Source organism: Haliotis asinina, chromosome 3, assembly GCF_037392515.1.
Source record: "Haliotis asinina isolate JCU_RB_2024 chromosome 3, JCU_Hal_asi_v2, whole genome shotgun sequence".
NCBI classification, from domain to species: domain Eukaryota; kingdom Metazoa; phylum Mollusca; class Gastropoda; order Lepetellida; family Haliotidae; genus Haliotis; species Haliotis asinina.
Window position 1 is genome coordinate 88062876 of NC_090282.1, and position 71119 is coordinate 88133994.

At 41.8% G+C, this 71119-nt stretch overlaps 4 protein-coding genes across 4 annotated transcripts; 1 reads left to right on the forward strand and 3 right to left on the reverse strand.

Moving 5' to 3' along the window:
• Window positions 1-10143: 10143 nt before the first annotated feature.
• Window positions 10144-13212, reverse strand: LOC137277189 (orexin receptor type 2-like). The gene is made up of 2 exons (XM_067808864.1): window positions 13070-13212; window positions 10144-12016 (listed from the first exon to the last, which is right to left on the reverse strand). Exon 2 carries the CDS (start codon window positions 12013-12015, stop codon window positions 10828-10830), a length of 1188 nt encoding a protein of 395 aa, XP_067664965.1. The 5' UTR covers window position 12016; window positions 13070-13212; the 3' UTR covers window positions 10144-10827.
• Window positions 13213-22834: 9622 nt separating this feature from the next.
• Window positions 22835-23797, reverse strand: LOC137279129 (clumping factor A-like). The gene has a single exon (XM_067811604.1). The coding sequence runs from the start codon at window positions 23795-23797 to the stop codon at window positions 22835-22837; it is 963 nt and encodes a 320-aa protein (XP_067667705.1).
• A 6805-nt stretch (window positions 23798-30602) lies between these two features.
• Window positions 30603-33360, forward strand: LOC137278704 (D(1A) dopamine receptor-like). The gene is made up of 2 exons (XM_067811217.1): window positions 30603-30724; window positions 31600-33360. The coding sequence occupies exon 2, from the start codon at window positions 31607-31609 to the stop codon at window positions 32807-32809; it is 1203 nt and encodes a 400-aa protein (XP_067667318.1). The 5' UTR covers window positions 30603-30724; window positions 31600-31606; the 3' UTR covers window positions 32810-33360.
• Window positions 33090-34810, reverse strand: LOC137279130 (Kruppel-like factor 18). The gene is made up of 3 exons (XM_067811605.1): window positions 34481-34810; window positions 33659-33782; window positions 33090-33151 (listed from the first exon to the last, which is right to left on the reverse strand). The coding sequence occupies exons 1-3, from the start codon at window positions 34808-34810 to the stop codon at window positions 33090-33092; spliced, it is 516 nt and encodes a 171-aa protein (XP_067667706.1).
• Between the last annotated feature and the right edge of the window lie 36309 nt (window positions 34811-71119).

A 71119-nucleotide genomic window follows, 5' to 3' on the forward strand; every position in this document is an offset into this window, starting at 1 on the left:
CCGTAAAAACAGAAGTACTGTTGATCACTTAGTGCGTTTAGAATCATTTGTTAAAAATGCACTAATTAATAAACAACATGCTGTGTCTATCTTTTTTTATCTCGAAAAAGCATATGACACAACCTGGAAATATGGTATTTTAAGAGACTTACATGACTTCGGCTTGCGAGGTCGTTTACTTCAATTTATAGCCAAGTTTTTAAATGACAGGCAATTTCAAGTCCGAGTGGGCTCTACCCTGTCTGATCATTACAGTCAGGATCAGGGTGTTCCACAAGGCAGTATTTTGTCTGTGACCTTATTTAGTATCAAGATTAACAGTTTATCAAAAGTTTTAAACGATTCAATCGATGGATCATTATTTGTGGATGATTTTAATATTTCTTGTCGGGGGAAAATATGCATACTATTGAACGGCAAATGCAGTTATGTTTAAACAAAATAGATAAATGGTGTCTTTAGAACGGCTTTAAATTTTCTAAATAAAAAACTAAATGGATACATTTTTGCCGTAAATATAAACCACATAAGGACCCAGAACTGTTTTTAAATGGCACTCCCATCAAAGTTGTCAAGGAGGCAAAGTTCTTAGGTCTGATTTTTTACTCTCATTTAACTTTTCTTCCACATATCAAATCCCTAAAAACTAAATGCCTGAAGGCACTTGATTTATTGAAAGTCGTGTCTAATTCAAAGTGGGTAGGGGATCAAGCTACCCTTTTACATCTGTATAGATCGCTTGTCCGTTCGAAGCTTGATTATGGCTCAATTGTATATGGTGGAGCCTGCAAGAGCAAGTTGAATCTATTAGATTCTGTCCATCATCAAGGTCTAAGACTTTGTCTTGGCTCCTTTCGAACTTCACCTGTTGACAGCCTGTATGTCGAGGCTGATGAACCATCTCTTGAGCAGCGACGTATAAAATTAGCTTTGCAATATGTAACAAAACTATATTCCAGTGAGTCAAATCCTGCGTATAACTGTATGTTTTCAATCCTCTGTATGAGGATTTATACAATAAGAAATCTTATCTTACCACTTATTTCTGCTGCCAGCATTGAGCTGGATAATATAGCCCCTTCCCGTCTTTTTTCTTCTCCTCCTTGGCAACTAGTCAAGCCACAAGTTGACCTAACAATAACTAAATTTAAAAAAAAACAGAAACTAATGAACTACAATATAAACAAGAATATAATCAACTGAAACATAAATATAGCCATTATAAATCCTTATTTACAGATGGGTCCAAGGACGGTGGCGCTGTGGATTGTGCCATTGTCACTGGATCCAGAACAATATCTTCTAGAATTCCAGATAACAGCTCTATTTTTACAGCAGAAGCAAACGCCATATTAACAACTCTCAGATATATTCAAAGACACCCTAAACGTAAACAATACATAATCTATTCCGACTCTCTTTCTTGTCTTCAGGCTATTAACAATATTTCTTGTAAACATCCACTTTTAATTGAAATTATTGAATTGTATAATGATCTTGCTACTGGCTAATACGGCGTCGTCTTCTGTTGGTTACCCAGCCACGTAGGCATTTCAGGGAATACACTGGCTGATCTTGTTGCCAAGGCAGCACTCAACAAATCTGTGACACCACTCCTTATTCCATATTCAGATTACAAAGCTACAGTTAGATCTTATATCCGTGATCTAATGCAGAAGAAGTGGGACACTCAAGTAGGTATCAATAAATTACATGAAATAAAACCGTATATTGGTTACACCTACTTGGGTTGTCAGTCCAGATTTGAAGAGGTCATTAAGCGACGATGTCGCATTAACCATACGCGGTATACACATGAGTACTTGTTAAAAGGTGAGGATCCTCCGTTTTGTATCCCTTGTCATGATAGAATTACAGTCAAGCATGTTTTGCTTGACTGTGTTGAATATTCCATCACAAGGGATAACTATTTTACATCACGAAGTATGAAGGATCTTTTTGTAATGTTTTTTGTCATTTAATCATTGTGTTTTTAAAAGAATTACATCTGTTTTAGGACTTGTAAACAGATAAACATTTTATGATTGGAAGTTGAATTATCAGATACCATTATTAGTGGTTGTATCCTCGAAGGGGCTTGAAGTACCGTAAAATTATTGTCCTCCTGAGAGGATACGTAAGTCCCAAAACATTTCGAATCGGATTTAATCTTCCATATTTTTAGCTGTAGTATATGTGTCGTTGTAATTTGTGGCTAATCCTGCATACACTCGCCAGCAGCTGAGGGATGGTGTAAATCCAGCTAGGGACCATGCAGGTAGCAGAGGTACTGTAAGTCCCCATGGCCCCTAGTATGGTGATCTACCCTCTGTTGTTGGCGATCTATGGCCTGTTTTTATATTGTACTGTCCAAATAGTGATACTATTATTTTTTAAGTTTCCACACTGTGATAGTCTAGTGGTTTTACTGTCCTTCGTCGACAGGTCCTTCATAATATGGATATATATTCTTTTTGTCACGTATGTTCTCGTCACGATATGGCTGCAATATTGCCGATGTGACGTTAAATATTAACTCACTCACTCACTCACTGATTAAGTTTTCATTGTTCAGTTATTAAGTTCGATAAACACTCACACTGGCATGACCGTTTCGGCAGTAGGCAGCTGGCGACGTCCCAAGCGGTTGGGTGAACCCGTCACAATGCGAGAATCGGTGGCTGCTAGGATCGACCAATCAGAGCGAGGGCCTGTCTCTCACTGTTGTTTGTAAACAAAACGCAAATGTCATACACAGAATATGTTTTTGTTCACCCAAACCCTCTCTGCTACACATTTTATCTTATTCCGTAAAACATACATTACTTAGGCGTCTGCACTTTGAGAAACAGTAATGTTCTCAGCAAATCTCTCCAGGGAAACATACCAGCTGTGCGTGGACAGCAGATGGCTTCAGCAACCTTAGAAGCCTCAGAAATGGTGAAACGTCTATCTATTTCCAGTGGCAAAACCAGGAAATCAAAACTACAGAACTCGTTGTGTCTGAGCTAAGGACACACAAAGGAATAAATCATGAAGCACCTCCAAATGCACATCAGACAGTAGAGGAGTGTTACAGAAAAATGTCACTAGCTGCATCAGAGACATGTTTAATCAACCTGGCAATACCTTCCACCAGAACCTGGAGATTCTACGCCTTAGTGGTGCTACAGGAAAAATCTACACAAACGTCTTTAACTTTGTTTCCAAATGGATCAGATAGTGATAGTTCCACTTTTGAAACTCAGTTGAATAGGCACCCGTGAACGGCCACCTCCTCGTGGTGGGTGCTGGGTCACGCCAAGAGCCGTTCAAAGCCCCGTGTGGACCCGGGTCAACTAGGTCCATAGCACCCCATTGCTGGTTGCAAGGAGCAACCGAATTGGGCAACCTGTTTGCCGTGGGTTGCGTCCCGTGTCGGTGGAGGACGGTAGTCTGGTGGTTGAGGGCAGCAGGAGCCTGAACCGTGTTCCTGTTGCCCAACACACCACTTCGGCCCTTACTTCACCTAGACGGGTGGTAGAATCGGCCCGATTCTATCAATCGGATGGTCACGCCAAGCCCTGTGTGTATGGACTATACTTATTTGTCATCACACAATTTGGATTTGTTCATGTTAACCATTGGGTCTTGTTGAAATTGTTCATAACAGATGTTTAAACTTTTGAACAATGATGTTTTGCACTTTGCCTAGAGTCCTAAGCCAGAAGGCGGTGGCTCATGGGCCAATCTGGTGGATTTGTTATTTGTAACTCTTCTGCTGGAGTATATCATCCGAGTATCCTTGGTGCTGCAAGCTGGAGATCCGCTTGCTCTAGCATTGTCCCTGTGATACTCCATGGTGGGTGGGGAGCTCGGATGATGAAATGAAAAAACAATAACCATGGCGTATGAAACCCCCTACAAAAAAAACAAAACGTCTCCTTGAAGAAGATCATACTGATACTGACCTTAGACTGTCCAATCCTACTGAATACTGGCCACGTTTTCTAGTTGTTGAGACTGAAGATAGAACACCCTTGAAATTAAACCCTTTTGCTGTGTCGAAGGGTATCCAAGGCATTGCTGGGGACGTAAAAAATATCAGAAGATTACGTTCTGGTGCACTCTTGATTGAGTGTACCAAAAAGCAACAGTCAACAAACCTGTTAAACACTAAGACATTTGTCGGCATTCCCGTCACAATCACGGCACACAAAACGCTCAACACGAGTAAGGGAATTGTACGGGACCGCGATAGATTACTCGCTGACATGTCAGAATTAGAAATTGCCTCTGAAATGAAAGATCAGGGTGTTCTTTATGTGAAACGATTCTCAACTCGTAAAAATAATGAAACTGTCACAACCAACACTTATCTGGTTTCCTTTTCCCTACCTTCTGCTCCAAGATCACTCAAGGCCGGCTATTCCAATCTAAATGTTGACACGTACATTCCGAATCCTCTCAGATGCTTCAAATGCCAAAAATTCGGACATGGTGTAAATTCTTGTACATTATCCGTTGTGTGTGCTCGCTGTGGTGAAAAGACACACACAACAGAGGACTGTGACAGTTCTGTTACAAAATGCACCAACTGCTCAGGGAATCATCCGTCTTATTCTAAAGAGTGTCCTGTTTGGAAACAGCAAATGGCAATAAATAAATTAAAGTTTACACAAAACATCAGCTTTGCTGAAGCAAAGAGACAAGTATTAAGCTTAGAACAAACAGAAAGCTATGCTTCCATTGCCAGAAGAGCGCCAGAAAAAGCAACTAGAGTACCTACAGTATCAACTAGCTGTCAGACAAACTTGACTTGGGTCAAAACGGATTCCCCAAACCTTTTCTCACCCGCTACATCTACCCAAACACGAGAATCACTTACTGGTACGTCCCAAATACAATTAGAAACATCCCCTGATCTAGAACCATCTTCTCTGTCATCGACAAAGTCTCAGCAAAGTCTCAGTAAAATTAAATGTAAATAGCAAGATTCTTCAAAGAAACTGAGTGGGAGAGCCCCGAAAGGGTCACAAAATAAAATTCAGTTATTCAATAAATACGGATCGCTTGAGGATATGGACGTGTGTGAAAACGTCCATTCTAGGGCTCACAGCTTGTCGCCCACCAAAAAAGTGCGGGGTAGATCCCCAATAAACCCCCCAAAAAGATAGGTTATCAGAATAATCTTTTACAGTGGAATTGTAGAGGTCTAAGGACTAATTTTAATGAGTTGCAGCTCTTAGTCCAGGATTTAACACCATCAGCTTTCTGTCTGCAGGAGACCTATTTAAAACAGACAGATACTTTTGACCTGCGTCATTACAAGGCATATCATTGTTTTTCACCTCCGGGTGACAGGGCCACGGGAGGGTCTTCCATCCTAGTCAAACAGAATATTATCCATAGCCCTGTTTCACTTACTACTGATCTTCAGGCCGTCGCAGTGCGACTAACTTTGCATGTTGCGTTTACATTATGCTCTCTCTATATTTCTCCGTCATCAACGTTTCACAAAACCGATCTTCAAGTGCTGTATGATCAACTCCCGAAGCCCTGTATCATAATGGGAGATCTGAATGGACACAACCCACTCTGGGGTAGTGTAACTACAAACACTAAAGGTAAATTGTTGGAGGACTTTTGTTCTGACAATGATTTATGCATTTATAATGATGGTTCAAACACATATTTACACCCTGGGACAGGAACTTATTCTGCTCTCGATTTGTCACTTACAAATTCAGAACTACTAAATGAATTTGAATGGTCAGTCCACGATGACCTCTGTGGAAGTGACCATTTTCCTACTGTATTAAAAGCTGTAACTCCATCTGATGTACCTCCATCAGCAGCGGTAAAAATAGAACTGTTGTCTGGTAATCTAGAAGATATTGTTCTGGATCCAATGACAGTGGCACAAGCTACTGCGCCACCGTCCTTGGACCCATCTGTAAATAAGGATTTATAACTGCTATATTTATGTTTCAATTCATTATATTCTTGTTTATACTGTAATTCATTGGTTTCTGATTTTTTAAATGTGGTCAGTGTTAGGTCCACTTGGGGCCTAACCAACTGCCAAGGAGGAGAAGAGAGAAGACGGGAAGGAGCTATATTTTCCAGCTCAATGCCGGCAGCAGCAAGAAATGGTTTAATTCTGTGTCCTAGAGGTGGAACAACAGAAGATTTTTTATTGTATAAATCCTCGTAAAAGGGATTGAAAACACAGTTATATGCAGGGCTAGATTCATTAGAGTATAATTTAGTAATGTATTGTAAAGCTAACTTAATACGGCGCTGCTCAACAGTTCTATTTTTACCGCTGAGGCTAACGCCATATTAACAGCTCTTAAATATATTCAAAGACGCCATAAACATAAACAATATATAATCTATTCCGACTCTCTTTCTTGCCTTCAGGCTATTAAAAATATCTCTTGTAAACATCCACTTTTAGTAGAAATTATTGAATTGTATAATGATCTTGCTACTGGCCAATACGACATCGTCTTCTGTTGGTTACCCAGCCACGTAGGCATTTCCGGTAACGCAATGGCCGATCTTGCTGCTAAGGCAGCACTCAACAAATCTGTGACACCACTTCTTATTCCTTATTCTGACTACAAAGCTAGCATTAGAGCTTACACTCGTGATCTGATGCAGAAGAAGTGGGACACCCAAGTAGGTATAAATAAACTACATGAAATAAAACCCTACATTGGTTATACATACTTGGGTTGTCAGTCCTGATTTGAAGAAGTCATTTTGCGACGATGTCGTATTGGCCATACAAGATACACTCATGTATACTTTTTAAAAGGTGAGGATCCTCCGTTTTGTATCCCTTGTGATGAGAGAGTCACGGTCAAGCATATTCTGCTTGACTGTGTTGAATTCTCCATCACAAGGGATAAATTTTTCAATGTCAAAACTATCAAGGACCTTTTTAGCACTGTTAGTTGTAATTTAATCATTGGTTTTTTAAAAGAAATTGATTTTTTGGTGGAATTTTGAAAATTATGTTGTGTAAATAGATCCATTTTAATGATTGGTAGTTTGAATTAGTAACTTGAATCGTTGGTGGCAGTACCCTCAAAGGGGGTTGAAGAATTGTAAAATTATTGTCCTCCTGAGAGGGTACGTAAGTCCACAAACATTCACAGTAAATTTAAGTCTACCAGGATTTTAATCGTAGCATTCATGTTCTTTTAATTTCGGCTAACTTTTCATACAATCGCCAGCAGCTGAGGGATGGTGTAAATCCAGCTAGGGACCATGCAGGTAGCAGAGGTACTGTAAGTCCCCATGGCCCCTAGTATGGTGATCTACCCTCTGTTGTTGGCGATCTATGGCCTGTTTTTATATTGTACTGTCCAAATAGTGATACTATTATTTTTTAAGTTTCCACACTAGTTGTAAAAATAACTGTGATAGTCTAGTGGTTTTACTGTCCTTCGTCGACAGGTCCTTCATAATATGGATATATATTCTTTTTGTCACGTATGTTCTCGTCACGATATGGCTGCAATATTGCCGATGTGACGTTAAATTTTAACTCACTCACTCAGTTGAATATTCTGTCAGTGAATATGTCGGAAAGCAAAGAGTAGGACTTCTCAGATATGATGGTCCACGTAAAGGAGATAGGTGTCAGTTAAAAAGCTCATCCAAGTAATGCCGTCCTGATTCATAGTAGTATAAACTCCAATACGTATTATCTCCTGACACTAAAGTTTACCTTACACATACACCTCTCTCGCCTCCTCCCTCCTCTCCAGCACCCCACCCCCCTTACACACGCACAGCTTCAAAAATGCCTGTGCACGCTCTTAGCACATCTCACCAATCAGCGTGTATCCTGGGTCTGCACTTGGCTGCCCCCGGGTCAAGACTGTATCGTGACGGTATGTGACTAAGAGGATATTTCTGACAATAACAACACGAGTTCACATAATGTCCGCATTGAGAGTAGAGGCACGTGATGACCCGGGCCGCTGCCAGTTTATTAGGCGTCTTCTATTTGACATCGGGTTCGGTATACACGCACACCGCAAAGCAGGAAGATAAACAGTTTATGTCTGTAATTTTTGTATGAATACGTGACGTCTTAAGGATATGTCTCACTCGAGCAGACACACACACACGCACACACACACACACGCAGATACATACATACTTACAGGAGAGGGCTTACTTAATCTGCTCGCACATATTTTGGAACACAGAACATGCGTTTAGAACGAAGGACTTTTGACACCGGCAAACTTGTCTTGTTGACCTCATCTAAAACACTAAGGATCCCAATTACATATTAAGTTGTGTCGTCTCTGTCTTCATAACATTACATCACCCATCAATCACAAAACATGATGTTCACCACACATTGACTGTTTATGACGGATATGAACGCCGAACATCAGTTAGTATTACCATAGCTGCCCTACTGTACGGTAACCTAAGTGACGAGGAAGCCGTGCTTATGTAAATATTTATACGTGGGTTAACCCGTTATCACACTGGAATGTCTTAAAGGACATGCAGTTGTGATTATGGAAATGATGTGGTGCTAAAGACGCACTAAGCAATGTTCCAGCTATATGAGACTCGTGAAGGTCCCGGGGTGGAATAGGTCTTCAGCACCCATGCTTGCCCTAAAAGGCGATTATACTTGTAAGAGGCGACTAACGGGATCGGGTGGTCAGGCTCGCTGACTTGGTTGACACATGTCATTGGTTCCCAATTGCGCAGATCGATGCTCATGTAGTTGATCACTGGATTGTCTGGTCCAGGTTCGATTATTTACAGACCGCCGCCATATAGCTGGGATATTACTGAGTGCGGTGTAAAACTAAACTCACTCACTCACTCCAACTATGTGACAGCAGTTGGTGGAACTGATGATAAACTGATGGCGACACTGGTGTCGGTGATGTACGTGTTGGTGTTATCAATACTGTTGGTGTTGATGTTAGTGGTGTTGATGGTGTTGATGTTGATGTTCGTGGTGTTGAAGCTGGTGGTGTTGATGTTCATAGTGTTGATGCTGGTGTTTATTTTGGTGGTGTTGAAGCTGTTGGTGTTGATGTTGGTGGTGTTATGTTGAAGTTAGACTTTTAGTATCTGAGATTATATATCTGAGATTATCTATAACACTTGCATTTCATGGGCATACTATTTTCATTTTACAGATTTTATTGTAAATGCCCCACTCAAACAACAGATAATTGTGTGATATGACAATAACTCAGTCACGATATTCCGTTAGTAAAACGTAAGATCTTCAAGTGAAAATTCAACATCATCAACACGATAATAAGTAGTAAAACGACTTACTGGCGCATGGCCGGCCAGTGTTGCACGGTACGATGCACGATTCATGTGTTCGAATCCTGACGTACGTCGTTTATTCTATTCATGTTGCACCAATGTCCCTTATAAAAACCTCTATGAAATCTGTGTGTTTATAATCTGCTTGGTCTATGAGGTTCCACATCGGGCATGTCGGATTTTGCAGAGACCGAGCTTAAATAATTTACGTTTTCAGTTTTATGTGAAGTTTGGGGTGCGCTCTAGTTTAGGCAAAACAACGACACAGTCCCAGCCTTAATGAAACCTTATACGGGGTCTGTATCTGAACGTCAATATCCGATCACTAGAGAAAATATTCGAACGTAGTTCATCTGCACTTAAGTCTTAATCGTATGTAACATTCCGGGGCCGGTGACTCAGTGCTTGTTCACGATGTATTGGCCTGCTGTGTGTGAGTGAGAACAGTGAAGTGAGAACAGTGAAGTGAGAACAGTGAAGTGAGAACAGTGAAGTGTGAACAGTAAGAATTTAGTAGCGCATAGCAAAAATCGTCAATGTTGGCAAACACATTTGTCTCTTGTATTTCTTATACAGAATAAAACACAGATGGCTTGGTGTGTGGTAGATGGGTACGTTCTGGCTCATGGTCAGCTTCTCTAGTGAACTCCAACTATAAAACATATGACTTAAATTAACTGGTAACGTGTATTTGGGGACTGGTGATCTGTGGCATCGACTTGCCACCCAGGAAATGACCACTTGCTAAGAGTACAATTTCTGAAATACAGTATTGTGATACGTATCTATGGAATTGCATTCTAGAAGCTGTGTAGATGAAGAATGACAATGTTTATGGCTAGACAACTTCTTTATTCTATATAGGCGACGTTTCGACACAGATTCTAATGCCGTTGTCAAGCAAGTCATCGCATCGTAATAAGACCTCAGTATCGCGATACGGATCGTATCTTGACCTCGGTATCGAGAATACGTTTATCGCATCGCGACCTCAGTATCAAGATACGTTTCACATCGTGACCTCAGTTTGGAGATAAGTATCGTATCGTGACAATCATAGTAAGAATATTCGCGTTAAGTAAAGGAATGTTACCAGTTGCGTGTAATGAATGCCTGAAACTATATTCACATCAATTAATCATCATTCTAGATTGATAAATACGTTGGCACATGTTCAAAGCCCTTGGTCAACGGATTATTTTCTGGCATTCTTTTAACCAGCTCATCTCTCTGGGGAGTATTCAACGGGTTATCCCACAGACTCATCCTCACCAGACATCCACGCAGGCGCATTACTGTATATGTACCCCTGAACACCACCACGCATTATTACCCCGGACAACCCAAACTGCCTGTGAAAGGTGATAATCATATGACATATACCACCGGATACCCATTTCCTGCTGGGTAAAGAAACACCCATGACAGTTTCTTTCTGTTCAAGTTTAGTCCATGTTTGGTATTCCCGTGCACACCAATTAAAACAAAAAAAAACCAAAAAAAACCCGACAGTTATCAATCGCTGGACGCTGTGCTCACTTGCACCTTGGCGTTTCTAATATGAAGTAACCTCACAAGTAGTCTCTTGCACTCATTCCTGAACCTGGTGTTGTAGAAACCGTAAATGATTGGGTTGATGGCGCTGTTGAGGAAGAAGGAGCGGAGGAAGAGTTTATAAGCGGCAGACGCCGACTTGTTGCAATGAACCCTGGCCTCAAATCCGCTGTCCAGTCTGCGAGTCATCTGGAGCAGCACATGGGGCATATAGGACACGATGAAAGCAAGTGTCACCAGCAACATCATGATAGTGGTTTGCGACCTTTTAACGTGTTTCGCCTGTTTCCGCTCCAGCGTCGCGCATCTGACCTCTCCGCCAATACTAAGGGTACTGGCGCTGAGTGCCTTGGAACCCTTTCTTAAGCCACTGGGTGGTTTGTGCTTCGTGTCTTCTGTGAGGTCGAGACGAGAACCGAGGGTCCCTGAGTGAGATCCAAGCGCCCGTCCTCGACGTTTCTGTCTAATGATCTGGATAACGATGAGGGTGTAGAGGACGACGAGGATGCCAATCATGATGAAACACAAGACGCCCAGGAACACCTGATACAACTGTGGGTAGAACGTCCCCATGAACACATTGTCAAATGAACAATCTGTGGTCTCGTAACCGCCAATCGTTTTTGTTTGATTGCCGTAGAAAACCAGTGCTGGCCAAGAAATGAATAAAGCAGATATACCGACTCCTATGAAAGCATATCGGACTTCTTTCATCGTTATTTGCTTCTTAAAGGGAAGGCAGATTTTCTTGTAGCGATATACAGCGATCACCAGCAGTGTGAGCACTGAAGCCGCCGAGGCCAGTGTGTTACTGAATCTCACTATTTTACATAACCAGGGGATATTGAGAAAGTAATCAGTTTTCAGATCAACGATTTCAAAGGGCACACCAATAAAGCACACTTGTAGGTCAAACAACGCAAGACCCAGAATAAAACTTTTTGATGGTCCGGACGGAAAGTTGAACTTGTAGACAAAGCAAACGATGATGTTACCGGGGATGCCGCAGATTAGAAGAGACGCCAGGAAGATGAACGTCGGCACCTTGTACGGAAGCTCTTCGGTTTCTATCTCATCCAGCCTCGTCTTCACCTGTTCCAGTGTCATGTTTTCCATGTTTAGAAGAAAGTCCTGTGTGCATGGTGCCATTCTGTAAGTCAACATTGGAAGAATTAACTCTTGGAAGTAGTGTTTATACAAATGATATGACCATTTATCAGCTGAAGTGAAGACGATCTGTGAACTATGCCCCGTGTCCATTCACGCTTACTGCAAAGTTCGTACCAACGTCAGTTAAGGGCCACGCGGAAAACAAGCAACGCACAGTGTACAGTTTAATCGTGTGTATAGTGCGTGCGTCCTCATCTTATGCTGTTATGATATTATCCGAAATTGACCATCCATTGCCAGACAAGACCACCTGTGACTGACCCCTTTGACTCAAATGATCATCTCTGAGTTCTCCTTGTGTCTGACATGACCACCTGTGACTGATCCTTATATGTGACATGACCACCTGTGACTGATCCTTATATGTGACATGACCACCTGTGACTGATCCTTATATGTGACATGACCACCTGTGACTGATCCTTATATGTGACATGACCACCTGTGACTGATCCTTATATGTGACATGACCACCTGTGACTGATCCTTATATGTGACATGACAACGTCTGAACAATGCTTATGACTAACGTGACGGCTTGTGACTGATACCGACAATTGACACGTCCACAGGTGACTGATGTCGAAAAATTGACATGGCCACCTGTGACTGATACCTGTTATTGATGTGGCCACCTGTGACTGATACCGACAACTGACATGACCACCTGTGACTGATACCGATAATTAACATGGTCACGTGGTATCAGTTAAATCCTGATACATAACTACATAGGTGATAATGTTGACACAAAGGTGAGATCGTGTATGAAGTCATATTCCACACTATAGTTCCCAACTCAGGATCCTCTAAGAAACTGTAACGCGAATTTAAGTGTGTCACATAATAGAACAGTACACTCCAGAATGGGTGAGGTAGTCCGGCTGTGCTGTTCAAAGTGTAATAGATAGATACTTTATAACGTCCTACTTAGCAGTGGGGTAATAAAAATGAATGCTTATGTCTCAGCTCGCTTTAGGGAGTGCTACTCTTCCCATCCACCGAGAGAGATGGGCCCTGTGTAACAGCTTACCTGTGGTGAGTGATGGCCTAGTCAGCAGGGTCCCAGGTACCAGTTCCGAGTCAAGATTTAGCGACTTTCAGCTCTACTTTGCCTCATTTGTTTCAGTCCCGATAGTTCACTGTAGTCGTCTACCGAACCATCACGACCCCACTGTTGCAGGACGGGCAGGCAGTGTTTGGCCGTCTTACACGATCGGACTATCAGGAAATAAGGAAGGAAGCAGGAGGGAGACCAGTATCAACCTCGGTTTGTAACAATCCATTAAAGGAATTTGTATAGTGGCAGGTCAGAGGTCATCTAACTCACGCTAACAACTATGTGTGTTTAAATGCACGAGGGCAAGCCGTATAATGGGTACTAGCCTTTTCCGTTTAAAGACGATTATAGCCTCGCTGGTTTCCCCTGACGTTGGGATTTGTACGTTTCACTGACAGTGTCAATATGACACTGTATCTACCTAACTTCATATTTAGTGCTCCAATTAGAATTACATGTTGTCAAAATGTGCCGCCTCAAAGCTCAATGAAAATGTCAACATTCGTTTTGGATTTGATTACGGATTGTTTTCCATTCTCAAAGTACAAAAGAAGGATTGTAAGAACCTAGGAACACATACACGCCCCCGCTGCGTCCACACATATAAACCCATCAATGTAAACCGCCAAACATTAACCAAACAGGTGCAGAACAAAACTGTTGATCGTGTAATGTCGTGTATTTGGTCTTTGGCACAATGGCAACAACACCACCTCTACCCCAACCCAGACCCCAGTATGCACGTCCCGTGTGAGTCGGGAGACAGTCACCTCTGCTGACGTACTCGGTAACGGATGACCATCACACCAGCGGACTAGATATACACGTTGGTGGATGACCTGCTGTAGACGGCAGCGGAAATATACACTTCTTGTCAACATGTCACCCCAACAGTGGGCAGGAGGACTGACACGGGACGGAATATCGTCCGACTGAGAAAGTGTAATACGCACTTCCATGTATATGGTGATATTTATAGTATGACAAGAAACTATTGAGAATTTCAGGACTATGTTTAATTGGATTTCTCGTATAAACAACCTTAACGAGCTATCAAGTGCGTGGATTCATTCAAGAGAGTAACTCCATTAATCCTTTTTCATTAGTTAGTGAAGGGTTACCCCCCTTTGTTTACTTGCCAGCAGAGGACATCTTCAGTGATCATCAGTGTGGATAATTTAGAGAAGAGGAAGTTGATTTTAGAGTATTATAACAAGGACATCAAAGTGATTTCAAGTAGAACAGATATCCTTTTGTCCACTGTTTATCGTGTTTTGAAAAAAAATATTGCTAATGGAAATGGCAAAAATTGATTGTCGGTGACGGCTTGATATTCTTGTTCGTAGACCACAAACGAAGGAGTTTAGAACTGTTTGTAATTAATTATAATTATAACTGAGCTGCATGCAGTGGGTTGGCAGAAAAGTCGAGGAATTCCATCAACGATCATGAAACCAGAACTAAAGGAGAACTGGTGCTTACAGCACAGAAATTTTAACTAGGACAATGTGATGAAAGTGTGTGGCTGTTTTCTAATACACCGAAATTTAGGAACAAGCAAACTGAAAACCTTTGTATCAGCGCCCAAAGTGCGGACCGAAATTTGAACATATGATATGGCATATCTGTGTCAGGGGCAACGCCCCCCCCTACCCCCCCATAAGTGAACAGTGAGTGGTACATAAATATTCTCGAGGGACATTTACTTCCATCTGCTCACGTGTTGTATGGAAATGTTCGTATTTTCAAGCAGGACAACGACCTACAGATGGACATGACCTTCAGATGGACACAGCTTACATATAGACATGACCTACAGATAGACATGACCTACAGATGGACATGACCTAAATATAAACGTGACCTACAGATAGACGTGACCTACATATAGGCATGACCTACAGAAATAATCGCCTACATATAGTGTGAGGTAACATGAGACGGATGGTCCCTTTACGTATTGCGTTGCGTTACACACACGACGCAGTGAGCCAGTCAGGTATTGTCAGGGGGTCGTCCGTGCTGCACGTGTTCACCAGTCTCGTCTTCTGTTCTGTCTAGTCGTCACGAATAAATGTTTTGTGTGCCGACCGGCAGCTTGATTGTTATCCTACAGTTGGTGGCAGCGGTAAAGAATATTGTTAAATTGAAAATATAATTATACTAGCCACGTCTTTGAATGTCATTTAGAAGTGAAAATACATAAGAATGAAGATTTTTATGGATATCAACTTCTTTATGAGAGAACACAACGTTTCGGAGTTAATGCTTACTCCTTCATCAGGTGATTGAGAAAGGGATACAGAGGTGTATTTATATGTACAGGTAAAACAATAACAAAGTAACAAGTGGAATGAGTTAACGAAAGCTAGTATAAACAAGCACTGATAGGAAGCCGATAGTTAAGATAACAATGATGGAAGCCAATGGTAATGCATTACAGTTGATTGGATATGTTTACATAACATGATTGGGGATAAGGATGGAAGTCAATGGTGATACATTACGCATGATAGGATGATGTACATAACACACGATAGGGGGTGAGCATGTTTACATGAGGGTTGGTGATGTACAAACACAAGTATGTACTCGGGTAGATAGGCTATACATGAATTACATAGATAGAATGTACACAGGTAGATGAGATTAATTTATCAATAAGTCCCAGGCACTTGGTAGGTACACTCCTTGGTCGCGGTTGATGGCTGGTTTCTGTCTCCGGATCTCGATGGCCTCTTGCAGTTTCCTTTGGCGCCAGTTGTTGTTGTTGGTAGATAGTATCCTAGTGTCCTCCCATCGAATTGAGTGTTCAGGGTTCTTGAGAATGTGTTCAGAGATGGCCGATTTCTGGTCGAGTTTCCTGACTGAGGTCTGATGTTCCTTCATGCTGGTGTTGATTGGTCTCAGCGTTTCTCCAATGTATAGGTCGCCACAGTTGCAAGGGATCTGGTAGATGCATCCTCTCGGGTTAGGGTGTTCACAGCTGGGTCCTTTACCGTTGGCTTTTAGGTAGGTCTTGATGGTCTTGCCACTGGAGAAGGTGACATCGATGCTGGCTTTAGTCTTGATGAGGCGTGATATTTGATGACTGATGGGGCCAAGGTAGGGTATGGTTACTCTGATGGGTGATGGAGAAGGTTTGGGGCGGGGTTCTCGGTCCTTAAGGGTCTTGTTGATGGTGGCTGTGACGAGCTGGGGAGGGTAACCGTTGAGTGTGGTGAATGTCTTTCTGAGGTGGTCCAGTTCATTGTTTAGGGCATCGGGGTGGCAGAGGGCTTTGGCACGTCTGGTAAGGGTGGCGATGATAGCTTGCTTGATCTGAGGGTGGTGGCAGGAGTTGTAGTGGATGTACTGGTCGGTGTGCGTCGGCTTGCGGTAAACTGAGGTTCTAAGTCCATCGTCTGTGGTGTGGAGGGATACATCAAGGAAGGGCAGGTGTTGGTTGGTCTCAGTCTCCATGGTGAACTTGATTCTTGGATGTTGGTCGTTGAGGTGGTTGAGGAGCTCATTGGGGTCGTTGTCATAGGCGATGGTGGTGAAGGTGTCGTCGACTTTGCGGTACCAACAGAGGGGCTGGAACGGAGCTGTGGAGAGGGCTGCTTCCTCGAAGGAGGTCATGAAGATTTCTGTAATGAGAGGAGAAAGAGGTGAGCCCATGGGGAGACCGTGGATCTGCTTGTATATCTTACCATTGAATGTGAAGTAGGAGGTGTCAAAGCAGCTGCGGGCGAGGTTGATGATGCTGTCTATGGTGAGCTGGGTGTCCAAGTCATCTATCCGATTGGCTAACTTGCTGCGAAGGATGTCCAGGGCTTCTTCTAGTGGGATGTTGGTGAAGAGGTCCACGACGTCGTAGCTGACCATGGTGCCTGTGGGGTTGGATTCTTTCAGCTGGTTGACAAAGGATGAAGAGTCGCTGATGTAGGACTTGCCATCTTTGCCAAGTGGAGCGAGGAGACGTGTGAGGAACTGGGCGGTGTTGTAGAAAACTGAACCTCTTGAGCAGACTAGAATCCGGGCTTTGGGCGGGTTCTTGTGGATCTTGATGGTGGCTCTTCCGTATGGGGCTTGGGAGTTGATAGGGTTCAGCTGTGACCCAGCTGTGAACACCCTAACCCGAGAGGATGCATCTACCAGATCCCTTGCAACTGTGGCGACCTATACATTGGAGAAACGCTGAGACCAATCAACACCAGAATGAAGGAACATCAGACCTCAGTCAGGAAACTCGACCAGAAATCGGCCATCTCTGAACACATTCTCAAGAACCCTGAACACTCAATTCGATGGGAGGACACTAGGATACTATCTACCAACAACAAAAACTGGCGCCAAAGGAAACTGCAAGAGGCCATCGAGATCCGGAGACAGAAACCAGCCATCAACCGCGACCAAGGAGTGTACCTACCAAGTGCCTGGGACTTATTGATAAATTAATCTCATCTACCTGTGTACATTCTATCTATGTAATTCATGTATAGCCTATCTACCCGAGTACATACTTGTGTTTGTACATCACCAACCCTCATGTAAACATGCTCACCCCCTATCGTGTGTTATGTACATCATCCTATCATGCGTAATGTATCACCATTGGCTTCCATCCTTATCCCCAATCATGTTATGTAAACATATCCAATCAACTGTAATGCATTACCATTGGCTTCCATCATTGTTATCTTAACTATCGGCTTCCTATCAGTGCTTGTTTATACTAGCTTTCGTTAACTCATTCCACTTGTTACTTTGTTATTGTTTTACCTGTACATATAAATACACCTCTGTATCCCTTTCTCAATCACCTGATGAAGGAGTAAGCATTAACTCCGAAACGTTGTGTTCTCTCATAAAGAAGTTGATATCCATAAAAATCTTCATTCTTATATACTAGCCACATATAGAAACTCTGTATTCTCAAAATATTATTATGTTATAAGTACGATAACAATGTCAAAGGTACATATAAACTTTAATGGAGGGATCATGAGACCATAACAAGTCGGGAGAATTTCCACTGAAAAGTCAATCACAATGACGTCATGAGTCCACAAGAGGGACAGGGGTCAAACAACCATGTCACAAGCTCAATAACGGGTATGTCCACCATCAGCATTGAGAAAAGTAGTTCATCGGCGACGCATAGAGCCTATCAAACGTGCAAGGAAGGCTTCTGGGATGTCACGCCAGATTCTCTCAAGTTGCAAGGTCAAGGACGTTATCTGGTGTATGAGGAGGACGGATTAGACGTCGAACCATCTCGTCCCAAATATGTTCTATCGGGGAGAGATCCGATGAATTTGCAGGCCAAGGCAGTAAGTCAACGTAGTGGTGTTGCAAGAAATCCATTGGAACCCTTTGCTGTATGAGGATGAGCATTGTCCTGTTGCAATATTAACCCAAGGCCATGACGTTGCGGAAACGGAATTGCCACAGGTCGAAGAATCTTATCCCTGTAGCCCACACCAGTTAATTTGCCCTGAACAATCACCAAAGGAGTTCTTTGGAATGCTGTTATTCCACCTCAACTCATCACGGAACCACCAAAAAAAACGATTCCTCTCCAAGACACGGGCCTGTGCATAACATTCTCCCACGTGTCTATATGGGATATGTTAAACCTGGACTCGTCTGTAAAAACAACATTTCTCCATCCAAACAAGGGTCTGCGAACATGATTTCGGCACCACATTCGGTGAGCTTGTCTATGACGTTGTGCCAGGGTAGGTCGAATGGCAGGACGTCGTGGTCTGATCCCGTGATGATGTAAACGTTTTCGAACTGTGTTGGGGTGAATACGGCAATGTCCTGGGATGGTTCGGGCAGTCATCACTGCAGTCTGTGGGGAAGATGGGTCACCCTTATCCATCTGTCCAGTCTTGGCGTTGTTGCACGTGGTCGTCCAGAACGTGGCCGATCGATGACGTCATTTGTGTTCTGGTAGCGTCTCACCAGTGTAGAATTGGTGTTCCGATGGCAGTGGAATTGTGCAGCCACCCACGAACCAGGCATGCTATGCTTTTCAGTAGCCGTTTAATTTTTTTAACGATATCGCAAGTGCAGGGGTTGAACCTTCCAAAGTGGCACTATTGTGTGGCATTGATTTGCTCTGTTTCTCTTTCGGGAATGCACGTGCAACAACGTATTGCCCGTCTCAAGGACGTCACTGAACGTGACACGTGCATGCATGTTGAATACACGTCACTAATCTCTGAGTTTAAATCCTGATATGTCTACACAGGTTATAGACATTTAGATTTTAAATTTTTGTATGCATAATTTCTTTATGTCCCTAGTATATTTTATCTGATATTAGAACTGACAGCATAAGCTAGTTAAGGCTTGACTTGCAGGTAAAAGGACATAACTCTTGGGAACTTACAACCCTTCATTTCTGGCCTAAGGGAGATAACTATTTTATTCAGGTGCCACGTGGTTTGTTTACATTTTTATATTGAGCAAAGGAGCTAGACAGTTGACGGTCACCTTTGAACCAGAACAGACACCCAACATTCCTCACCCTTTGTAAACGTACGTTGTCTCCTATATATCCTTTCCAGTTTGGCGTTTGCAATGTTGCGATATTCTATCTATTCAATTTGTACCTATGCTTCAAACATGAAGTGTCTCGGCATGGAAAAAATTGCAGTGCCTGAAAATTACATTGGTTAATGCTGTCAAGTTAAAAGTAAACTTGACTTGTTCCCCAACCCAAAGATCAGATGTGTAATTATTAGAATTGCTTACATGGTTTGATAAATTATGGAAGGTTTAATGAAAGCCGACGTGTGAGTGAACAGCTGTCCTGCCCGTACCCCTCACCCCAATCAAAAACCATAAATACAATTGACATGAACATCTCAATCTAAACATACATTAAATAAACTAGAACAGGTATAAAACAATGAACATATTTCAGTGTTGGAATATTACACCAGGGATTGACTCCCCGATGGAACAAATTTACTATGTAAAAAGAGGGGTTACGGGAGGAATTCCCTCCGAAAAACTTTGTTATATATCGTGGCTTTTTTTGTTGAGTGTCCCACACGGAGTGAGGCCAACATGTCCGTCGATGAGGGAGAGAATGCTGTTGGTTCCCCGAACGCTGATTAATCTTGAACTTTCGAGGTAGGTTTTAAAATGCCAGTTTATGGCCCTAAACAAATGTCTTTTACTGCATATATTGATAGCATTTACGACATAAAAGCCGGGGGATTTGGTTGGAGGTCAAGACAAAAACCTCAGTACGCAAGCAGTCAGGTGTGTCATGTATTAGTGTTAGCATGTTGGAGAAGGCCTTTCCAGGTGGTGTGTCCACATAGGAAACGAAGTCGAGGCTTAAGACGTTATCTGGCGAGTCATTAGATGCTATGGGTACAGTATACGTGCGTGCGTATTGATGGTAATACCGACAAGTGTACTCTCCATGTGTTGGGAAACATTACTGAGAATGTTCTGCTTGACTGTGATTTCTTAGAAAAAAATGACAGTGTTACTCTGGTACCAAGACATAATGAAGTCAAACTTGGTAACTTAATCGAGTCTGGTGACAGGGTCTTTTGACTGAGCCTGTCGTTATACCAACAAGGTGTCAGAAAGTGTTGCAGGTGTCTTGTTGTCAGAACCTTGGTGATGGTGAACATATGGTGACTGAACGTAATGAGAAATTTGCATCCAAGAAGGGTTGTGTGTAGCCAGGTCTGTTGTTAGCTTGGGGAATCTGTGTGCGTTAGTAATAAATCCAGAGCCTGTCAGTAAGAAATAAACCAAATGCAGATTTGAGAAATGTTACACAGCGTCGAAAGCATTTTGGTCCTCTTTTAGATAAGATTGTTGATGAACAAACTAAATCAATGGTTGATCAAGGTATAGTGGCACCTAGTAGATCAAGTGCCATTTCACCAGTTGTGTTGCTTGAAAAGGCTGATCAGAGTATAAGATTTTGTTTGGACCTGAGAAATGTGAGTGACCAGTTGCTTGACAAACATTTCCCGTTAATGACTCCAAATGAGGCACTTATGAGATTCTTATGAGATATGAACTCTGCTTTTAACCAGATTGTTTTGGATGAAACGTCTAGGTCCTTGACCGCATTTGAGATCCTGTCTTGTGCCTGGAAAATCTTTAGCATTCCAACGAACTGTGCGTCTTACCCTATGTGGATTTTCGAAAGATCATGGTTTGGTGTGTCTGAACGATGTGTGAGTCACTGTTACATGATGTGTTTTAGCGAATGATGTCTGTTCGTTTAACATTAAAAACTCCCCAGTGTCGTTTCTTTATGGATAACATAGAATATCTTGGTTTCTCAATTTCTGCTGATTGAGTTGATCCTGGTAGGAAAGGACTTGGGGCGGTTCGGAATTATCCAGTTCCTTGTACATGGGAGCACCTGAGGTTGTTTCCTGGTTACTGCATACTTTCTTAGATTTATTCCCAACTTTTCCGATCTGGTGTTGCCACTTAGTGGCATGGTAGAATCTCGTACGAATGTTTGGCATGAAACTGAAAGGAGGGCGTTTGACAGAGCTGAAGGGCCAATGTTCTCACATCCTGACTTTAGTCCTAATGCTCTTGTTGTCCAGAGGCCAGTAAAGCGGGTTTAGCAGGGGTACATCTTCAGAATGACGTTGTCAAAAACGTTGTCAAAAATTGAACGTAATTATTGCACTGTACACAGGGAGCTTTGATACTTATCTGGGCAGTACGGAAGTTTAAAGAATATACTTGTGGTAGGAAATTTAGAATGAAAGCAGACCTTTGGAATTTATTATGTCATCAAAATCTGAAAAAGAACTAGATTGTATTTAGAACTGTTATATTATGTTTGATGTGTAATATATACCTTGGAAATATAACATTCCAAGTGACATTCTGTTAAGATTTCAGTGGAAAATTCAGTTGAATTATCTATCTGTGCCTTATTAACATGATCTTGCTCATTTTGCTGTGATACGTACATGGCATTTAGCAAGGGTGACTGACAGAACGGAGATGACAGTTTGGAATACTTCAGTCAGTCTTCAGCATGTATTGACGGCTTCCGTCCGTGGAGTCCCACTGGTGTTACTAAGACAGCTTCATTTCCATGGCAAACTGTCCACTGTGACTTTGTGGGACCACTCCCTCCTTCACCAAAATGTTGTTAGTATGTGTTGCCGTGTTTAGATGATCTGACACGTATGGTATTTGCAATTTCTCGTACAATCAGCAGCTACATCTGCGTCAGCAGTGTGAACTCTTTTCCATCTTTGCTGCTTGTATGGATCAATCCCGTGTTTTTCCAGTCCTGTGTAGTCGTCACGAAAGATTTGCGTGCCGGCCGGCGCCTTGATTGTTATCCTTACAATAGACATGATCTACACATAGACATAATCCACAGACAATCATTCCGAGACATGCGCAGTTGGAACAGAGATTGGTGTTTGAGTGGAACCACTTGCCTCAGGCATTCATTCAGCCTGTGTGCAAGCTCTAGGTGGCTATATGAGCTACTAACAACTTTGTACTGTCACCGTCGCCGTCACTGTGTTCTACATTGAAACATTGTACTGCGACTGACATTATATTCCATATTACAACTTTGTACTGCCACCGTCGCCGTCACTGTGTTCTACATTGAAACATTGTACTGCGACTGACATTATATTCCATATTACAACTTTGTACTGCCACCGTCGCCGTCACTGTGTTCTACATTGAAACATTTTACTGCGACTGACATTATATTCCATATTACAACGTTGTGCTGTCACTGTCTCTGTATTCTATATTGCCACTGTCTCTGTATTCTATATTGTCACTGTCACTGTCTCTGTATTCTATATTGCCACTGTCACTGTCTCTGTATTCTATATTGCCACTGTCACTGTCTCTGTATTCTATATTGACACTGTCACTGTCTCTGTATTCTATATTGTCACTGTCACTGTATTCTATATTGCCACTGTCATTGTCTCTGTATTCTATATTGTCACTGTCTCTGCATTCTATCTTGCCACTGTCACTGTCTCTGTATTCTATATTGCCACTGTCACTGTATTCTATATTGTCACTGTCACTGTCTCTGTATTCTATATTGTCACTGTCACTGTCTCTGTATTCTATATTGTCACTGTCTCTGTATTCTATATTGCCACTGTCACTGTATTCTATATTGTCACTGTCTCTGTATTCTATATTGTCACTGTCACTGTCTCTGTCTCTGTATTCTATATTGCCACTGTCACTGTCTCTGTATTCTATATTGTCACTGTCTCTGTATTCTATATTGCCACTGTCACTGTCTCTGTATTCTATATTGTCACTGTCTCTGTATTCTATATTGCCACTGTCACTGTCTCTGTATTCTATATTGTCACTGTCACTGTATTCTATATTGCCACTGTCATTGTCTCTATATTCTATATTGTCACTGTCTCTGTATTCTATATTGTCACTGTCACTGTCTCTGTATTCTATATTGCCACTGTCACTGTATTCTATATTGTCACTGTCACTGTCTCTGTATTCTATATTGCCACTGTCACTGTCTCTGTATTCTATATTGCCACTGTCACTGTATTCTATATTGTCACTGTCTCTGTATTCTATATTGTCACTGTCACTGTCACTGTCTCTGTATTCTATATTGCCACTGTCACTGTCTCTGTATTCTATATTCGCACGTTGTGCTTCAACTGCCACTGTCAACAACATAATTTGCCGTTACAAAATTCCCTCAGAACCAGCAAAGCAAAGTATACATCTGTGTAAAGGTTAAGCACCACCACATTCAAAAAGAAATTTGAGATTAAAAAAAAAAACCCTCATGACTCCAACCAGTGCGGTTTCCAAGTCCCCACTTACCATGTAATATAATAAAATGGAGTCCAGAGACTTTCTTCATTTTTAGAGGCAAGGGGAATCTGGACTTGCCACATGGACTTTCTTGGATACATTTGCTTCAGGGTCTGTACGACAGACTAGCAGGTACGTGAAGGGTGGCGGCAAGGTAAAAGTCTCATTCAGTACTGTTCGTGGACGGCACAACCACGTGAAGGGTGGCGGCAAGGTAACCGTCTCATTCAGTACTGTTCGTGGACGGCACAACCGTGCCGGACTAAGAGCCAGACGACCAATACGACGGCCATTACTTACTACCAGAAAACAAACAGCTGCTACTAGATTGGTGTAGAGCTCGTGAACACTAAAAGAATGTCATTGTGGAGGTCTGTCCAGTGGTCAGATGAAAGCAGGTTTTTAGCTTCATGTTATCGATGGCCGTACACGAGTGTGGCGAGCACGGAGTACCTTTGCCCAACGTAATATTGCTGAGGAAGTTTCATTTGGTGGTGGATCAGTTATGATGTGGAGCTGTTGTTCCCATGACTACAGCTGGTTCAAGTTCGTGGAAACCTTAATGGACAAGGATACCAAGAAATTGTTGACAGAGGTCGAACCACATTTTGATGGACATCCACTTGCATCCAGACCAATATTTATGGATGCAAATTGCCAGGTTGCGCTCGTGCCGTCACTGTATCTTACGAAGAACGCTACTGACCTTCTTCCTTACTGGCCAGCCCAAAGCCCAGATTTAAGTCCCACTGAACGTGTGTGGGACATAATGGGTCGGCATGTCAGAAGGAGGAATCCCCCTGTGCAAACTGTACACGAACTGGTTTCAGGCACTGCAAGAGGAGTGGCGGAGGATTCCAGTGTGGAGAATCCAACGAGTTGGTTTACAGCATGAGAACACGTGTCAGAGATGGTATCCGTGGGCAAGGCGGTACTACCCACCTTGCCTCAATGGCAGAATGATTTCTTTTGGCGCTTGTCAAATTTCTTTGAAAAATAACAAACCGGATGTTTGATACCCGATATTGATGAGATTACACTGAGTGATTTTGCATTACATAATCCATGATTGAATTGGTCCATCGTTCATCGTTTGTGACTGACAATCACAGTTGTTTCAGGTCCCATTTTTAGCATTTTCACCTCATAAGTCTTTGGTTCTTGTTCTTTCTTTTATGAAGATTGTGATCAGTGAACACTTCAATTGGCAAAGTAGTGGTGCGTAGGTACACTTCAAAATGCTGTAAAGCTATAGCTAGCAAAAGACCTAATGTCTTCTCCTCAATGGCATGTTTGATACCCGATATTGATGAGATTACACTGAGTGATTTTGCATTACATAATCCATGATTGAATTGGTCCATCGTTCATCGTTTGTGACTGACAATCACAGTTGTTTCAGGTCCCATTTTTAGCATTTTCACCTCATAAGTCTTTGGTTCTTGTTCTTTCTTTTATGAAGATTGTGATCAGTGAACACTTCAATTGGCAAAGTAGTGGTGCGTAGGTACACTTCAAAATGCTGTAAAGCTATAGCTAGCAAAAGACCTAATGTCTTCTCCTCAATGGCAGAATGATTTCTTTTGGCGCTTGTCAAATTTCTTTGAAAAATAACAAACCGGATGCTCAATTCCTGAATCATCCTCTTGAATCAGGACAGCACCTGCACCAATATCACTTGCATCAATTTGCAATTTAAATGTTTTCTCAAACTTTGGTGCCTGCAATACTGGAGAATTCATGAGTGTGACTTTTTCAAATGCTGTCTGACTACTGCTATCCCACTGAAATTTTACCTCTTTCCCCAAAAGGTTGGTAAGTGGTGATACAACATTTGAGAAATTTTGACCTAGCTTTCTGAAATAGCCAACCATATCCAAGAATCTCATGAGTTCTCTCTTAGATTGAGGTACTGGAAAATGTAGAATTGCTTCAGCCGTAGCATAAACTGGTTGTACCTGGCCGTGCCCTACAACATGCCCTAAAATTTCAACTTGTGCCTTACCAAATTCACTCTTGTCGAGATTCACAGTTAGTTTTGCTTCGGACATTCTTTTGAAGAGAAAGCACGTTGCCACGTTGTACTGCCACTGGCACCGTCACCGTCACCGTCACTGTGTTGCCACTCTGCATAGCCACAGTCTCTGTATTCTGTATTAAAGCACTTGACTGCAACTGTAACCGACATTGTATTCTATGTTGCCACTTTGTATAACCACTGCCGTTGTATTCTATATTACAGAGTTTTACTACCACTGTAACCGCCATTGCATTGTATATTGCCAAGTTGTAATGCCACTGGAACCGTCACTGTATTCTGCATTGCCATGTTGTACTGCCACTGGAAGCGTCATTGTATTCTACATTGCCATGCTGTACTACCACTGTCTTTGCATTGCATATTGCCACGTTGCACTGCAACTATCATTGTATTCTATATTGCCACGTTGTACTGCTACAGTAACCGCCATTGTATTCTAAACTGCCAAATTGTAGTGCCCATGTAACCGCCATTGTATTCTATGTTGCCATGTTGTACTTCCATTGCCATTATATATGAAATGTTGCAATGTCACATTGCCACTATCATTCTGTTCTATATTGCCACTTTGTACTACCATTGTCATTGTATTCCATATTGTAATGCTGCATAGCCATTGTATTTTATATTGCCAAGTTGTACTGCCTCTACCATTGTGTTATATATTGCCACGTTGTACTGCCACTCACTCAGTAACTGTATATTACATTGCCACGTTGTATTACCACTGTCACTGTATTTTATATTGCCACGCTGCACTGTCACCGTCACCATATACTCTATATCGCCACGTCGTATTGCCAGTGTCCTTGCCAATGCAGTCTATATTGCCACGCTGTACTGTCAATGTCACCGTCACTGTATTTCACATTGCTACGCTGTACTGCCACTGTTTATGTATTCTATATTGGCAGGTTGTTCTGCAACCGTCACTGTATTCTTTGTTTGCACGATGTTCAGCCACTGTCACCGTCTCTCTATTCTATATTGCCACTGTTCTAATAGATGCATTCTATATTGTCACATTGTACACCCACTGTCACCGAAGCTGTATTCGATCTTGCCACTTTCTATAGCGCTTGACGGCCACTGTAACCGTCATAGTATTCTATATTGCAATGTTGTATTGATACTGTCATTGTATTCTATATTGCCACGTTGAATTGCGACAGTAACCGTCACTGTAATCTATATTGCTACGTTGTAGTGCCACTGTAACCGCCATTGTATTCTATATTGCCACGTTGTACTTCCAGTGTCACTGTCACTGCATTCTATATTGCCACGCTGTACTGCCAGTGTCACCGTAGCTGTATTCTATATCACCACATTGTACTGTCACCCTCACTGTACTGTCACCCTCACTGTATTCTATATTGCCACGCTGTACTGCCAGTGTCACCGTCACTGTATTCTATATCACCACATTGTACTGTCACCCTCACTGCATTCTATATTGCCACGTTGTACTGTACTGCCACGTTGTACTTATCACTCTATTCAAACCATGGGGGGTCACAGTATTGTCGAGGTGTCAGTTCGAACTATGTCCGTCACTGACCACAAGAGTGTATACATATATATCTTACCTCGCACATAAATGTCGCTGTCTGATTACTTGAGCGCTCTTCTGTTATTTTCAATGCACCCCATGTACAAGCGAAGTGTATTGCAATAGCAACTCATACCATCACGCATGATGCACGGAAATTACCGATGTTGTGCGGATGCAAATCGATGGAAGGTAGATAACTCAAAATCTGTTTTTTCTTGTGTCGTCCGCCATATCTAGCAACGGTTACGGAAAAACATGTCTCGCATTCCAATGTATACATTTTGACAAATGTAGTCTCTGTGAATACTACGAAGCGGAATTACTTCGCGGCAACTTTATTGAGACTATACCTACGGGGATAAACAGCAAGATTCGAATCGTTTGATTCACAGGGGTTGGCTGAAGTGTACGATCCGATACTCCAAACAGGTCAAAATTAATACTGAGGGGTCCGGTAAGATAAATACGTTGTTCACTGGCTCCTCGGGGACCATAGGTTACGGTACCCTTGATGTTTGTTTATGTTCTCCTCGCCCTTGACTCTCGGGCTCAGGCCTCGGAGAACGTAAACATCGAGGGTACTTCAATCCATGGTCCCCTCGTGACCAATGAACAACTTATAACGTCTCTCTATATTTATCAGCGAGTAGGCGAGTCTAAGAATGAACCCAAGGTACAAGCCACCCGGAATAAACTAGCACACATTCACCTTCTTTTCTTCCACCTTGTACTGGTGCTGTCTTGACGCTGGCGACTCAAAACGACTCGCTTTCTCGCACGGAGTCCTCCATGACACTTCCAAGCTGCGATCATGACCGATGCTTTGACATGCGAGAGGTCAGAGAAAGAAATAATATAACTTCTAGGCCACAAAAGCCACTTCAGTAGCAGTGTACCATAAACAATCCCCACGTTTACCTGTTGTAGAATATCGACACGTCTTCACAGTAACCTCTCGCTTTGTCTAATGCGAGTGTCGTCTTTGAGGTTGTGCCCAGGCCATGCTGACCTTACCTCCAAGTCGATGAGAGTTTCATGTTATAACGGAGCAGCAGTTACTAACGTTGTAGTGTCTTATTTGAGAGATCCTTAATATAGAAAAGTCTTACCGTGAATGGCTGTGGATTTCGAGCGATTGACTGCACTGTTTCTAGGGTGGAAAGTGTGCATGAGGCGACGTGACCGTTCAAACGCACAAGAAATCGCTCTTTCAGCAACCGCTTAGCTTAATTAGTGTAAGTACTTAATTTCAGTTTAGAACCGTTGCACAAACTTTTTGTGCTGTATGCAGTGGTATGAACCAAAATTTTGTACGTTTACAAAATAGGTATACAGACACAATCGGCCGCCATTTTGATCATTCTGTCAGTACAGATTGAAAGCATTTAATGAGGGTGCTCGTTGAGATAAATCCGTTACCATACGTTCGCGAGTCCGAGTTTGAGATTTATCATGTATCAGAGTTAAATCTCAAACTCGGACTTTCTTCGTTTGGTATTTAACTCGGACACATGATAAATCTCCGTATCAAACTCGCGAACACATGGTAACTTCTTATGGCCACGCTGTACATACTGCTACTGTCATTGTGTACGCCACTTTCATACATACATACATAATTTGGGGTTTAGGGTGAAGTGGTAGAGACCTTTGCGGCGGACACATAGTCAGGTTTATTCTGTATTTTTGGGACTAAGGCCCATAACACAAACATTTGGCGAAAGTAAATGCATCTTGTTTAAAGCTGAGTGTAGTTTAATATTTATTAATGGTACTCTTATTCATTCCTTATATTTACTCAATAATATTAAAATATGGATATTGCCCGATGACATCAGTCAGATGAGGGTTTCAGGTGTGGATTGTTGAGTCACCCACGTCAGATGAGGGTTTCAGGTGTGGATTGTTGAGTCACCCACGTCAGATGAGGGTTTCAGGTGTGGATTGTTGAGTCACCCACGTCAGATGAGGGTTTCAGGGATGTATGTCGGCCACATTCCACTGCGAGTCTGTACATTCTGCAAACTGAGTCATGATTTTACGATGATTTGGTAGTAGTTCACTGGTTCAGTATAATTCGACGCTTAGAGATGATTTAAATTGTGACTAGTAATTACGTTTAGATGACAAAATTAGCGATGCATGCCAGTTGAGTGAAGCAGTCATAAAATCTCTCTTTAAACATTACAATGATTGTGGGTATACAGACTGTGTTTTTTGATATCCATAACAAACCAAATCCATCCATGCCTGTTCTGTTAGCTTGTCTGCTGATCTTGAGATTAATCTTCTGATCTGGTCACTAGTCTGTTGCTCTGGTGACTAATCTGCTGTTTTGATGACAAGTCTGCTGTTCTAGAGGCTAGTCTGCGGGCCTGGTGTCAGGCCTGCTGTTGTAGGGACAAGCTTGTTGATCTGACGGTTGTGTTTGTGTGTATGTGTGTGTGTGTAGGAAATGTGTATGTGACGGGCGTGTGTGAAGGGAATGTGTGTGTGTGACGGGCGTGTGTGAAGGGAATGTGTATTGACAGGCGTGTGGGAAGGGAATGTGCATATGACGGGCGTCTTTGAAGTGAATATGTATGGGAGACGTGTATGGGAGACGTGTGTGAAGGTTGCTGTCCAGCAATATGTTTGCGTTTGGCGTCTTCCAGACACGAGAGTTGAGTCTTGTGTTGACAATTAGTGATCATTTCTATGAGGAACGTTAACATGTAATTTCCTTTCTGATACAGATAATACAATGTTGTTATATACCTTGTGTTGTTGATGAACAGTCTCTACATAGTGTGGGTGCCCATGGGCTCTTATCATTTCACAGAACCCCAGATTTGAGTTTCCTACTTCTAACTTTCCTCACGTGACAATAATATTGCTGACAAAGCATTACTCCAGTCACTCTACCATTATTGCTGTATTGTCTCGTCACCCAAAGGTGACGTGACGGACTAGATGGTAGAAACCTGCAAGTCGGGATGACATGGCATGAAACTACAGTGAACGTCATATGATATAGGCTCTGACATTTTCTATTCTCGAATTTTGCTTCGGAAGGGAGGTCACTGTAGTGGAGAGAACAAGGTCAAGATCGGCCTTGCGGATTTCCGAATAGCCATGTTGTGGAGTCAGACGCTCTGTTAGAGGAGACAGGTTTACCGTGTATTTCATTTTCACGGATATTCACGATAGCGTAAGTACTCTAGAACTATTATGTTTGAAAAATAATTGAACAAAACTTACTCAGGCGAATATGACATGAGCGTTTCCTTTCATGATCAGGTATTCGGGTAACTTGACACAGAACTAGTAGAGTGGATGGGGACTTTCATGATCAGGTATCCAGGTAACCTGACACAGAACTATTAGAGTGGATGGGGACTTTCATGATCAGGTATCCAGGTAACCTGACACAGAACTATTAGAATACATGGGGACTATTAGATTTCATGAGAAAGCAGTATGTTCAGACTCCTTCATGGCAGCCAGACCATTACTCACCCAATTCCTATCTACTCAACCGGTCGTGGGTGACAAGGAGTTTTTTCCGCTGATTTCAGCTTACAGAAGATAGAATGTGAGACACGACCAGTGCCCATATAAAAACTGATGATTATATGTTGAAATATATCACGATATTCTCTTCTGCCAAAACGGTCATCTAGTTGAAAATGGCCCCAGGGTAATTCAGTTTTATACATTCCTGGATCCACGCTGCAATCACTCGTGTATTGCTGCAAAATGCCAGGGCAACGAGATTGAAAGATTACTCTTTCTTTGCCTGTGTATAAAGCTCACTCACATATTTTACATGACCATTGCAGTATTTTGTAACCACTATGCGTCGCTTGGCTCTGTTGCCTTCGTGAAGTGATGTTTCGAAAATATCATCATACCTGGCAAACTATAGACTGACAAGGTTTGTGAGATATTCTTCTGCCTACTCACCTGACATTTCCCATAACTGACGATATTTGACTGTTACCGTGTTTTCTACCCCATCTGACAATGTGTGCTGTTTGTTGTGTGTTTAATTGTTTTGTCTATTTTCATTATTCATATTTACAGGGCAGCCATGTCCCAATGCCACGATGACCTCTTTCGCAACGACACCAACTACACGCATGACGACGTCAGATCAGTGCTTGTTCTTCTCGAGCAGGAAGAGCTTCTCTATAAAGTTCCAACCTTCGTTTACCTGTCGTGTCTTCTTCTCGTCGGCATCCCCGGCAACATCATCGTCTGCGTCATCTACCTCCTCAAGCTACCCCCGAGTACCCCAAGACGATTCATCGTTGCGTTGGCACTGTTTGATCTACTCAACTGCCTCGTGGGAATCCCGTTCGAAATAGCTGACCTCATAACGGACTACTTTCTAGATATCCCTACACTTTGCAGATTAGTGCGGATGAGTAATACATTCAGTTCAAGTGGGTCTGTACTTATACTATTGATAATCAGCATTGATAGATACAGAAAGATATGCAGACCTTTTCGAAGGCAAATATTGGTGAACGATTCCAAAAAGTGCATCTACGTGATCACTGGATGTGCTGTCCTTATTTCCATGCCGGCTGTTGTGGTCTACGGCCATCACAGCCGGTACATACATGGCCTTCAGACATACGATTGTTCGTTCGATGATTCTTTCAGCGAATATATGCTTCCAACATTCTACCAAATATGCTTGGCACTGGTTTGTGTGATAACAATCATCATTCTTATTCTGTTATACACACTCATTGTGCTGAAGATTGTCAAACAGAAGAAACGTCGTGCGACGTTGACTTCAGGGGCTCGACAAGCAGCAGCAGCACGTGCAGGCAACGCTTCAGAATGCGGAACAGACGTTACCAACAGCGACACTCTCCCATCTCGCTCAGACTCACCAACAGACAAGGCACACGCTGATAAATCCTCGTCCATGAGAGACACGAAGAAGAGAAGAAACAAGTTCCTCCGGAGTTCACGGATGACGCACATGATGCTGGCCGTGACAGTCGTCTTCATCCTTGGCTACATGCCACATTTCGGACTCCAGATAACGCGCCAGATACTAAGTTCAGAGTTCACGGACTCACTACACTGCAACCGAGTTGGACTCGCATTTTATGCCTTTTTTCTGAGGTCGTATTTCCTCAACAGCGCTGTTAACCCCATCATCTACAGTTGCTATAACAAACGCTTTCGACAGGAATGTGTAACACTGATGAAGAGACTGGTGTGTCTGAAGACGGAGTCAGAAACTATCACTACAGTGACAGACAGTGAGAGCTAGGCTACTGGGAGTCAGAGACCATCACTACAGTGACAGACAGTGAGGGCTAGGCTACTGGGAACGGGGTGACACATATATACTGGGAACGGGGTGACACACCTATACTTGGGACGTGGTGACATATAAGAGTTTGGAACATAGACGTGAGGCTTTCCTGTGGGACGACTGTGGGACAAACTGTATGAGAAAGAATGTGTTTCGGCAATTGAATTAAAACGCTGAAGATGAAATACAAAGTATCGGTGGGTATTGTGTGTTACTTGGAGTTACCGGCATTTCGCTATGCCCGTTTCCGTTGAATGTGGACACTTGAACCTAATGATGAGCGGGGCGAGCTGAACACTGCAGGATGCGAACTGACAGTGAGGATGAAGAAATAGTAAGACGGACAATCGCACGTAGGTTGGTGGTACAACCAACACAGTATGTAGTCATGATGAGTAATGAACACTCTCACAGGATATATCTTCTACACACTAAGACGATTCCTAAACGTTTAGTGTACATTTTCGGTACTTCATAAATATTTCTTATAAAGAAGATGAACATCATATGCATAAGTTTTTGTTTATAAGTCACAAAACTACGTTCCTGTCCGCAGTGACTGCCTTTGTGTACCTATTACCTGCTAGTTCTAGTGACGTTGTGACTTCAGCGACCCATGCTTGCCACAAAAGGCGACTAACGTGATGGGCTGGTCAGGTCTACACAAGTCATCGATTCACATTTGCGCAGACTGATGCTCTGGCTGTTGATCATTGGACAGTCTGGTCCATAGCGACTGGTTACAGACCGCCTGCATATAGCTGGAATATTGCTGAGTGCGGCTTAAACCTAAATTCAATGTACGTTGTGAGAGCTGTTCTGTACGTAGTGAGAGCTGCCCTGTCTGTAGTGAGAGCTGTCCTGTCTGTAGTGATAGCTGTCCTCTCTGTAGTGAGAGCTGTCCTGTCTGTAATGAGTACTGTCCTATCTGTAGGGAAAGAGGGCCTGTCTGTAGTGAGTGCTGTCCTATCTGTAGTGAGTGCTGTCCTCTCTGTAGTAATAGCTGTCCTGTCTGTAGTAACAGCTGCCCTGTCTGTAGTGAGAGCTGTCCTGTGTGTAGTGAGAGCTGTCCTGTCTGTCTTGAGAGCTGTCCCATCTGTAGTGAGTGCTGTTCTGCCTGTAGTGATAGCTTTCCTATGCGTATTGAGAGCTGTCCTGTCTGTAGTGAGAGCTGTCCTATCTGTAGTGAGAGCTGTCCTGTCTGTAGTGATAGCTTTCCTATGCGTATTGAGAGCTGTCCTGTCTGTAGTGAGAGCTGTCCTATCTGTAGTGAGAGCTGTCCTGTCTGTAGTTATAGCTGTCCTATCTGTAGTGAGAGCTATGATTACACGATGCCATTTAGAAAGTGGTCAAATGCAACATATGTCATATTTGGGATTTCACATTCTTAGTAAAGTACAAATTCTAGTACTTTTTTCGGTTGAGTCCCATCCGGGATTCGAACCCGCACCCTCAGAGTCAGGCACCTAATCACCAGCACACAAAGTCAACCGCCTAGCCCGCTCAGCCAGGCGGAAGTCGCGGTGGCTGAGCGGGCTAGCTGGCTGACTTTGAGGGTGCCTGACTCTGAGGGTGCGGGTTCGAATCCCGGATGGGACTCAACCGAAAAAGTACTAGAATTTGTACTTTACTAAGAAAGTGAAATCCCAAATATGACATATGTTGTAGTGAGAGCTGTCCTGTCTGTAGTGAGAGCTGTCCTATCTGTAGTGAGAGCTGTCCTGTCTGTAGTGAGAGCTGTCCTATCTGAAGTGAGTGCTGTCCTATCTGCAGTGAGAGCTGTCCTGTCTGCAGTGAGAGCTGTCCTGTCTGTAGTGAGTGCTGCCCTGTCTGTAGTGAGTGCAGTCCTGTCTGTAGTGAGAGCTGTCCTGTCTCTAGTGAGTGCTGTCCTATCTGTAGTGAGTGCTGTCCTGTCTGCAGTGAGACCCGTCCTATTCGTAGTGAGAGCTGTCCCATCTGTAGTGAGATCTGTCCTATCTGCAGTGAGTGCAGTCCTGTCTGGAGTGAGAACTGTCCTGTCTGTAGTGAGTGCTGTCCTATCTGTAGTGAGTGCTGTCCTATCTGTAGTGGTGAGAGGTGTCCTGTCTGTAGTGAGAGCTGTCCTATCTGTAGTGAGTGCTGTCCTATGCGTAGTGAGTGCTGTCCTGTCTGTAGTGAGTGCAGTTCTGTCTGTAGTGAGTGGTGTCCTGTCTCTAGTGAGATCTGTCATATCTGCAGTGAGAGGTGTCCTGTCTGTAGTGAGAGCTGTCCCATCTGTAGCGAGATCTGTCATGTCTGTAGTGAGTGCTGTCCTGTCTGTAGTGAGTGCTGTCCTATGCGTAGTGAGTGCTGTCCTGTCTGTAGTGAGTGCAGTTCTGTCTGTAGTGAGTGCTGTCCTGTCTGTAGTGAGATCTGTCATATCTGCAGTGAGAGGTGTCCTGTCTGTAGAAAGAGCTGTCCTGTCTGTAGTGAGATCTGTCCTATCTGTAGTGAGTGCTGTCCTGTCTGTAGTGAATGCAGTCCTGTCTGGAGTGAGAACTGTCCTGTCTCTAGTGAGTGCTGTCCTATCTGTAGTGAGTGCTGTCCTATCTGTAGTGGTGAGAGGTGTCCTGTCTGTAGTGAGAGCTGTCCTATCTGTAGTGAGTGCTGTCCTATGCGTAGTGAGAGCTGTCCTGTCTGTAGTGAGTGCAGTTCTGTCTGTAGTGAGTGTTGTCCTGTCTCTAGTGAGATCTGTCATATCTGCAGTGAGAGGTGTCCTGTCTGTAGTGAGAGCTGTCCCATCTGCAGCGAGATCTGTCATATCTGTAGCGAGTGCTGTCCTGTCTGTAGTGAGTGCTGTCCTATGCGTAGTGAGAGCTGTCCTGTCTGTGGTGAGTGCAGTTCTGTCTGTAGTGAGTGCTGTCCTGTCTCTAGTGAGATCTGTCCTATCTGCAGTGAGAGGTGTCCTGTCTGTAGTAAGAGCTGTCCTGTCTGTAGTGAGTGCAGTCCTGTCTGTAGTGAGTGCTGTCCTATCTGTAGTGAGTGCTGTCCTATCTGCAGTGGTGAGAGCTGTCCTATCTGTAGTGAGTGCTGTCCTATCTGCGGTGAGATCTGTCCTGTCTGTAGTGAGTGCTGTCCTGTTTGTAGTGAGTGCTGCCCTATGCGTAGTGAGTGCTGTCCTGTCTGTAGTGAGTGCTGTCCTCTCTGGAGTGAGTGCTGTCCTGTCTGGAGTGAGTGCAGTTCTGTCTGTAGTGAGTGCTGTCCTATCTGTAGTGAGTGCTGTCCTATCTGCAGTGGTGAGAGCTGTCCTATCTGTAGTGAGTGCTGTCCTGTCTGTAGTGAGTGCTGTCCTGTCTGGAGTGAGTGCTGTCCTGTCTGGAGTGAGTGCTGTCCTATGCGTAGTGAGTGCTGTCCTGTCTGTAGTGAGTGCAGTTCTGTCTGTAGTGAGTGCTGTCCTGTCTGTAGTGAGATCTGTCATATCTGCAGTGAGAGGTGTCCTGTCTGTAGTAAGAGCTGTCCTGTCTGTAGTGAGATCTGTCCTATCTGTAGTGAGTGCTGTCCTGTCTGTAGTGAGTGCAGTCCTGTCTGGAGTGAGTGCTGTCCTATCTGTAGTGGTGAGAGCTGTCCTGTCTGTAGTGAGAGCTGTCCTATCTGTAGTGAGTGCTGTCCTATGCGTAGTGAGTGCTGTCCTGTCTGTAGTGAGTGCAGTTCTGTCTGTAGTGAGTGCTGTCCTGTCTCTAGTGAGATCTGTCCTATCTGCAGTGAGAGGTGTCCTGTCTGTAGTGAGAGCTGTCCCATCTGTAGCGAGATCTGTCATGTCTGTAGTGAGTGCTGTCCTGTCTGTAGTGAGTGCTGTCCTATGCGTAGTGAGAGCTGTCCTGTCTGTAGTGAGTGCAGTTCTGTCTGTAGTGAGTGCTGTCCTGTCTCTAGTGAGATCTGTCCTATCTGCAGTGAGAGGTGTCCTGTCTGTAGTGAGAGCTGTCCCATCTGTAGCGAGATCTGTCCTGTCTGTAGTGAGTGCTGTCCTGTCTGTAGTGAGTGCTGTCCTATGCGTAGTGAGAGCTGTCCTCTCTGTAGTGAGTGCAGTTCTGTCTGTAGTGAGTGCTCTCCCATCTGTAGTGAGTGCTGTCCTATCTGCAGTGGTGAGAGCTGTCCTATGCGTAGTGAGTGCTGTCCTGTCTGTAGTGAGTGCTGTCCTGTCTGGAGTGAGTGCTGTCCTGTCTGTAGTGAGTGCAGTTCTGTCTGTAGTGGGTGCTGTCCTGTCTCTAGTGAGATCTGTCCTATCTGCAGTGAGAGGTGTCCTGTCTGTAGTGAGAGCTGTCCTGTCTGTAGTGAGTGCAGTCCTGTCTGTAGTGAGTGCTGTCCTATCTGTAGTGAGTGCTGTCCTATCTGCAGTGGTGAGAGCTGCCCTATCTGTAGTGAGTGCTGTCCTATCTGCAGTGGTGAGAGCTGTCCTGTCTTTAGTGAGAGCTGTCCTATCTGCAGTGAGATCTGTCCTGTCTGTAGTGAGTGCTGTCCTGTCTGTAGTGAGTGCTGTCCTGTCTGGAGTGAGTGCTGTCCTGTCTGTAGTGAGTGCAGTTCTGTCTGGAGTGAGTGCTGTCCTGTCTGTAGTGAGTGCAGTTCTGTCTGGAGTGAGTGCTGTCCTGTCTCTAGTGAGAGCTGTCCTATCTGGAGTGAGTGCTGTCCTGTCTGTAGTGAGTGCAGTTCTGTCTGTAGTAAGAGCTGTCCTGTCTGTAGTGAGTGTTGTTCTGTCTGTAGTGAGTGCTGTCCTGTCTGTAGTGAGTGCTGTCCTATCTGTTGCGAGAGCTGTCCTGTCTGTAGTGAGGACTGTCCTGTCTGTAGTGAGTGCTGTTCTGTCTGTAGTGAGAGCTGTCCTATCTGTAGTGAGTGCTGTCCTATGCGTAGTGATTGCTGTCCTGTCTGTAGTGAGTGCAGTTCTGTCTGTAGTGAGTGCTGTCCTGTCTCTAGTGAGATCTGTCCTATCTGCAGTGAGAGGTGTCCTGTCTGTAGTAAGAGCTGTCCTGTCTGTAGTGAGTGCAGTCCTGTCTGTAGTGAGTGCTGTCCCATCTGTAGTGAGTGCTGTCCTATCTGCGGTGAGATCTGTCCTGTCTGTAGTGAGTGCTGTCCTGTTTGTAGTGAGTGCTGCCCTATGCGTAGTGAGTGCTGTCCTGTCTGTAGTGAGTGCTGTCCTGTCTGGAGTGAGTGCTGTCCTGTCTGGAGTGAGTGCAGTTCTGTCTGTAGTGAGTGCTGTCCTATCTGTAGTGAGTGCTGTCCTATCTGCAGTGGTGAGAGCTGTCCTATCTGTAGTGAGTGCTGTCCTGTCTGTAGTGAGTGCTGTCCTGTCTGGAGTGAGTGCTGTCCTGTCTGGAGTGAGTGCTGTCCTGTCTGTAGTGAGTGCAGTTCTGTCTGGAGTGAGTGCTGTCCTGTCTGTAGTGAGTGCAGTTCTGTCTGGAGTGAGTGCTCTCCCATCTGTAGTGAGTGCTGTCCTATCTGCAGTGGTGAGAGCTGTCCTATGCGTAGTGAGTGCTGTCCTGTCTGTAGTGAGTGCTGTCCTGTCTGGAGTGAGTGCTGTCCTGTCTGTAGTGAGTGCAGTTCTGTCTGTAGTGGGTGCTGTCCTGTCTCTAGTGAGATCTGTCCTATCTGCAGTGAGAGGTGTCCTGTCTGTAGTAATAGCTGTCCTGTCTGTAGTGAGTGCAGTCCTGTCTGTAGTGAGTGCTGTCCTATCTGTAGTGAGTGCTGTCCTATCTGCAGTGGTGAGAGCTGCCCTATCTGTAGTGAGTGCTGTCCTATCTGCAGTGGTGAGAGCTGTCCTGTCTTTAGTGAGAGCTGTCCTATCTGCAGTGAGATCTGTCCTGTCTGTAGTGAGTGCTGTCCTGTCTGTAGTGAGTGCTGTCCTGTCTGGAGTGAGTGCTGTCCTGTCTGTAGTGAGTGCAGTTCTGTCTGTAGTAAGAGCTGTCCTGTCTGTAGTGAGTGTTGTTCTGTCTGTAGTGAGTGCTGTCCTGTCTGTAGTGAGTGCTGTCCTATCTGTTGCGAGAGCTGTCCTGTCTGTAGTGAGGACTGTCCTGTCTGTAGTGAGTGCTGTTCTGTCTGTAGTGAGAGCTGTCCTATCTGTAGTGAGTGCTGTCCTATGCGTAGTGAGTGCTGTCCTGTCTGTAGTGAGTGCAGTTCTGTCTGTAGTGAGTGCTGTCCTGTCTCTAGTGAGATCTGTCCTATCTGCAGTGAGAGGTGTCCTGTCTGTAGTAAGAGCTGTCCTGTCTGTAGTGAGTGCAGTCCTGTCTGTAGTGAGTGCTGTCCCATCTGTAGTGAGTGCTGTCCTATCTGCGGTGAGATCTGTCCTGTCTGTAGTGAGTGCTGTCCTGTTTGTAGTGAGTGCTGCCCTATGCGTAGTGAGTGCTGTCCTGTCTGTAGTGAGTGCTGTCCTGTCTGGAGTGAGTGCTGTCCTGTCTGGAGTGAGTGCAGTTCTGTCTGTAGTGAGTGCTGTCCTATCTGTAGTGAGTGCTGTCCTATCTGCAGTGGTGAGAGCTGTCCTATCTGTAGTGAGTGCTGTCCTGTCTGTAGTGAGTGCTGTCCTGTCTGGAGTGAGTGCTGTCCTGTCTGGAGTGAGTGCTGTCCTGTCTGTAGTGAGTGCAGTTCTGTCTGGAGTGAGTGCTGTCCTGTCTGTAGTGAGTGCAGTTCTGTCTGGAGTGAGTGCTCTCCCATCTGTAGTGAGTGCTGTCCTATCTGCAGTGGTGAGAGCTGTCCTATGCGTAGTGAGTGCTGTCCTGTCTGTAGTGAGTGCTGTCCTGTCTGGAGTGAGTGCTGTCCTGTCTGTAGTGAGTGCAGTTCTGTCTGTAGTGGGTGCTGTCCTGTCTCTAGTGAGATCTGTCCTATCTGCAGTGAGAGGTGTCCTGTCTGTAGTAATAGCTGTCCTGTCTGTAGTGAGTGCAGTCCTGTCTGTAGTGAGTGCTGTCCTATCTGTAGTGAGTGCTGTCCTATCTGCAGTGGTGAGAGCTGCCCTATCTGTAGTGAGTGCTGTCCTATCTGCAGTGGTGAGAGCTGTCCTGTCTTTAGTGAGAGCTGTCCTATCTGCAGTGAGATCTGTCCTGTCTGTAGTGAGTGCTGTCCTGTCTGTAGTGAGTGCTGTCCTGTCTGGAGTGAGTGCTGTCCTGTCTGTAGTGAGTGCAGTTCTGTCTGTAGTAAGAGCTGTCCTGTCTGTAGTGAGTGTTGTTCTGTCTGTAGTGAGTGCTGTCCTGTCTGTAGTGAGTGCTGTCCTATCTGTTGCGAGAGCTGTCCTGTCTGTAGTGAGGACTGTCCTGTCTGTAGTGAGTGGTGTTCTGTCTGTAGTGAGAGCTGTCCTGTCTGCAGTGAGTGCTGTCCTATGCGTATTGAGTGCTGTCCTATCTTTAGTGAGTGCTGTGCCGTATGTAGTGAGGCATGTCCTGTACCTAATGAAACGTGTCCTGAACACTATTTGTCCTTGTTTTGGATGTAACGTGTAACCCTGAACAGTTTTTTACCTTATGTTGGACGTAATATGTAACCCTGAAAGCTAGTTGTCCTTGTTTTGGATACGATGTGTAACCCTGAACACTTTTTGTCCTTGGTTTGGATATAGCATGTAACCCTGAACACGATTTGCCTATATATTGCATGTAACATGTACCCTGGACATCTATTGCTTGCATATAACAGGCAACCGTGCAACATGCAACTATGGACACTTTAACCCATACTTTGGATGTACGAGGGGCATTCAAGTTTTGCATTGTGGGTATTTATGTTTGCACAACAAAAAATGTCAACTTGTGTCAGGTGTGACACAGGTCATAACACCGGGATGACACGTGTCAAAACATCAGGTTGACACGTGTCCTAACCAGTTCCAAACACAGCAGACAGAGTTAGATGTCGTGGCTTCATTCACCTAAGTGTGATCACAATCGTGGATTCTCTCAACCATGAACAACATCCTGTAATAAAGTACCCTATTTAGGAGGGATGCAAAGCAAAAGAATCCATCGCATGTATAAAGTGACAGGTAAGGGCGCTCCTGCTATTCCGCAGTTTGCCAATGATCCATGGTCAGGCAGACAATCAGATGCCCCCAAAACGGAAACCATAATAGATATGGAAAGAAGGATTTTGTTTGACCGACGAATAAAAGAATCTGAACATTCTAATGGGCTCCCAATATAAGTTGAAACTGTTGAAATCATTATTGATGAACATCTTGATATGTCCAAGATATTTGCTAGATGGGTACCTTGAAACCTCAGAACTCAAGATCGTCTCCGCCTCCGAAGAAGTTTCGCACTCAACCATCAGTTGGCAAAGTAATGCCTACCATATTCTATGTTTACTGATTGATTATACACCACTAAAATCTACAATGAATGGACAGTGCTATGCTAATTTAATGAAAGATTTACGAAAATCTTTTCGCCAGAAACGCCATGAGATGTTAACACGAGGTGTTCCAATTACAACGCCCTGGTTCACAAGTCGACAACTGCACAGGCGGTAGTTCGTGTGGATTCGAATAGGTAAATTAAAACCCGAATCTACTCCCGGTAACTGTTTCCTGTTCCGGCGATGGAAATCTGCCCAACATGGCAGAGGCTTCCAGAATGACGAGGACATAAAGGACGCCACAGAGGTATGGTTAGAGGGCCAGTCGGGGGATTTTAAGTGGTATATGGTATATATGTAAGTGGTATTATAAGCTTGAATGAAAAATGGAATAGGCGTATTGTGGCGAATGCAGATTTATTGAAAAATGTGTCAGTCAAAGATTGTCTGCGATGTGGTCTTAAATTGAAGTTACAAAATATATTGAGCACCCCTCGAGGCCCATCACGACAGGGATTGGAAGAAACATGTACTTGTACCTGTGAATTCGATATCCATTACAGACAGGACGAAAAAGATCTCACCTCCTTCTTTACCCGAGGGCCAGTGACTCAACGAACAGGCTAGTTGGATGTCATCAGAAATTATCTTCTTGAAAGACTAAATAGCAAAAACATATCTCAGTCCAAACCATGGGCTCTAGGATACTGTTCAGCTTGTTAGTCGTCATCGGGGCAGTTTATAAGGAATCTAGCACTGCACAGTGAATACCAACCAAACATGACCTAGCCATCAGTCCGCAGTCTGAGACAGCAATATGCATGTGTAGGTAAATGCTATTACTCATTTCAGACTGTATGTTTGGAATATGGTTTATTGTTATTTTGAACTCTTGACAAATTCCATAAGTTGCATTTACTTCCATTTCCGTCATCAGCAACGGCAGAGCGGTCTCGTCATCAGCAAACTACAAGCCCTCGTCGTCATCACCGTAGCGATCTGTAGTGGCAATAGCATCTATAGATAAGTGTGAGTGTACGATGTGTGTCATGGGGCGCAGCTCTCATGTACTTACTTGAAGCGACAAATGTAGCTTGAAATGGAGAGTTTGAGAGTTTAACACTTACAGTTCTCGGCGTTTTGGTGGGTGTCTGCGAGTACTTTCAACTGCCCATCGTCAGTGTTTCTGCGGCCCAGATCTCCAGGTTCCGGATCTGTGTGCAGTGACAATTACGACCACCTGTCATTACACAGTTCTATCACGCCTCAAACACTAACGCGGGCCATTAAACGTTATCCAGCACTACGGTCAATAATCAATACATTGCCTGTTCAATATTCTGTCAAACTGATAAACTATTATCAGTAACTTAACAGTGTGCTTCCGTACCTACTACCTACAGTCATATATCTAATCAATACGTACAGTGTGTTTCCATATCGTAAGTGTCATATATCAATTGTAATCAGTAAATAGAAAGTGGGTTTTACATATTTTTAACTTCGTCCATATGCACATATTTACTCCTGTAGTTATATTTACTTTTCGAGTACATTTACTCAAGAGTAAAAAAATATATTTACTTTCTGTTTGTCTGTCTGTCTGTATGCATATCTACAATTCTTGTAGAGCGCTTGGATCCGGTTGGACCATTCAAAAGCGCTTTCCTGAACAATGAATTGGTAGGTGAAACCTTGTTACAGGTTTTATTGAGGAACCATAGTGTGCCATTTTCCGTAGAAGTATGTCCTTAGACAGTTTCACAGAGTAGGTCCGGATGTGTCGAAACATCTCCAAATTTCTGATTCTGCTGGAGGGGACACATACATCTTGTTATCCTGTGATCGCAGATGTCGTCGTGTTGGCTTGTTGAGTTAAATGCCGGAGCGAGGCAATATGCAGACATTTAAATATCATGAGCTGTGGAGGGGCCATAGATGGAAGCAATGTTACCATCGCAGCACCATCGCGGTGACTGTTTAAACAGGAAACGATGGCCCCCAATCATCCACCATGCCACGTGTGATTATAACTACATCAGCACATTAGTGTTGATGGCGGCCTGGTCGTGCACATGACACTTGTATGTTTGCAAACTGAAATATTCTACAAAGGTGAAACCCCAATTTATCGACGAAACTAGTCTCTCAGAACATGATTATCAGTATGCCTGTAGCTGTCCTGGGTGGGGCTGCCTATCATCTACCCTCTGAAGAACAGGTTAACTACAGGAACAAACTCTGAGTTTCATCGACACGATCAATTTACTTACATAAGCAAATATACTCATGTAAGTAAATGTGTGTATGTAAAATCAGCTTTGTTAAATATCAGTTGAGAGGATCAAAGCAATTCACCGTTGTGTGATGAATACATGAATGTTTATGCAAAAGAAAATACACAGGTTCTGTTTCTATGTATTTCTGTTTACGCCAATCTATTATCTGAGGTTTACACTCACTTGAGAGTCCATATTTAAGTCTTATACGAGCCTTGCGTCCTCGTCCGTCTGCCATGTTGCATGCTGACATCATGACGATCACTAGAACTAGCATCATTTTCTGCAAACAAGTACGTAAGTGATACGTAACATAGAGATGAAATGTTGAACTTTCGTGCGCTGTTTCTTAAAACGTCTGTGCCACAACGTCACGTTCTTCCACTCCTACCAGTGCCAATGACTACGGAGCCTGGTATAGACATATCAATTACCTCTCGGACCCGTACCTACAAAGCATGAGAGCCTAGTTTAAACATATCCACTACCTTATGGGCACACACCGACAGAGTCTGAGCGCCTGGTATAAATATATCCACTACCTCACGGATCCATACCTACAGAGTCTGAGCGCCTGGTATAAATATATCCACTACATCACGGATCCATACCTACAGAGTCTGAGCGCCTGGTATAAATATATCCACTACCTCACGGATCCATACCTACAGAGCATGAGAGCCTGGCATAAACATATCCACTACCTCACGGACATACACCTACCTTATGGACATACACCTACAGAGCCTGGGAGGCTAACCCTGAGAGCCTGGGAGGCTAACCCTGAGAGCCTGGTATGAACATATCCACTAGGCCAGTCGCGATATGGGTGTGGCACGGGTCAACCTAACGTGCAATCTAGGGCAGAATGTAATGTGCGTGTTCGGGAGTGTGATTGTAGGATACTTCAAGGGGACGAGAAAGCCACTGTAAATAACACGAACGACTATAGTAGGAGCATAAAATTCATATTCTGGAACATTTCTGGTATTGCGCCGAAACTTCAAGACATCTATTTTGTTAGCTTTATCAAATCATTTGATATTATTGGTTTAACAGAGACTTGGAGTAATGATCATTGTGCAAATGATCTATTTACAGATTTTAATTGTTTGAATAAATATGGAGATAAGATAGCCTCAGCTGGGAGACTCTCTGGAGGTATAACTGTAATGCTAAGAACTACACTTTTTTTAATACATAAAAAGTACTGAGATCACAGAAAATGCAGTTTTTATATTATTTGAGAAGTCACTGTTTGACATCGACAGAGATCTTGTATATAGCTGTTCTTGTTCATACCAGAAGGATCCTCTTGGTATGAGAAACTTAGTGGACATTGTAAAAATGGTATCTCACTTTTCCAGAAGAAACTGTTTGATATAATGTCTGATCTACCAGATGAACACTTGCTTTGTCGGGGTGATTTTGATGCGCGGACAGTTACACTTCCCGACTGTTGATGATGACATAATATATCGTACAGAAAGTATCGATCATTCTATGTAGGACTTCATATTGGGTTATTTTAATCGAGAACGGTTCTCCCGTGACGAAGAAGTCAACCATTTTGGTAGATGCCTTTTAGATTTATGTAGCATTTTAAATATACATATTGTGAATTGCAGATATGGTAAAGATTTCAAAATACTGTACTGTTGTTGATTGTACTCTTCGGATCATTCACTTTGATAAATTATCTCGCCGAAACATCATTACTCTGCTCTTTGATAACTTGATGATATGGATCCGTTGATGAAGCACGTGTACGAGAAACATATATACATCCTGTTGATCGTCGACATTAGAAAGCAACTTTAAACTTTCCTGGTTTACAGTAGGTGATTTTACATTTTTTTACAAATGGCACAAGCGTCATAGACTATATCCTAGCTTCTGCAGATCTATTTGACAAAGTATTAGATTTTGAGTCTACCCACTAAAGCAGAGTCTTCCCACCTTCCGTTAACGCTAGATCTACGTGCCCATCACTCACTAGTACAGCCGAATATATGATATACAAGACCTATTCGATAAAGCTCTTGATGTTGTATTCACTGATATAAGCCAATGTGAAGATTATCTCGTAGAAGCGTCGCGTCTAGCTGCCTCGGATATGAAACGACGGATATGTCCCTGTATAGAAAAAAAACCCAAAATATAAATAGCTGGTATGATGATGAATGTAACCATTTAAAAAATAACGATGTAAATTTCTTAACTTCTTCCGAAAAGATAAAACCTTGCTGTACCTGGAGAGCTACCACAAAGCTAGAAATAGATACAAGACATCATGTAAGGAAAAGAGAAAGGCATTTATGGAACAGAAAAGGACAAAATAACATAGAAAATAATATAAATGATGTCAGAACATTAAACCCTAAGAATAGTCAAAATAACATTGAAATCGACGAATGGCTCAATTACTTCTAGTCATTGTTCTCTACTTCTGATAACAACCCAGATGCAAATACATGTACACAAGACTATGTGAACGATTCAGAGTCCACTCATATTTCAGATGTCGCCTAGGACATAGTGGATGCCCCAATAGGTAGAGCTGAAATATTAAACAAAATACAACACCAAAAAGTGTAATAAGTCACAAGGAATTGACAACTTCCCTCCCGGAATTTTTTTAGATATTCATCTGATCTTCTACTTCCATATCTTGAGCTTATTTTCAACATTATTTTCGATGATATTGTATTATTCTCGTGTACTGTTAATGGTTTACAGAAACAAATAAACGAATTATAAATATAAATTGTGTGTAAACAGAGACAAAACCAAAATTATCTTTAAGAAAGGTGGTAAACTCTCTCAATTAGAAAAAAATGGTACTATAAAGGGCAACTACTCCAAACTCCCAGCGTCTGTAAGTACCTTGGTCTGTATTTCTCTAATAGCCTTTCCTGGTCAAAACACACAAAACAAGCATCAGTACAAGCCTTGAAAATCTTAATCGGTGTTTGTAAAAAGATGAGCTCTTTGGGTGAAATGTCCAGACCTTTAAAACGTTTTTTTTAAAAATATTCGATATGAAGATACGTCCAATACTCCTATATGGCTCTGAAATATGGGGACTACAACAATATGACACTATTGAAAGTGTCCGTTTATATGCATGCAAAACATTTCTTGGGGTAAAACCGTGCATGTGTAATATGATGGTTTATGGGGAATTGGGTAGATTACATGTGTTTATATACTCTTCCATCAAAGCAATAACGTTTTGGGTAAGATTATTGCATATGCCATGCTAAAGGTTTCCGAAAAATGTCATGATATGTTGAAATTGTATGACGAAAATGGGAAAAGAAATTGATGATATTAGAGAGCCGCTGTACAAAACTGGCTATGGTTATGTGTGGTGTGATCATAGGTTTCAGTTACACACAAACATTTTCATATCATGTACACAAAGAATGAAAAATATGTATTTCCAGTCTTGGTCGGAATCGCTACTTCTATCCACAAAATGCTTATACTATAGTCAATGGAAATCGGACATACGTTTTGAAGACTATTTAGCAAAAATCGACATAAAAAGGTTTCGTATAGCCTTCTCTCGTTTCCGTTGCTCTTCCCTTGAATTATTTATTGAAACTGGCAGGTATACAAGTAAACAAAGGGAAAAAAGAGTATGTCAGTTATGTAATATGAATGCTGTTGATTGATCAGAAGATGAACTGCATTTCCTTCTAATCTGTCCTGCTTACACGGCTCTACGAACAAGCTACCTAAAACCATACTGTTACGTGTTCGAATCCTGGATTGAACTCAACTCAAAACGTTATCACCTGCACTAATGTCCTAGCGGTCTGTAGCTGGACATCTATCACCAGCACTGATGTCCTAGCGGTCTGTAGGTGGACATCTATCACCTGCACTAATGTCCTAGCGGTCTGTAGGTGGACCTCTGTCACCAGCACTAATATCCTAGCGGTCTGTAGGTGGACATATATCACCAGCACTAATGTCCTAACGGTCTGTAAGTGGACCTCTGTCACCAGCACTAATGTCCTAACGGCCTGTAAGTGGACCTCTACCACCAGCACTAATGTCCTAGCGGCCTGTAAGTGGACCTCTACCACCAGCACTAATGTCCTAACGGTCTGTAACAATGCACGTGTTACACTGTGTGTCACTTTTTTTCGGTATACCGTTGGAGAAAGTTACGCCTGTTGTTCTTAAGAGTGTTTTATTAGCATCACTGATTAACTAAACTAAATTATTTCTATTTAAAACATTAAAACTTTACTTATTTTGATAATCTTCATCATGCCTAATACATCACAACAGTGTTCAAATTAATAAGTATATACCCTCGTCTGTAAGCCGTAATCCCGTAAAAACTACCTTGTAAGGGTTATTAACCTATACTTCTATACTTTGTTAACGCTCAGTAATTTTATCAGTCCACATGTGTGTAACTGCAATGGGTTTTCTAAGTTAAAAAGCGGATGAGCGGATGGTAGCTACACTCACCAGCTGCATCTGGTCTGCTTGGGTGGGTAGGACGTCGACTTGTCGTTCGTGGTCAGTTTACCGATGGTCGCCGATGGTGCTTGTGGATGGTTCGCTGACGGTGGTGATGAGAAGTGCTGATCGCATCAAGGTAACGGCTCCCGAGCTCAGCTTTTATATAGCCGCTACTATGTAATGTATACAACTCTCAGCTGATTAGTTTCAACAACTCAGGGGCTATTGGATATGCCTCAGTACATATATACATGACCCATCTGCCACACCGCGTAATCCACCACCAGCTACCACTCATTCGTCAACGGTGACAGCCTGTTTAGTTGCAAAATATCATTCGAACATCGTGAAAGAAGTAGCATCGATGTATTATTGTGATCCAGTGAACATGTATCCCATGTCAGATCATGTATAATGACACATATTCAATGTTTGTAAATATACTAGGCACATGAAGAAACTGTGCATTTATCAAACCTGTGGAGACACATAAGGATATAAACTAACAGATTAGAGATATGCATCTAACACGCTTGCACATGCCATGCTCCGTGACGTCAGTGGTTTCGTCTTTGAACCGTGCAAAACCTTGTTGCACGTGCATTCCGGGAAAGAGAATCAAAGCAAATGAATGCCACACAATACTGTCACTGTGGAGAGTTCAACCCCTGCTCGTGCGATCGTTAAAAAAATTAAACGGCTATTGAAACGCATAGCATGCCAAGGCTAACATCTGCACAACGTCATGGGGCCATTGGGCTGATCCGACAAGTGGCTGCACATTTCTAGAGTCACTGAAACACCATTTCTGCACTGGTGAGACGCAACCAGAACACAAATGACGTCATCGATCGGCCACGTTCTGGACGACCATGTGTAACAATGCCAAGGATAAGGGTGACTCATCTTCGCCACAGGTTTCAGACTGCAGTGATGACTGCCCGGACCACTACGGGGCTTCGTCATATTCACCCGAACACAGTTCGACAACGTTTACGTGATCACAGGATCAGACCACGACGACCTATTATTGACACAACGTCATCGGCAAGCTGTATTGAAGTGCCGAAATCATGTCCGCAGATCCTTGTTTTGGTGGAGAAATGTTGCTTATTTTTGCAGATGACTCCTGGTTTAACATATCCCATAGTGATAGACGTCAACGTGCCTATAGACGCGTGGGAGAACGTTATGCACAGGCCTGTGTCTTGGAGAGGAATCGTTTTGGTGATGATTCCGTGGTAATTTGGTGTGGAATAACAGCACACCATAGAACTCCGTTGGTGATTCTTTAGGGCAAACTAACTGGTGTGGGCTACAGGGACCAGATTCTTCGACCTGTGGCAATTCCTTTTCTGCAACGTCATGACGAGATGGATCGACGTCTACGCCGTCTTCCTCATCCGCCAGATAACGTCGTTGACATTGCAACAGAACTTGAGAGAATCTGGCGTGACATCCCACAAGCGTTCCTTGCACGTTTGAAAGACACTATGCGTCGTCGATGCACTGATGTCCTCAATGCTGATGGTGGGCTTAGCCGTTATTAAGCTTGAGACATGGCCGTTTGACCCCTGTCCCGCTTGTGGACTCGTGACTTGTTTGTGATTGACATAACAAATGAAATTCTCCCGACTTGTTACGCAGATTTTTTTTGCACATTTTCGTAAGGTTTGAAAAGTGAACGTTGTGCGAGAACTGCGCTCGGTTGGTCCTGGATCTGCGTATGGCTATAAAATTACACAGAAATGTAGAATATTTGATTTTCTATCCGTTGGTATAAATATAACTGCGTCTACCCCATGGGTTTGAGAAATAGACACTGCCAAATGTTGTCCAAAACTTTTGTGCGCGGTAAAAAACATTAAATTTCTCCTAAAGGAGGTCACAGATTTTGATGGTTTGAGACAGTTCGTGTTGATGGAAGATTTCAAGCAGAGTGTTCATGCTTAGACTTATTTGGATGAACAAAAGGTTGATTACTTACATAGGGCAGTAATGTTGGCAGATGATTATTGTTTGACTCACAAGAGGTCTTTTAGATCTCCGGGTAATACAAAGTTTTCTGGCCAAAAGGGCATTTCCCCGGTTAAGACTTCAGGACCTGCAGGTTACCTGTGGTGTTTGAACAGGTTCGAATGCTAGTGACAAGCAGTCACATACTTTTCAGTCTAAGCCTAAAACTACCAGTGATCCTGTTTGTGCATATTGTAAGAAGCCAGGCCATTTGATTTCTGCATGTTACAAAATCAAGTTTAGAAACCAGGCTACAGGTTCCCTACATGTTTTTGTGTCCATCGCACCGAAGCCTTTCTTTCCAGGTGGTTCTGTCACTTACGGGAGATGATTCTACCCATTATTATCTTGAGGGATACTGGAGCTCTTCAATCTCTGATTTTGAAGGATATTTTGCTTTTTTTCTGATGAGTCTTTGGCTAACTCAGATGTTTTGCTTCAGGGTATAGGTGGCAATTCTTCTGCTCCTCTCCATTTTGTGAATTTGACTTCAGATCTCATTTCAGGTGAGGTGAAAGTTGGTGTTCTTGACTCTCTCCCAGTTCCGGGTGTTGATTTGTTGATCGGTAGTGATCTCATGGGGTCCAAAGTTGGCGCTGATCCAATTATCATTGTTTTGCCGGAGAGTTCAGTTAGTACAGAAAAGTTGGAGGATGAGTTTCCGGGTATTTTTCCTTCTTGTGCAGTGACTCGTTCAATGTCGAAAGGCATTCCTTCCAAGACTTCTTTGCAGAATGATACCATTTATGATTTGTCAGGTATATTCATGGATCATTCTTTGTGTGGGGTGGAGCTTGACCTTGCAAGTATTTAATCTTGTGATCAAGCACATTAAAGGCAAAGACAATGTTTGTGCTGATGCACTTTCCAGGGTAGAAGTGTATGATGACTTGATGATGATGCATGTATGTATCAACATTTTGTCATAGTAATTCTGCAAGAAGTTTTTCATATTACTCATATTATGTCATGTTATTATGTTATTGCTATGATTGTAACAGAAAGTTTCTGTGAAACGTTCTTTTCCTCAAGGGTGAGAGAGTTACGAGTATGTATTTTCTGTATATTTTTGTAATTAATTAAGTAATAATTATTATTGGGTCACAACATTTTGTGTTTTGAATAATAATTATGATGGGTCACATTTCGTTTAATAGACGGTCAGTATTTTTAGGTAACAGGCTGTCCTGAAATTATCTGCCCTTGGTTTTCTATTTCTTACTTCCGGGAGATTTCTACAGTGTTGGCGATGGTCGTATGTGCCCTTTCGGGAAGTTACTGAACACACACCCACACACACACACACACACACACATATATATATATATATATATAAAGGCTAGTTGCCGTGTTGAGACGGACACAGATCCGCACATTCACATGACTGGAGTCCGCCATATAGGTGGAATATTGCTGAGTGAGGCGTAAAACTAAACTAAAAACATGAGTGGAGTATATATCATTAATCGCTGTCAACGCTTCATAGCCGACGTCAGACCGTTCGCTATGTTACATTCTGCATGACTGTTTCTCTCTCGCACTAAGACTTTTGGTGAGTTTGCTATATTATATTTTGTGACCCATTGCCATAGATTTTGTCTCACTTGTATTGTATTTGCAATCGATATTGTGAAATTGAATTGTGACCTGTATACCTTGCTCTCTCTCTCTCTCTCTCTTTCTCTCCGTAAATTCTTATCCGTAACAAAGAAAAGATGCCAATGTACTACGAAACCAGACAATAGCAATTTGGATGGCCCTATCCGATACGTAATTGAGTTCTTTGATTCCCATATTCTCCTGTTTGTGGTCATATATTTAGATTAATTTTGCATCATTATTAACGGAGTAACAGACACATATTCACTCAGTGTGGAAAAGATCTCGCCTTCTGTGTCAGAATTCAACACAGTTTATACAAAACATAAAATGAATGGTTTTACCACTGAAATGCTGTCCTGAATACATAAACATTTAGACGGCTTTACGTATCTTTTTGTGAGCAACACGCGTACCCTTCTGGCATCAATTTAGCATAAATGAAAATTTCACAATACTTGAATATTCATTGAATATTCATTTAGGATATAGACTTTTCTTCTTATAATTATGCATTTATTTCACTTCATAAGTATGCAATGAACGGTACAAAGAGATCGCTTTTTAGTATGGAACTATTAGAATATGGACGTAAGGTTTGTCCAAATTAAGACATGACCTGGTTTTTATATTTCTAAACAATTTCGTACAAATATTGTTTGAGTTCGATATTCTGCCATTAAATATGTTTTAATCGAATTTGAATTGACTTTATTATCTAAAACAATGATAATGAATGACAAAAACCTATGCAATGAACAAGACAATTCCTTTAAATGTGATGGCTACGTGTGATCTTCCAACCCTTTAGTCCAAGAGATAAGGTCCATTTATTTACCCGGAGAGGTCCAAAAGGTTTGAACATTGGTTCCTATGGAAAAATGTCTGAATTTGCAGAATATGTCAGTCTTACGAGTCAAAACTTGACCAATTTTTCACAAGAGGGCGCTGAAGTCATGACTCAGCAGTTTTTTCACCCACTACCCCACCACTGGAAATTTTATTTTTTTTAAATATGAAATAAAAAGAAAGGGTAACATATTGTATATCATATGAAAGCCAACACTTATGGCTTTAATACAATTACAATATTAAATGCATCACTGTACTCACTACTGTGTCAATACACAGAAAAGGCAAAACTTACATAAAAAATGGTAAAACGCACAACTTTTGTTTTTCACTATACATACAAATAAACAATTAAAGAGTATTTTTTTCTCAGTTTGAATTGACAAATATATAGCCAAGTTTTTTAAAATTAGAATTAGAACTTTCTATTATTCTTTAATGGATCTGCAACATGTTTTGTGAGGTAGCTGACGAATTTGAATTTCAGGAAAGGGAGATAACTCTTGTCTCTTGAATTAAGATACCTCCACTGTTTTTTGTCCTTAACACATAGCTAGTGCAAAAGTTAAATTCAACTGCACTTCTTCTACATTTGCAACCAAAAGTAATAGTTGGCAAACAACACTTAGCACAAAGAAATTATTTACAAGGTAAGGTAATCCATAATGTTTGATCAGATGTTGCAGTTGAGGGATGTAAACAATTGCTATTTTTCTTTTAGTAAAGAAGAAAATTCACACTTTCTAATTTGTTTCTTTGAAGAAATCTTTCAGTTAGATTAGGTTCAAAACCTCCTGTTCATAAAAAATTGAAATGCCTGTAAATAGTTGTCTGGTACATATTACATAGGCGGCCATTTTTACTATGGAAACATGTCACAAGCTTTTGTTGTGCCCCGAGTTTTAGGCTTCCCATCGATGTTTCTGTGGCTTTTATGTAAGTATTCTTTTTCTATTTACATTATTAAATGTTCTGGAGTGAAATAACATATTAAAGACAGATAAAAAAGAGTAAACAAGTGAATATGCTACTGAATCAAACTTACAATTCAAACACTGTCCATGCCAAACTTTTAGAATCAGATACTATTTTCCTAACGATTAATTTTATTTCCATATGCGTGTGCTGGTCAAACGTTTTGTTTGTGGATTTTGGTTTTATGCGTTCAAGTTGAGTATAAATTCTTTGCGTAAATGCATTGTGTTTTCTTACAACAGATTCAGTGCATGATAATGGCCTCTAACTAACATGATAGAATCCTGGATGGATTGCAGTTGGCTCTGTAAAGCTGAAGGGAGGACTGAGAAGAGGAAAATATCAGGTTTGTAGATGCCATTTAAATCTGTCGGTAAATTGATAATCTGGATCTGGTTGTTTAACAATGAAAAAATAATCATAATTAAAAATTAAACTATGATTAGTTAGTCAATGATTATCTTCTGTTGTATGAAACCCTTAATCATTCACCCTTTGTATGTTCTAGGTGCTCCATTTTTACGTCAGTGGAATGTTCAGCAATGAGTAATCTCCCTCTGACATGCATTCCACATGTGGACACAGACACCCAGGAGCCTGTGACACCGTTTGACAGTAAAACCTGGCAGACAATACAGGGAGTTGCCAAAAAACGACTTGAAAAATACTCTTTGTCAAAGTATATGACACTGTGTACATACTTGCGAAATGTAGATGCAATCGATGATTCACATGGTTATCATATGACTTGCTATAGAAAATTCACAGCCATACCAAAAGAAAATGAAAAGCCAAAAAGTGCATCATTATCTTTAAGATCACAACACCCAAGTGTGACTCTTACATCTTCCGGTATTTTTGACACTGTGTGTATTTTTTGTCGAACTGCCACAAAACGGAATGGGAAGGAAAGAGAACGACTTGGACAATGTGAAAGTTATGAGGCTGCAAGTAATATCAAAACTGCTGCCAAGATTCTGTGTGATCAAGATTTATTGACCCACATTCATGACATTGACTTTATATCAAAAGAGGCCAAATATCATCATTCTTGTAGGAGACTGTACCTGAAAAGGGCACAGATAAAGTCTCGTTCTACCGATGAAACTGTGAAAGAATCAGCCGGCAGTGCCCAAGAAAATAGACACAGTGAAGCTTTCCGATCAGTGTCAACCTTGATTGAGGAGCATATCATTGAAAAGAAAGGTGCAATTTATTTAACTTCCTTGCATCATAAGTATGTTACGTTGCTTGGAAGTGAAAACAATTACAGTGCACAGAAAGTGGAAGCAAAATTGCTTGATAAATATGCTAATAAAATCAAAAGTACAAAGCTATCAAACAAGAAAGGAAAGGTGATTCATGCCCCTCATCTGTCTGTCGAAGTTGCCTTGCTCTATGCTGAAGCTTATGAAAAGTCTACCAAAGCAAAGCTTATTGATGCAGCACTGATCTTGAGGCAAGAACTCCTCAGTCAAAAAGACAATGCTGGTGACTTACAATTGCCTTTAACAAATGCCATAAGAAACGGTAATGGCCATCCTTCGGAGGATCTGATGGCTTTCTTCCGAACGCTTTTTACCGGCTCATCTACTTTGAGTGAAGGAAGTTGCAAAGCTGAACGTCACGTACAGTCTGTGTGCAATGATGTTTTGTACATTGTGACAAATGGGGTTGTTAAACCAGCAAAACATTTGACACTTGCCATGGGGCTGAAAAGCATGACCGGCAGTAGGAAAGTGATTGATATCCAAAATCATTTTGGGCATTGCGTTGGGTACCATATGGTGGTAACTGAGTTGGCAGAGACAATTCAAGAGTCTAACTCCTCTGTTCCAGACGGTCTTCTTAAACAATGTGGCCCACATACAGGAACAGCCTGGGACAATTATGATGAGAATAATGAAACCCTATCAGGAGCAGTAACTTTACATGACACATTTGGTATATGTTACCAAGATATCTCGTTTTTGCCCACTGCATCTGAAGCTTGCCAAACAAATGGTTCCCTGAAACCAGGCAAAGGAAAGAGATCATTTCAAGGCAGGCAGTATGACATTACACCTTACAGAAAGAAGCCTAAAATACAGACTTTTGAATACCAGGTGGCAGAGGATATGGTGCCAGATAACTATGTAAAGTACCTAAAGGTGGACATGTTATAGATGATGGGTTTTTCTTGGAATCAGCAATCACCACTTTAGGTCGGTTGGAATGCCAGAGTAACTGAAGACTTGTTACCACGGCAAAAGATAGGTTACCTGAAGAATCTGACTCAACCACCTACACAACTGAATGTTGTTGCCCAAACCCTGAAAGTGTCCCAAGATGTAGCAAGGGAATGCGGTGAAGAGGTCAGCCTGGTAACCTATGACCTTGCTGTTGCAAAACTGGCTCTGAAAATCCAAGCTGAAGAAGCACCTGCCTATGACAACCTCTTCATATGCTTTGGTAGCTTCCACATAAGCTTGGCATATTTTGCATGTCTAGGATATCTCCTTGATGCTTCAGGTGGACCATATCTCTTGGCTGAAGCCGGTATACTTGCTGGTGGTTCACTGAATGGGTTCCTTTCTGGCAAACATTACAACAGGTGCAAAAGGATTCATCTGATACTGTCACTCGCCTTCTGGAAAATGCACTTCAGATCCTTCTGTGACAAATATCCTGAATACATCACTGATGAGGTGTAGAATCTCGTATGGGAACTTGAAGGAAACCCAGCACCAGAGTCTGTTCAGTGTGCATTTGAAAATAAGGATCTCCAGTGAATCATGCAAGCATATTCAGCATATTCAAGTGACACAAGAAATGGGCAACATGGAAAAACTGGACAATTTTGGATGATCTATATTGATCTGATAAATCTCTATCTCATGTTCAGCAGGGCATACAGAACATGTGATCTGGATCTCTTTGTGCACTGTCTTGGACAGATGTGTCCAATCTTCTTTGCAATGAACAGGCCAAACTATTCACGCTGGATGACACTGTATTACCTGAAATTGGTGAACATTGACACCACACATCCTGGTGGAAGACAAATGCTTGAGAATGGAGGACTTGCAATCAAGAGATCTACTAAATCCTTTTCAAGGGTACCAGTTGATATGGCACTCGAACAAACAATTAATGCTGATGCTGCATCCCGTAAGACAGGGATAGGAGCATTCTCCCACTCTGTATCTGCTCTTAGTCGTTGGATGGTGACAAGATCAGTGCGAACAACAGTCGTTTCAAACCTCCTTGAGATGGCCTGTATCAGAAGCTTAGATGAAATATCTCATGACCAAAGACCATCACGTGTCCATAGAGATCAGGAGGATGTTGCAAAGCTTGAACAGGCCATTGAAAGTAGTCTCAATCCATTTGGGGACAACTGTGACAAATCACAACTGTTTTGCATCAGTTCAGGTAATCCTGTTCCTGAAGACATAGCCTTTGACCTAATTTCTGTCAGGGAGAAAGGACAGGAGTGGTATGAACAGTTTAAAGATGGATGTTTCAGTGATGCTGACAGGTTTGAAAACCCAATACCAAGGCGTAAAGTTAAAAACTTTGCATCAGCTGGAGTCCAGGCTGCCCTGTCTGGTAAAGACAAGGTGGTTAAAGACCTGAAGTGTACCACAGATTTGTTTGGACGCTTACTGTACCTCGCAACAACAGCGAAATTAGACCTTGATGAAGTATTGAAATATCCACTCACACCCGTGCCTCTCTGCTTAGGACATATTGATGGTTCCCTGAACAAAACTGATAAGTCAAAACTCTTGTCATGTCTTGAGAAAAGGATTGACCACAATCTGGAAACAGTCACTCCTGATGCATGTGTTGTTGATGGTATGTATTTCATACAGTCACAAACACATTTGCCAGCCACATATGGAGATGTTGCATTCACTATTCTTGGGAAACTATGTCAGATGGGCAAGCGTGTTGACTTTGTTTGTGATACATACAAATCCCCATCTATCAAGGATAGTGAAAGAAGTCTTCGTGGGAAATGTGAACTCAACACAACCATATCTGGTCCTCTTCAGACAAGACCAAAAGATTTCAGTCAGGCATTAAGATCACCCTCATTCAAGACGTCCTTTCTTCGCTTTCTTGCTGATGAATGGTCAGAGGACAAATACAGTTCATCTTTGAATGGACATGACCTATATGTTGCCATTGATGGAGTGTGTTACCTTTTCTGCTCAGCTGCAAATTCAGCTGATAGGTCTATTGTTCAACATCTTCAGTCTGGACACGAAGAGGCAGACACTAGAGTCATATATCACACTGTCACAATAGCAAATGAACTAACATCTCCAACTATATCTGTCCGTGCATCTGATACAGATGTTCTTGTCCTTCTCCTTCATCACGTCCACCGCATGCCAAACGCCAGAGTAATGATGGATATTGGGAGTAGCTAAAACAACACCCGTCGCTACCTTGATGTGAGCTCACTTGCGAAAGCTATTGGGACAGACATCTGTCAAGCACTTCCAGCATTTCACGCCTTTACGGGTTGTGATTATATTTCAGCCTTCGCAAGGAAAGGGAAATGTCGCCCATTTCAGATAATGGAGTCTTCTGTAACTTTCACTGAGGCATTTGCAAGACTTGGCAGGATAGAAGAACCAACAGAGGAGACTGTTTCTAGAATTGAACACTTTGTCTGTACAATGTATGGGAAAAGCGCTATCCACGATGTGAACAAAGCTCGGTACAGTATCTTCAAAGATAGATATGCCCCCAAGGCAAACTGCTCACTAGACAAGATAAAAGGATGTGATCCAAGTGCTTTTCCTCCTTCCAAAGATGTCCTTTTGAGAAAACTTTCAAGAGTCAATTATGTATCAGCAATTTATCCAGCCCTGAGAAACATGGCTGGATGTTGGTCAATGGCAAGTATGTGGCGTCATGGTTCACCGGGAATCAAATGCCTCCATCAATCCAAATGAAGTCCTGCATTACTACGTCAACTGCTGGTGAAGATGATGATTCACTCATCAGATTTTGGATCTGATAGTGATTCGAGCTGTGATGAATCCTCTTACTAGTAGGTAATGCTTTAAATGGCACCAATGACCAGACCTATATAATATTTACATGTGTGCTCACTTAAAGAATGGCTGACATGAAGCAACCATTAATAACACTTTAATTGGTTGCAATCACTTGTTTGATAATTTCATTTGTGCTAAGAGTTGTTTGCCAACTATTTCTTTTGGTGGCAGATGTAGTAGAAGTACAGTTACATTAAACTTTTGCCCTAGCTGTGCGTTAAGGACAAAAAACAGCGGGGGTATCTGAATTCAAGAGACAAGAGTTATCTCCCTTTCCTGAAATTCAAATTCGTCAGCTACCTCACAAAACATGTTGCAGATCCATTAAAGAATAATAGAAAGTACTAATTCTAGTTTAAAAAACTTGGCTATATATTTGTCAATTCAAACTGAGAAAAAAATACTCTTTAATTGTTTATTTGTATGTATAGTGAAAAACAAAAGTTGTGCGTTTTACCATTTTTTATGTAAGTTTTGCCTTTTCTGTGTATTGACACAGTAGTGAGTACAGTGATGCATTTAATATTGTAATTGTATTAAAGCCATAAGTGTTGGCTTTCATATGATATACAATATGTTACCCTTTCTTTTTATTTCATATTTTAAAAAAATAAAATTTCCAGTGGTGGGGTAGTGGGTGAAAAAACTGCTGAGTCATGACTTCAGCGCCCTCTAGTGAAAAATTGGTCAAGTTTTGACTCGTAAGACTGACATATTCTGAAAATTCAGACATTTTTCCATAGGAACCAATGTTCAAACCTTTTGGACCTCTCAGGTAAATAAATAAGGCCTTATCTCTTGGACTACTTGTGTAGAGGCTTAAAATGTGGTATAGTACACTTACTGGGTCAATTTCCCAACTTTCAAAGAATAAAAACACATACCTTATATCCACATATGACATGGGGTTGAACATGGATATATGTAGATACTGAAATCAGTTTCATGAAACAATATCGGAACAATATTGGCGTTGTTACACATCGTGATATATGGCCATTGTGTTTGCTCTTGCTCAACCGACTTTCACCTTAAAGAAATGGCCTAATATGTGCAACAATGTTGACGTGAGACATCGCTACGGATGACCGATTTCTTTCAAAATGGTGGCTTCGCTGACAAGGGTACACAAGATTTTTAGGACTCTTTCCTTGATCCAGGTATCTGTTGTACGTAATAATAAGAATTATTCTATTTGTGTATTGTTATGTGTTCTTATCGTTTACGTTGCAAATGACGGGAGAAGCCAGAAATGCCGATAAGTACCGTTGTCGTTCTGCGTGATTTTGCGTCAGTCATGGAGTCACGCTGCCCTAAACGTTTGAGAGTTTGTTATGAATTATCAAATGACTGCATTGTATCTATTTTTAATTTGCTATTTCTTACTACGATACTCTTCCCCTGAATATTCTAAGCGTGTTGAGCCATTGTAAACAATGATTACACTGCTGGAGGCCGAAAATGCTACGCAGTGTAAAATCGGAGTTTTTGTTTGTTTACATTTCAAACAAGCGCTGTCTTTCCAACGCCGCGTTGTTTTCATACCAAGTATATTTCGCTTTGTTCTATCTAGACAGTTGGTATTGGTGACAAAGACCATTTGTAATTTAATTCTAAGATGTTTGGGGAATTCAATGATACATTTGTCTCAGCTGACTATGAAATATACGTGATGAAATAGGCGTCTCAATACCGGTCTTCTCGAAACGTGATTTTGTAAACACTATCCAATATGGCGGTAAGCGCACTTCGGCGTTGGTGTAAGTGTATTTTCGAAAACATCTCCACCGATTCTGGGTTCGTCGGCGACGTTACCAAATTATCATTACTAGTTACATGAAAACTTGATATCAGTGATCGTTATTATGATATTTTTGAAATTCAATACTCCCAGTAATCATCCGAATTTCACATTTCAAAACATACAGAAAAAAACGCTTTGAATCCCGATTTTGTATAGTGTGAAAAATGACATTTACGATGAAGCCTATTTTGAAAGGCAATTTTAAGCACTTTAGCTTGGTCTCTAGCTTTTCCGCAGAAGTCAAAACTGTGAAGTATATATGTGTGCGTGGAGTATTTAGAATTTTATTGGACTTCAAATTGAGGGGTGAAGAGGGAGGACATATATGTCCCTGTGGCATCCAGGGGGTAACAACTGAAATTCTCCCGACTTGTTATGGCTTCATGATACCTCCATTAGAGTTTATATGTAACTTTGACATTGTTATCGTACTTGTCAACTAGGATGATATTTCACAATGCACGATTTCTTTATGTGGTTAGTGTAGCTCCAACACCGTATTATATACTACCGGACAAAAAAGTCCCTATCGCCTGATGCTGTACAGCGCATAAAGATAATAATCAGTTTTTGTCCAATCGATAGTAATCTGGTAACGGAATCCAGCACAAGAGACGTGGGGTCAAAATGAAATGTTATCCAATCACAGATCATTCACAAAATGCGTTCTTAAAGTCACATTATGGACCTGTCCAATCTTTCAGTAGCGTTTGTGACGACCCCATGAGTACATGCCAAAACATGTCTCCTCGTGGACGACATTAGTGGCAGGATGACGTCAGCAGGAATATTCTGTGTCACAGATCCAAGAGAACCTCTTCGAGCTGCTGTCGATTTGCTGGTTGCCTTTGTCTCAATCGTCTATGAAGCTGGTCCCAGAGATGCTCAATCGGAATCATATCCAGAGATTTTGTTAGTCAGGGCAATAGGTTGATGTTTACGTTGCTGAGGTAGTCTTGTAAGAGCCTGACAGTATGTGGACGTGCATTAAGTGTCCTGGGACAAGATCAAACAAATGACGCACAGATGGTAACGCAGCTGGTCTCAAAACTTCGTCTCTGTACCTTTGAGCAGCCAAATTTCCATGAAGGATGACAAGTCGTCTTCTCTGCTGACCATAAATCCCGCCCCACACCATGACAAGGTGTGCACCTCTTGGACACAGTTTGGCGCCAGTCACTCGTCATTAAGTCTAATAACCGGAACTCGCTCATTATTTGCACATTCCACATCTGTATTTATGCAACAATTGTTCACGGGTATTTTCACCTAAGTCCATTTATGATGGTTTTGGAATTTTTCATGCGAACACGAGATTGACTTCATCACGGACGTATATCTTGATACTCGCTACGGGTGTGAGTTTTGGCGAGTGTTTTCGAAAACATTTCACCTTGAGGGCCTGTAAAGACGTCTAAAGCCACACGTTATACATTGAAGGCCTGTAAAGTCGTCTAAGGCCACACTTTATACATTGAAGTGTCTCCAACTGATGTCCACATGAAATTTCACTAAGGCTAACTGGTATTTATATGCAACTCTTTGTACTGAAAAACTAAAACCTGATGTTTTTATTGATGCAACTGATCTCATAGAATGTTTCTCTCCTGGACTTCACAAAATAGCTGAAGATTGTATTCCGAAGTCCTCTGCAAATCCTCACGTACGTGAACCATAGTTTACAGCTGTTTGCAAACAAGCTAGGAAGGCACGGGGGAAGGCCGAACAATATTTCCGTCGCCATCCACTGATCCATAATCTAAATACTGTAGATATAAAATTCTAAATGCTAAAGCCCGACGTACCTTTAAACAAAATATGCTTCAGTCTTGACAAAGTTATGCTTCACGGATAAATTCAGGGACACTGAAACAAATCAAGCATACAACATATCAAATCTGGAGATCAATTGTTAACGGACCACTCTGATATCGCAAATAAACTCATCCATTTATGTACCTAAATTTCAAAAATACCAAAAACAGCAGGAGAAGAATCACATAAATCTTCATGCGGTCAATAGGGAAGATTATAACGAACTCTCTCCATGAGCTTTATAAGGCTTTTCAACAATCTCAATACTGTTACAGGAGTCGATGCTGTTCATGAATTTATCAACTCCTGAAGCACTTACCCAAATCATGTTTAGAGACACTGTTGAACATCTTACATGAAATTTGGACATCTGGTAAATTTCCTGCATCCTGGCGTGATGCCATAGTTGTTGCCATACCAAAATCTGGCCGTGATCAGCTGCGTTTGCAAAACCATGGAACGCATAGTCAATAACAGATTAACAAGGTACTTTGAATCGATTAATTTAACCACAGATATTCAATGTGATTTTCGTAAAAATGTAAGTACTATTAACCATTTGGTTCGACTGGAGTCATTCTGTGGCAGACACAACAATGCACATAGGGATTTTGTTATGTTAATGTTTTCTATTCTGTAAATGTATATGTGTAGGCTACTTCATATGTCATGTGTCCCTCAAGCCCTTAACAACCCCAAGCCATGACGTGCACAAATGACTGGCCACGCTAACCCTCCAAGTTAAACCCTCTCTCTAATAGCCTGCACTCTGCACAAAGTCACTACACAGACAAGTTCACAGAGACACTTGACAAATCAGGTTACTTGAATATATCTCTGTATATTTATATCATTGCACTTATATGTTGTGATAGTTAAACATCTTCTATTAAAGTAAACTAGGCATTTGATATTATCTAAATGTCATCCATTATCTATAAACATAAATCGGCTAAACCAGGCTTTTTGTAAAAACCAAGTTTTTTAATAACTACTAACAACTTGTCTATATCTTTACTCTTGTGTGCATGAGATAATTAAGTCCGAATGTGTTGTAGAATAGTCATGTTTTAATTCTGTTGTTTAGGTATGCGTATACAATATGCGCATATAAAATTTCACATAGTACATACATTGTAAAACGTGTTACTCTTACTTATGAGAGTAATTATATTTCATTCAGATATTTTCTGGATACAGCGTGTTGCTGTGCTGTGTCGTCACCCCAGTCTCACCCACAGGGTAGGCTCTTGTTTAAATAATTTATTTCAGATTCATATTATTATCCTATGTATTCCATTAACTATACCCATTATATAAACAATTGTAATATCGATCAGTTACCATCCAACCCATGTATTATATAAACAATTGTAATATCGATCAGTTACCATCCAACCCATGTATTATATAAACAATTGTAATATCGATCAGTTACCATCCAACCCATGTATTATATAAACAATTGTAATATAGATCAGTGACCATCCAACCCGTGTATTATATAAACAACAATTTGGAAACAAGTTCATAACCTTGTTGCAAGTAGAATATTTATTTATATATGTCTTGCCATATACTCGATGCGATAAGTTGTAACCTTACGATGTATTTTATGTGACGTAGTCTGTTCATAGCTACTAGTAATAAGCATTGCACATTGATGATTTTATGTACTATTTATTGTATCATTATTTCTGTAAATGTTTCAGGGCGACTTATCGACAAAATAAACATTCCTCGGGCAACAGCTGTCCTCTGTACATTCACTGCCCTGCTACAATTCGTTAAGAATGCCATTGTGAACACCATACAACGTGCAGTGTAAATCTTTTTTGATTTTAGAAAACTCTTATGACACTACATGGAAGCATGCCATTCTTAAAGATTTAGATGATTTGGGGTTGCAGGGCCGTCTGCCTCAATTTATATCAGAGCTTTTAACCTACAGCCAATGTCAAGTCTGCGTGGTTCTTCACTGTCTAGGGTTTCCCACAAGGCAGTATTCTGTCTGTCATTTCATTTAGCATTAAAATCAACAGTTTAGCAAAGGTTCTAAATGATTCAGTTGATGGATCACTCTTCGTGGATGCTTCTAATATTTCTTGTCGAGGGGAAAATATGCATATGTGGTAGTTTATGGCTGGATATAGTTCAGTATGGGCTATTATTGTGTTCCTGGCTATGCTGATATGCATAGCCACAACACACCCGGCAGGTTAGTGTGGTCTGTTTTGCATGTGCAGCATGTCTCTAGCCCTATAAAAGGAGTAGCTACATAGCACTCCTTGCCTTTAGTCCAGTGGTCCGCCAGAGGTGAGGACATTTATTTTAGTTGTTTGAGTCCTGGTGATCCAGACCAAGTAGATAAGTTTTTCTTAGTTTACCACAGGATATTAATATATTTATTTGTTTTGGGCATTGAAATCAGATCCATTTCTTGATAGGATCTGGGGTCAGCTTAGATTGTTAGGTATAGCTTAGGTTAGGTGGTTAGGTTAGGCATAGATTAGGTTAGGTTGATGGGTGGGTAAGGACAGGTTCAGGAATTTTGTTATAAATAAATTATTGAGTTTCCGTTGTCTGTTTGTTCTGTTTCACCAGCAATGAGGCCTGATTCACAGAGCCTACTTGAAGTTGGCTAAGTTATCATCACCGCATAAAAAAAAAATACACAACGCAAGGTCCAAAACCAGAGAATAGCAAACTTCAGCTGTCCCTGGGCAGAAAAGCCTATTACACATACAACTGAAAGAAAACTACCGCTTTGTATAAATATCATTAATAAATGGTGTTTGGAACATGGATTTAAATTTTCAAAATCAAAAACAAATTGTATCCATTTTTGCCGACAGTGTAAACCTCACACAGCCCCGCAATTATATGTTTTAGATAACACACCTATTAAAGCTGTAGAAGAAACAAAATTCTTAGGGTTAATTTTTGATCAGCATTTGAACTTTTGACCCCATATCAAATATCTAAGAAATGAATGCCTAAAGGCCCTCGATTTGCTGAAGGTTGTTTCCAATATGAAGTGGGGGAGGGGATAAGAAAACCCTCCTTCACGTGTACCGAGCGCCTATACGATCCAAACTTGATTGTGGCTCCATTGTATATGGCCGAGCCTGTAAAAGCAACCTAAAATTATTGGATTCTGTCCTTCAGAACTTCCCCTATTGTCTCTATGTTGAGGCCGGCGTATAAAATTGTCCTTGCAGTATCTCACAAAACTATCTTCTCACACGTCTTACCCTGCATTTAACAGTGTTTTCAACAAAAAGCTTCTCCTGTTCCGCCTCTTGGGATAAGAATTAGACCACTCATTTCTGCTGCTGGCAGTGAGATGGGAAATATATCTCCTTCCCGTTTGCTTTACTCTCCTCCTTTCAGAAGTCAGAAACAAATGAATTACAATACAGACAAGAATATAACTTATTAAAAAGTAACTATAGTACACACACACCATTATTTACAGATGGATCCAAGGATTGTGACACAGTTGCTTGTGCCACTGTTACTGGATCCAGAACAATATCTTCTCGATTGCCCGATAACAGCTCTATTTTTACAGCAGAAGCTAGCGCCATATTAACAGCTCTTAAATACAGTATGGTTCAAAATTATTGAGAATAGCTAAAGCATTTCATATTATTAAACGAGAACAAATCAGATAAAATTGAATGTATTGTGAAAGTGAACTGACCTTTTCATGTTGTGTAGGTAACAATTTAATATTTTATCAAGTCTCCTTGAGCTTCACGGCACAGTCTAAGACGGGTAGGCATACTTCCTATCAGAGAGGGTAGTGTCTCGTGAGTTATGCTATCCGAGTATCGGACCACTTCTCTCTTCATGTCTTCAATTTTTGTCAACCCCTTTTGATTCACACATTCCTTCATCATCCCCCAAATGTTCTCAATGGGATTTAAGTCAGGACTATATGCAGGAAATGATAATGCAGTCACATTTTTCTCCTGAAACCACTGCTTGGCATGTTTTGCGGTTTGTTTAGGATCATTATCTTGCTGCAAAATCCAGTCATTTCCATAAAACACATGTGCACTTGGAAGGAGAAAATTATCTAATATGTTAGTGTAGCGTTGACTTGTCAGATTTCCCTCAAACACACACAGCGGGGTCGTTCCTAATAAGGATATCCCTCCCCATACATGAAACTTTGGGCTGTATTTAGGTCGTCGATACAACGGTGCTGACGCAGACTTTGTCCATATTTTCACATTATTGGGATATACCCATATTGAGCTTTCATCAGTAAAAATCACATTTTCCCAGTCAAAGTTTTCATGTGCCAAACACCACTCAACACGCCTGTCTTTATGTTCTTGTTTCATGAGAGGAGAAGGAATTCCAGTCTTTTTCTCCCATCCAAGATCAATCAAATTTCTTCTAACTGTAGATTTTGATACAACTGTTGATCCCCTTTCTATCATTTCATACCTGATGTTGGAGATGCTTGCCCTTTGCTTTTTAGACGCTAAAATTCCCAGCCGGACGCGATCTGAGAAGTCCAATTTTCTGGGTCTCTCTGCTCCTTTCTGGTGCCCAAAATCCTTTCCCTCTTTAAAATTCTTCCTAATCCTATACACAGTAGAAAGAGGAGTTCCTGTTCTCTCTGCCAATGTATTTACATCATCAATTCCTTGATTACACAACTCAAAAATCAACCTTCTTTTACCTTCAGCAGAAATTGTTGACAGTGCTGAGGAAAATGACGTCTGCTACAAATTCAGGGGAGGTAACTCTAATTGTACTATACTCAGTAGGCCAAGATGAGTTACCTCCCTTATACCATTACTTAGTTTTAAGTATCAGTGAATCAGTTGAGGTGTTAGGATAGCTCAAAGTAAGAAGAAAAATTCTCAATAATTATGAACCAGACTATATATCAATAAACATTGTAAATATAAACAATTCATAATCTTTTCAGATTCTCTTTCGTGCCTTCGGGCCATTAAAAAGCTTTCTTGTAAACATACACTTTTAATAGAGATTATCGAATTGTATAATTATTTTGCTACTGGCCAATGTGACATCGTCCTTTTTTGATTGCCAAGCCATGTTGATATTTCTGGGAACTCAGTGGCTGATCCTGCTGCCAAGGCAGAGCTCAACAAGTCTGTGATACCACTTTTTATTCCATACTAAGGTTACAAAGCTAGCATTAGAACTTACATCCGTGATCTGATGCAGTGGAAGTGGAACGCTCAAGTCGGTATCAATAAACTACACGAAACAGAAGCTTATACTGATTTGAGGAGGTCATTATGCGACGATGTCACATTGGCCATACGCGTTATACTCACAAATATCTGTTAAAAGGTGAAGATCCTCCGTTTTGTATCCCTTGTGATGAGAGAGTCTCAGTCAAACATCTCTGGCTTGACTGTGTTGAATTCTTCATCATGAGGGATAAATATTTCCATGTCAAAACTGTTACACATCTAAGTGCAGAACACATTGATCAAATTAATGAAATTTGATAAATATGTTCTGTAATTAGATGTGTTTGAATGACTTGTAGTTTTGACAAGTAACTTTGATTGTTTATGGCTGTGCCTTCAAATGGGGTTACAGTATCGTAAAATTATTGTCCCCCCGAGAGGGTACATAAGAAAATTTGAAGCATACCAAATTTTTAACTGTAGCACTTTTTGTTATTTTAATTTTCGGCAGGTTTTTCCTGCAATCGCCAGTAGCTGAGGTGATGATGTAAATCCAACTGGGGTCCATGCAGGTAGCAAAAACACTGTATGTCCGAATGGTGACTGGTATGATGATCTGTCCTCCGCTGTTGGCGACCTATAGCCCATTTTTACATTGTTGTGCCCTAAATGATGTTTCTCCTTTTCAAGATATATGTTAGCTAGTTCTAACTGAGTCTGTGTCTATCTTATGAAATTAGAACGAGTTTTAGTCACGGTATGGCTGAAATATTGTCGATGTGACTTTAAAACTTAACTAACTCACTCACTGGTGACATACTTTACATACTGAAGACCTGTGAAGACATCTGGGGACATATTTTATATATTGACGTATGTGTGAGGACATACTCTATATATCGAAGACCTGTAAAGACATCTGGGGACATATTTTATATATTGACGTATGTGTGAGGACATACTCTATATATCGAAGACCTTCAAAGACGTCTGAGGACATGCTTTATACATGAAGACCTGTAAAAATGTCCGAGGACATGCTTCATACATTGAAAACCTGCAAAGACGTGTGAGGACATGCTTTATATATTGTAAAAACGGCTGGGGACATACTTTCCATGTTGAGGTCCTGTAAAGATATCTTGGGACATACTTTATCTATAGAAGACCTGAAAAAACGTCAGAGGACATGCTTCATACATTGAAAACCTGTAAAGACGTGTGAGGACATGCTTTATACATTGTAAAAACGGCTGGGGACATACTTTCCATGTTGAGGTCCTGTAAAGATGTCTTGGGACATACTTTATCTATAGAAGACCTGAAAAAACGTCAGAGGACATGCTTCATACATTGAAAACCTGCAAAGACGTGTGAGGACATGCTTTATATATTGTAAAAACGGCTGGGGACATACTTTCCATGTTGAGGTCCTGTAAAGATATCTTGGGACATACTTTATCTATAGAAGACCTGAAAAAACGTCAGAGGACATGCTTCATACATTGAAAACCTGCAAAGACGTGTGAGGACATGCTTTATGCATTGTAAAAACGGCTGGGGACATACTTTCCATGTTGAGGTCCTGTAAAGATGTCTTGGGACATACTTTATCTATAGAAGACCTGAAAAAACGTCAGAGGACATGCTTCATACATTGAAAACCTGCAAAGACGTGTGAGGACATGCTTTATACATTGTAAAAACGGCAGGGGACATACTTTCCATGTTGTGGTCCTGTAAAGATGTCTTGGGACATACTTTATCTATAGAAGACCTGAAAAAACGTCAGAGGACATGCTTCATACATTGAAAACCTGCAAAGACGTGTGAGGACATGCTTCATATATTGTAAAAACGGCTGGGGACATACTTTCCATGTTGAGGTCCTGTAAAGATATCTTGGGACATACTTTATCTATAGAAGACCTGAAAAAACGTCAGAGGACATGCTTCATACATTGAAAACCTGCAAAGACGTGTGAGGACATGCTTTATATATTGTAAAAACGGCTGGGGACATACTTTCCATGTTGAGGTCCTGTAAAGATATCTTGGGACATACTTTATCTATAGAAGACCTGAAAAAACGTCAGAGGACATGCTTCATACATTGAAAACCTGCAAAGACGTGTGAGGACATGCTTTATACATTGTAAAAACGGCTGGGGACATACTTTCCATGTTGAGGTCCTGTAAAGATGTCTTGGGACATACTTTATCTATAGAAGACCTGAAAAAACGTCAGAGGACATGCTTCATACATTGAAAACCTGCAAAGACGTGTGAGGACATGCTTTATACATTGTAAAAACGGCTGGGGACATACTTTCCATGTTGAGGTCCTGTAAAGATGTCTTGGGACATACTTTATCTATAGAAGACCTGAAAAAACGTCAGAGGACATGCTTCATACATTGTAAAAACGGCTGGGGACATACTTTCCATGTTGAGGTCCTGTAAAGATATCTTGGGACATACTTTATCTATAGAAGACCTGAAAAAACGTCAGAGGACATGCTTCATACATTGAAAACCTGCAAAGACGTGTGAGGACATGCTTTATACATTGTAAAAACGGCTGGGGACATACTTTCCATGTTGAGGTCCTGTAAAGATGTCTTGGGACATACTTTATCTATAGAAGACCTGAAAAAACGTCAGAGGACATGCTTCATACATTGTAAAAACGGCTGGGGACATACTTTCCATGTTGAGGTCCTGTAAAGATGTCTTGGGACATACTTTACATATTAAAGACATGTAAAGTCGTTTGGGGACATACTTCGCATACTGAATTCGAAGTCCTGTAAAGACCTCTTTTGTGGAGGGTAAATGAAACTGTTCTGACCGAATGTTATTCTTATGATTATCCATGTTTTCAGAAATGCGGACCGGTCATTATACTGACCCCGGTTGACCCTCGCCATGAGGGTCTTCCCCTTCTTTATGGAAATTTGGCAATGTTTCTTTGTTCAAATCAACAGACAACTGACTAAGCGATACACATTTCCACGGTTCTTTAGTACAACACAACCGATACAGTGATTCACTATATCTCGAGAACATATCTGTGTCCGCGCATGTGTAAAGGCTGTGTCTGTGTACGCGTTGGTACATCTGATACACCCAGATCCTCACCTCACCTCACGCTTCACAGGTGCTGCTCTGTCTATCGTTATCAGTGATTATCAATGGCGTAGTTACATGCACACCTGTAGCAGCGACAGCTTTCATGGTTGTAACTGAAACTGTCACAACTACATCACAAGTTAACTGTGGCGACAACTGCGAAATATCAGTTTGGTAATCACTGAAGAACACTTTTGAATTCTTGAAAGACAGATCATGCAATGAAGTTTATTGAGCGTAAAATAGTTAATTTGAATTATATTACAATGTCGACGCGCAAAGACTTTCGGGGCATTGTAGTTACTGTTCAATTCAAATGCTAATGTGATGCACATGTAAACGATATATCCAGTATTGTATAGTTAGACCTTTAGATCTGAGAGTGAGGGAGATATGTAAACGTTACTTACTTATGAGTATTATAACGTATTCACGTGTTACAGACACCTCTGTGTTACGCGATATTTAACGGGGCCCTGATCCAGACCGATTAATGTTTCACGCTAATTGTCTACTGATCAGTCTCTGCTCCCTCAACCGTGATGGACACGGTGACTGGGCTACTCTCCTCTTTGGTAGAAAATATCCAATGCAGTTCTTGTCCGATTGTAACTACTCATCCCAGCAATGTATCTTTTCGGTTTCTCTAATGCGTGGATGTTGTCATAATAGACCAAACTGGATCCTACTTCCATGTGGAAAATATGATGTCTGTTACCTTTGCGATTAAAAACACTTCTCTCCAGTAAGTGTTTAGGCAATGAAAACTATATGGAATA

Coding starts and splice junctions, on each gene's coding strand:
- LOC137277189 (XM_067808864.1), bottom strand. CDS start 12,015: ATGGCACCATGCACACAGGACTTTCTTCTAAACATGGAAAACATGACA.
- LOC137279129 (XM_067811604.1), bottom strand. CDS start 23,797: ATGTTGTTGACAGTGGCAGTTGAAGCACAACGTGCGAATATAGAATAC.
- LOC137278704 (XM_067811217.1), top strand. CDS start 31,607: ATGTCCCAATGCCACGATGACCTCTTTCGCAACGACACCAACTACACG.
- LOC137279130 (XM_067811605.1), bottom strand. CDS start 34,810: ATGGGACAGCTCTCACTACGAATAGGACGGGTCTCACTGCAGACAGGA. Junction 33,783..34,480: donor GATTTCACTTTCTTAGTAAA/GTACAAATTCTA, acceptor CTTTCCCTACAG/ATAGGACAGTACTCATTACA. Junction 33,152..33,658: donor TACAGAACAGCTCTCACAAC/GTACATTGAATT, acceptor CGCATCCTGCAG/TGTTCAGCTCGCCCCGCTCA.